The sequence below is a fragment of the Carassius auratus genome, unplaced genomic scaffold, assembly GCF_003368295.1.
Source record: "Carassius auratus strain Wakin unplaced genomic scaffold, ASM336829v1 scaf_tig00214021, whole genome shotgun sequence".
NCBI lineage: Eukaryota > Metazoa > Chordata > Actinopteri > Cypriniformes > Cyprinidae > Carassius > Carassius auratus.
This window is the reverse complement of record NW_020527496.1, coordinates 108,558-180,646: the sequence shown is the minus strand read 5'-3', so window position 1 is coordinate 180,646 and position 72,089 is coordinate 108,558. Positions and strand designations below refer to the sequence as shown.

At 36.1% G+C, this 72,089-nt stretch overlaps 1 protein-coding gene across 1 annotated transcript; it reads right to left on the bottom strand.

The window, feature by feature from the left end:
• Positions 1-41,992: 41,992 nt before the first annotated feature.
• LOC113090822 (iroquois-class homeodomain protein irx-1-like) lies at positions 41,993-45,009 on the bottom strand. Its single transcript, XM_026256429.1, has 4 exons — positions 44,597-45,009; positions 42,994-43,969; positions 42,762-42,834; positions 41,993-42,312 (listed from the first exon to the last, which is right to left on the bottom strand). The coding sequence occupies exons 1-4, from the start codon at positions 44,843-44,845 to the stop codon at positions 42,267-42,269; spliced, it is 1,344 nt and encodes a 447-aa protein (XP_026112214.1). The 5' UTR covers positions 44,846-45,009; the 3' UTR covers positions 41,993-42,266.
• Positions 45,010-72,089: the final 27,080 nt, after the last annotated feature.

Sequence of the window (72,089 nt, the reverse complement as noted above, 5' to 3'; positions counted from 1 at the left end):
AGCCCTGAACAAACCAAGAAAAATCCAAATCTTTTCACATATCCTTGGTTGGTTGTGACGAGTGGTGCGGGGCCGAGAGCCGTGGGAACGGAGCGAGGCCGGTGGAGTGATTTGGAAATGAGCGACATCTGCTCCACTCACTGGTCTCGAGTCCCCTCGAGGAGATCGGAAGGATATAAAAGAGGAGCGACGACAGTGAAGGATGAGAGAGGACCAGGCCTGGACTTTATTTTGTGTTTTAATGTTGTTTGTGCGCGGCAGTCGTCCGTGAGGGGCTGTCGCACTGTTTTGTGTTTATTTGGTAATTAAAGTTCATTTAAATGTCCACGGTTTCCAGTCTCCTTCTTCCTGTGATTGTGGTTGTGATTGTGATTGAAGTTTTTATATTGTTACATTGGTAATCACTGCTTTAATGTAAATCCGGGGGATTCTTTCACTCGCTCTATCAAACCAAAGTACCTCTAAACATAAAACGTAGTGGTGATGCTGGCCTTGACGAACATTATGAATAATAACAAGTTGTGTATATTGATAGATACCTCAATCTTTTTCTTCTTTCTGTCATTGAAATAACACACACACACACACACACACACTATCAGTTGCACGCAAACCAACAAGTTCTAGATGGTCAGGTGTGCACCTGCTGTGTTTGCGTCTGACATCTGGATGTGATGGTCTGATGTAAAACCAGTGGGATGTGTGGAGTGGTCCATATTTGCTGGTCAGATACACGTGCCGATAAAATGACAGTCAATGCAGCAAAAAACTGAAACTTCAGAAAACAAGCATATCAGAGGTGCAGTCAAGCCTGACAGACAGCAAACACACACAGAGAAGCAAAGATAAGGAGAACCAAGCAGGAAAACAAAATAGAAAAACATTCAATATTCCTGTGGTGAGTAGAAATTTGAATTAAATATTTGTATTTAATTTCTTTTTCAAATGTAATTTTAATTGAACCTATTTACTTAAATATATAATGTTATCAAAGCCACAGGGAAGATGAAAACAACATGACAAATAGAGAAAAACAAGGGCTAGGAGAAAGACTGAAAGAGGGAAAGCTGTTCTTTCCCTCTGTATGGTCATATATCACTCTGACCTATTTAGCTGGGATAGCAGATGAGGTGTATTCAGATGAACACAATGAGCAATGTGTGACCGTCTAAAATCAGCACAAAGAATATATCACAGCATCCGCTGATTTCACCGTCTACTGAAGAGAAAAGGCCCAAAACTGAGGGAGTGAATTGCTACAAAACTAGATTAAAGGGACAGTTCGGCCAAAAATTTAAATAATGACTTTCTTTTCTTGCATGGAATGCCAAAAATATCTAAAAATGGCAAACAAAGATTAACAAAATTCAGGTTATAGTCACAGTCCTGACATAAATTCAGAAACTTTCATAAATTTTATTCAGCACTTTTTACTGAACTGCTTTTATTGATCATGCTAGATTGAATCTGTCGTGCAGCGAACACGAGAACATCACTCAGTGTATCTATGCGTCATTGTAGCATTCATAGCGGTCAGTGTTCAAGGTTAAAGGATGCTTAAAATTACCAGCACATTTCATATATTTGTGAATCGCTGTAATTGTTTGTGTTTATCTATCTCTTTCATGTGTGTGTGTGTGTGTGTGTGTGTGTAGTTAGTAGAGGCCAAGGCTGCTGGAGACACATGACACCTCATTATTCTTCTGCCCAGCTGCCATGTTCAGTAACCATAGCGATGCAGATAACAGACTGCTTATCTGTACTGTTGCAACACCACGAGAACAACACAGCGCACGTCTTCACATCGACAGCTGTCATTTGTTAACAGAACATTGATGTAACGTTCATATACTAAATCATCTGTTTTTCTCTTATGCTGTCATGGTTTAACTTTTTTCTACACAATTTTTGTGTCTGTACATTGGCAGTACACACACATGCTTTAATAATGCAGTTGGTCAGTGCGCTTTCATTTTTCCAAAGTCTTTTCTGTCCGCAGCCTTGAATTAGATTCCTGTGATCGTGTGAAAGCATAATACCACTTGTCTTGTTTAATATAAATTGGCTGATCTAAAGATGAGGAGGAGGATTAATGGGACATACATCAACAACTTGACACCTGCTTTAATTACCAATTCAGTATGTTACTGTACCTGATCTGGTTCAGAACCGCCGAGATGGTGGCAAGTGAACCAAACCATCAATTAGCGCAGATTAAAACACGTTATTCCCATGGTCTCCAGTGAGATTTATTTTGGAGATTCTTTGGCCATTTGTTTTTGTCTTCTGCTGATTTGTTACAGAGATGATTGCACGCCAAATGGACCCTACATTTATAGCACACTATTTTGCAGGATATTTAAGGCTGACTGCTGTCTGCAGCTGCAAGTATCCTAATACAAATAATTGTCAAAAAAGTTATATTAAAATGATTACAGTTCTGGATGTGTACATATATATATATATATATATATATATATATATATATATATATATATATATATATATATATATATATATATATATATATATAGTATACACACACGCACGCACACACACACACACACACACACACACACACACACACAGTTCATATATTTAAAATTAGAAAGACAAACAATGTGCATTTACTTTTACATTTTAACACATGGATGATGATGCATCAGCAAATATGTTATTAAAGGAAATAAACAAACATTTTCTAATGTAGTTGTTATCGCACAAAATGTAAAATGATTCAAACTATTTTTTATTCTACTAGGGTAACAATTAGTTGCCCATATTTTAATTGAGATGTCATAATAGCAACACTGAATGCAAACTGATTGATTTCACTTAATCTGCCTTTATAGGTTTAAGTGAAAAATGACTGAAATGTATTAATACATGGTATTAATCATACAGAATAATAACCCCATTAATTAAAATACAAATTAGAAAAAAAAAAAAAAAAAACACATTATTTGACATAAAATTATGGTAAAGTTTCCTTTTTTTTTTTTTTTTTTTTTTTGGACAACAACTAAGTTGATTAATAGGTGGTTTTCTCTTGGTTTGAACACATGGTTTCTCCATTGACCTCATGAGCACAGACTAATTCACCACAGAGCAGAGCACAGAGCCTCCTCTGTATCTTGATGTCCTTCTCTTCTCCCCTGTCTCATGTCGTCTCTGTCATCATGAGCTCAGCAGATCGCTCAGGTGTGTACTGGCCATTCAATCATGAAAAAAATATTATTGTTGCCTTTTATATAAACACCCCCATTCTCACTTTATCTCTTTTGTCTCGTTGTATCATTACAGTTCGTCTTGCATTATCTCTCCTCCTCCCACCATTTCTGTCTCCCTGCCCTTGTCCCCTGTTGTTGATTTGTGGACAGTTAAGTACAAATTATGAAAGAGAGAGCACCACAGAATTATATGGAGATAAGGTAAAGCTTATGAGAGAGAATCATTAGTGTATGAAGAGGGCTGAATCAATGCCTTAATGCTCTAGGGGCTTGATTTGCATTAGATAACACCATTAACCGCAGCAGGATCAGAGGGATTGTGGGATGCTGTTTAATGCTGTACTCACATAGCCACACACACACACACAACTAGAGCTAAATGTCTAGTAGTACAAAGTGAATAAATCAGTTTCCATTTACCTTAATAAGCAATCCATCTCTCTTATGCCTCATTTTGATAGTCTGTCTGCTGTGACTTGCTGTTGACATGCTTGAGTGATTTGTCAGGGGTCCACAGTAGTGAAGCAGCAATGATTGGACAGAAATTATGATGAGCCTTTTTTAAGGAAGAATAGACAAGGGGGTTGTTATAAAAAAGTCCCTGGTTATCAGTTTTATGGATGGTGCTACTTTCTTTTAATATTGAATGAATGGTTCACATAAAAATTAAAATGTGTTAAAAATGTATTTATGTTGTACCAAGATGGAGAAGAATTTTAGCATTACATCAGTTGCTCACCAATAGATCCTCTGCAGTGCATGGGTGCCGTCGGAATAAGAGTCCAAACATCACAATAATCCACAAGCAATACACACCACTCCAGTTCATCTGTTAACATCTCTCAGTTACTGTACGCTGTAAACTGTAAGCTGTAACAACAAACAAACAAAGTTTTTAACAGTCCAAATTTGTGGGTGGATTTTAATGTGAGAGGACAACATCGTATGGACCTTTTCATTGGAGGAACAATATTATTGATTACTGTCTTGTATTTTGGCCAGAAGTGACAGCATACAGTTAAAAAAGTTTGATTTGTTTCTTGCAAACATGCAGCTTTTTACTTTACCAGATTGATGGACTGGAGTAGTGTGGATTACTTGTGAATTATTTTGATGTTTTTATCAGCTATTTGGACGTCCATTCACTTGCACCCATTCACTACAGGTGATCCATCGGTGAGCAAGTGATGCAAGGCTAAATTTACCCAAACCTGTCCCCATAAAGTAATTTACATCCTTTTCCTTTCAAGTCAAGTTAGTTTTGTGTGGCATTTTCACAACATGCATTGTTTCCAAGCAGCTTACCTAAACCAAAAATCCTTACATCCTCCATATAGCAAGGAAAATCTATTTTAATTGTAAAGGAAGACAAACCTTGAAAGGAGTCAGACTCGACTAGGGTCCATCCTCTTCTGGCAAGGCACATATTGCAATAAATGAACCCACCATAAGCCTCCTGGACTGATATATTTATCATGCACTGATTTAATACACACCCACTGCTTCAGTCTTCTCCACTCAACTGCTGTTGTAAGCAAATGTTGTGATGCCACAGCACAGTGCTTTAGATCAGGTTTTAATTCACATTGGACATAAAGTATTTAGCAAATATGGTACCAATTGTTTTTTTTTTTTTTATGTAAAAAGTCATAAAAAAAAAAAAAAACTTGAAATCAAAGATTAAAATGTATTATTTTTTAAAATGCCCTACATACTGTATGACACCAAAACCAGCAAAGTTGTTAACATAACAATATGGTGACAAGAAAAAACTGGTTGTGCTTTATTTTATTGTATGTGCACTTTCTTGTACATTCAGTGTAGCTACTTACATAAGAAAGCACTGGATAATATAAAGTAACTACATTTAGGGTTAGATTTAGTAGTAGGTTTAGGGTTAGTAGTTATTGCCCAGTTATTGTTATTACTAAAATAAGTACATAGTATGTACATAATAAACTTTCAAAGACAGGTCTACTGTGAACTACAAAGTTTTTAACTGATGGTAGACGCTGATATTAAAGCCATCAGTGCACATTATTTCAACGTATTTTTTAAATAATCATTTTTAAACAGCAAACTTTCTGGTGAAAATCTACTGTACATTACCCATAATTCTGCAGAGAAAATTCCACCAAATCTCGACAAACAAATTGTGCCAAAAAACACTTTAGTGCTCGCCCGCTCCAATGAAGCACAGCAAATGGCGTAGAGCGTGCAACGTCAGAATAATACTGAATTCAGGAATAGCCTCGTAAGAGGAAAAAGTTTAGGGTTGGTCCGAATACCATTTTTTGAGCATCGAAGCTTCGGTAGTAATGAACATCGACTATTTGAAGCTTATTTTTCTCTCTAATAAAGGCAGGAATCTGTGTCTGTATGTCCGTTGGCATTTTTATTGTTTTGAGAACCGTTCATTCAATCGACTTCAAGAGGGAGTGCAGTGTCGCATTTGGTGCAATATAGATGGACACGCGAGACGCAACACATTCAGAATGAATGAACTTTTTGTAAACTACAGTCAGAACAGCGCGAGCGGGAAGTGCTTACCTCACGCGGGCAGGGCTCAATGCTCCAAGAACCAATAGTATGTTCCTGCACAACCGGAGGCTGCAGATTCAGGACCGCAGATCTGGGCCGCAGTTCTAAGACCCTAGTTTTTCGTGACAGCGCCACCTACCGTACTGGACGATATAGAGATGGCTGCAGTTTCAGGACCGCAGTTCTAGAACCCTGTTGGTTTAGTTTGCAGTCACGTTACTTTGTATATAGCATCAATATATTAATCACAATATTTGTTTTTAAATATGATTTTTGATTCAAAATGCAGCAGAGGTTAATTACTAAGCGTGTTTTGAGTCACAATTTTACATTTAAACATGAATTTACACAAATTATAAATGAAATAGCAATTTTGTGAAATTGATGTATATCAATTTTAAAACAATTGTAAAAAATGAAGAATCTGAAAAGTCTTAGTCTCTTGAATTATACAGTATATTGGTTAACCTCCTTAAGGTGAATTAGCTCATTATCAGGTAAGTTAAAGTTGGAATCAGCGTATGGAGTCACTAAATTACAGCCAATATTTTAAAAGTTGTTGAGAGGCAAGACAAGACACAAGAGTGATTTAAGAATGTATATATATATACACCCACATATATATATATATATATATATACACACACACACAGTACAGACCAAAAGTTTGGGCACACCTTGGGCATCAAGGGCTATTTGACCAAGAAGGAGAGTGATGGGGTGCTGCGCCAGATGACCTGGCCTCCACAGTCACCGGACCCAATCGAGATGGTTTAGGGGTGAGCTGGAGCGCAGACAGAAGGCAAAAGGGCCAACAAGTGCTAAGCATCTCTCGGGGAACTCCTTCAAGACTGTTGGAAGACCATTTCAGGTGACTACCTCTTGAAGCTCATCAAGAGAAAGCCAAGAGTGTGCAAAGCAGTAATCAAAGCAAAAGGTGCCTACTTTGAAGAACCTACAATATGACATATTTTCTGTTGTTTCACACTTTTTTGTTATGTAAATAATTCCATATATAACTCCACATGTGTTAATTCATAGTTTTGATGCCTCCAGTGTGAATCTACAATTTTCATAGTCATGAAAATAAAGAAAACTCTATGAATGAGAAAGTGTGTCCAAACTTTTGGTCTGTACTGTGTATATATATATATATATGTCATTTTTGCGACAACATCACAACAGCACCAAAGTGAACCCCTTTTCCATCAGTTGCTGCATGAATAGAATGGCTGTAGGCTTCAACTCTAGAGAAAGAGAGAGCGAGAGACAGAGAGAGATAAATAAGAAACATTTGTTTAACATTCAACTGGAATATATATATATATATATATATATATATATATATATATATATAAATGAAAGTCCTTGCAGCATGTGGTGCATCTCTTCAATTCGAGCAGGGATCTCCCTTTTTGGATTGTTATATGTATCTTGAAAAAGAGAGAGTCTACTTGTTAGAATATTTTGAGATCATGAAAATATCCCTAGTGCCCTTTTTAATCATCTGTCCTACAATGAGCCTAACCAAATCTATAAAATCACTTCATATTGGCCATGCAGAACATGACAGAAACTAACACATGATAGCAATGGACTGTATGTGGAGTAGACCTGCAGATTAGGCCAAATTGTAACAAGCTATTAAAATTGCCAAACGCCTCATCCATCATTGCAAAACAATGCCAAAACAACAGGCTAACACATACTGCACCTAGGCAGTCAGTGCAGTTTAATTATGAAAGATATTTTATACATAAATATGGTAAAACAATGACTATTAAGCCAGTATTCACACTAATACATACATACATACATACACACTAATAAGCTGCAGGTAAATCTTACAAACCTTACATCAACCATGCTCTTGTCATCTGATAAGTTAAAATTAATGTGCAGGCTAGATTCACTTATAATACTTTGTCATTAAAACTTAACAAGGATTTATGAAATCATGGCCACGAATTAACGTCGTAGTAATTAATAAAACTAGCTCACAAATTCTTAATTTGGTGGGAATTAATTATTAATTCATAGTTAGCATTTCTCACTATGTAAACTTTGCACCGTTTAAACGTTATAAAATAAAACGTAATTAAATATCGGTACTGAACGTCTGATTGCTGTCCATGTCGTCCATCTTTAATTAGTGTTAATCCAGTACGGTAGGTGGCGCGGTCACAAAAAAACTAGGGTCCTAAAGCTGCGGTCCCAGAGTTGCGGTCCTGAAACTGCAGCCTCCGGTTGTGCAGGAATACCCTTCTCCCAAGAACGGACAAAATGCACACACACAGGTCTGTTAAATTAAGCAATACTTTTAAGGTAGTCTAATATTTTTCTGACTAACGAATTGGCACAGTAAGGGTAGATTTAAATAAAGAAAAACGAAATTTAAATAAAGAAAAAACGAAATTTAAATAAAGAAAAAACGAAATTTAAATAAAGAAAAAGGAAAAAACTAATTTAAATAAAGAAAAACGAAATTATAAAATTCGAATTTTTTATTATATATTACGAGTATCTGGCACTCACAATGTCTTCCGAGAAAAATTCTGGCCCTTTGACAAATATATTTGATGACCCCTGGCGTAGAGTCAGTTTTCCTATGCTCTGAAGCATAAGATATTAGTACATAATATTAAATATAAAGTATGCATAAAATGCATATTTTACAATAATTATATAAAATATATTGTTTCTGAACATATAAACAACATCTTTAAATCAATAGCTTTACATGATCTCTTACTAAACAATAGCAGAAGCAATAGTGGAACCTACCCTCACTCTCTCGCTCTCGCCTATCCTCTATGGTTTCATCCTTCACTCTCTCAGTTTTCAACTCCGGACACGAACAGTGCTACTGACACTCTTTGCTCCACTCTAACCTCTTGCTTGAACAACTTTTGCCCACTGTCATCCAGACCAGCACACACCACCCCATCTGCCCCCCTGGCTGTCCGATGTTCTCCCTGAACATCGCTCTAAACTCAGGGCTTTAGAGAGGATATGGCATAAATCAAGAAACTCTACCGACTTCAGTGTGTATCAGTCTCTCATCTTCTCCTTCTCTGCAAATGTCTTCACTGCTAAAACATCCTACTACCACAGCAAAATTAACAAATGTTCTGACTCTCTCACAATTTTCAAAACGTTCTCTTCTTTTTCCTCCTCCTCCACCTCCTCCTTCATCGATTCTTATAGCCGATGACTTTGCAGTTTTCGTCACAAATAAGACAAGAACCATCAGTGACCAATTCTCCACACCGCAGACTGATGATAACTTCATAACGACTAATACACACTCTCTCCTCCTTCTCTTCACTCTCAGAGACGGACGTTTCCAAACTTATCCTTTCCAATCATCCTAATACTTGTCCACTTGATCCTATGCCCACTCACCTCCTTAAAGCCATTTCTTCTTCAGTCATACCTTCACTTACTCAAACTATCAACTCTCTTCACTCTATTACATTTCTCTCAGAAATTAAGCAGGCTCGGGTAAGCCCACTGCTTAAGAAACCATCTCTAAATCCAGCACTTTTAGAAAACTACAGACAGGTATCCCTTCTTCCATTCATTGCAAAGACACTTGAGCGAGTTGTATTCAACCAACTCTCTATGTTTCTTGTACAGGACAACCTCATGGACAGCAACCAATCTGGCTCCAAAAATGAGACTGCCCTGCTCTCGATTACTGAAGCCCTGCGACTGGCAAGAGCAGCTTCCAAACCCTCAGCACTTATCTTGCTGGATCTGTCTGCTGCTTTTGACACCATTAATCACCAGATTCTCCTGTCCACCCTCAGAAAGATGGGCATCTCTGGAACCGCACTCCTGTGGTTTAAGTCCTACCTCTCAGATAGATCCTTCAGGGTGACTTGGAGGGGTAAGGTTTCTAAGTCACAACTTCTTACTACTGAGGTTCCTCAAGGCTCAGTGCTTGGACCACTTCTCTTCTCCTTCTACATGAAGTCATTAGGATCTGTCATTTAGAAGCATGGCTTTTCCTATCATTGCTATGCTGATGACACTCAACTCTTTTTCTCATTCCTCTCCTCATCAGATTACACTGGCTACCAGTAGCCACTCGCATCAAATTCAAGGTACTGATACATGCCTACAAGACGACCACTGGCACGGCACCAATATACCTGAACTCACTAGTTCTAAAAGTGAACAACGCCTTGTGGTGCCATCCCAAAGAAGTTCAAAATCACTCTCACGGACCTTTTCCTGGACTGTGCCCAGCTGGTGGAATGACCTCCCAATCTCAATTCAAAGTCTTTATGTTGTCTGATTGATTCTATTGTTCTCATTTGTAAGTTGCTTTGGATAAATGCGTCTGCTAAATAATTAAATGATAAGTGTAAATGATGAAAAAAATTATGCATAGCCAATTTTACATTTAAAAAGACAGAATACATTTCTAGCTGTGGATTCTTATAAAGAGAAGACTCATCCAACCATAATGCATGACGTCAACATATGAAAAATAAATGACTACAGTATATAACCATCACGTCACAAAAGCATATAAGAGCATATGGGCCATAGGCTGCAGGGTGCACCTCAGTGATGTCATGCATTTAGGTGTAACTGGGACCCCTTCTGTTGTCCGTCATCTGCTGACAGCTGGCAAAAGTGGGACTCTGATAGCCAGCAACAGATGAGGGATATGTGTATCAGCCATAGGGGGTGAAGGTTAACACTTACTGCGGCCACCTGGCAGACGAATATGAAACAAGTACACAAGACTTTAACTTTTGTCGAAGCACATTGAGAGAGGATTCCTCAGGCAAAAATAGCTTATGTGAATTAAAATTACTCATGGAGAAAAAGATCAATTTAGAAATGGCTAGCAAAAATAGCTTATACGAATTAAAATCAGTCATGTAGAAAAGTGTAAAATTGGGGAATTTAACATTTATAAATATGATTATATTGCTTCTACATTAATAGTTGGCCTATATGACTGTTCATTAGATTGAAAGGATATACAAAAGAGTACATAAAATTAAATACATTCATGAAATAAAAACTTCATCATTCAGTTATTTCAGTGTGCACAAGTTTAGTTGTAATTATTTTAGTTAATTTAGTCACTTATTTTATTAATGATTAGTTGCAAGAATGATCATGTAATGAATCACGAAACATGACAGTGACATTCAGTCTATTAAAGAGGAATACATAATCATGCACAATTATTTCACAGCAAGATATGATGTCTTCTGCTTTTCCAAATCATAATATACTCTGACCTTTATGTACCTTTATGGCCTCAGTTAGACCAGGGTTGGAATTTAAATGTATTTTCTGTTATAGTCACACAATTTATACAGTACCTGTCTTTGTGTCCTGAGAGTGACACTGGCTTCATTGGGCTACCCTTTTCATTATTTAAAAATGTTCCTGGGTATTTACTTTTTAAGGTTGCACACTGTAAATTAATTACCTTTAGGATAACTTTTGTATATGTTTGGTATCGGTATCATTGATTGGATGAATACCGCATGTACGCACCTGTTTAAACAGCTTGTCTTGCTTATACATGGTTTGGGCTTATATATTCCTGAACCATCCACTTTGTGCTAAATAGACCTTTCAGACCTGTAAGAATGAAGTTATTTTTCTAAATAACACATTTTCCGTCTGTGTTGCACTCTAAAGCTGCATCTTTTTTCTCACTGTATGCTGCTGGAAGAGGGTTTCATGACCAGGTTAAACACATTGTGAACCCACTTTCAAATGTACAAATGTTGCTTTAAAAAAAAAATTATAACCCAGGGTTAATTTGAGTGTGAAAAGGCCAATACCGTAGGGTAGATGGTCACACAAAGTGGCATAAGCCATGTTTGCACAGGAATTTATGCATGAATATTTTTCTTTCTAAAGATGGAGGCAGTGGATTCACGATGAAGGGATCTTGTGAATAATCCTATAAAATAATATGAATAGGAAAGAGTCAGCGGTTACGTATTTGATTTTCAGCCAAGACAAGCTGTGACATTAAGACTTTTTTGTTAGCTCTGAAGCTTTTCGCTAGAAAAATTTTCAGGTTTTTATTTTATTTTATTTTATTTTATTGTTATGAAATGTGAACATGACATTTATCTGTTAGATTTTTTTACTGTTTGATTTTCATCTGTCAGTCTGTGACATTGAAATTTTTGTTAGTCCAACATCTTTTTGCCACAAAAAAGCAGATTTATTTTATTTTATGCAACTCAGTTCCTACAAACAAAAATGGGGCAAAACTCCAACAAGAAAATAGGACATTTAGAAGAGACATCTGGACACATCTGATTTATCATACCATTTGCATCAGAACAAAAAGTGACAAATTTGCACAGCTCTAAGAAAACACCAGCTGCTCTTCAACACATCAAAGTGCCATTTTGTTCTTTTTGTTCTATAGTGTTCTATAGGTGTAATTGTGTTCTATAAATGTATATCAAGGGTCCTTGTTCTGAAATTGTTAGAACTGACACTGTAACTGGAGGATTCTTATTCTACTGTGCATACTTGATGCACAGAGTGCCTGAATATAAGAGTAAAACACAAAGCCTTGAAATATCTTCCAACAAAAGTGCTCAAGCTTATTTCACCATTACCTTCCGCCACTCAGGAGAAGTGTGTATCTGTGTGGACAGTGTTTCAACATGACAGTGATGTATTGAGGAGGAGGAGGAGGCCCATTCATCTTTTCATCAACCTACCTCTCACCCTTTCAGTAAAGTTACAATGCAGGTGTATAAAAACGTGCTTCTCAGAAGACCTTTAACCTACGAGATTTCCACACTCTCTGAGCCGTGCGTCATTGCTCTGTGAGAATCCATTCATTCTGGATTTTCTTTTTAATGTTGATCTAAAGGGAAATGAGTGTTTGTGGCAGATGTGGAAACGTGACAATGCTCAATGTAAGTAGAGATTTTTTTTCTTTTACATTGCGTCATGAAAGAAGCACAGATATTTTTTCCTTTGACCTTTTTTTAAGGGTAAAGTGCGCTTCAAAGCAAAAGTGGCTCCTTAAAGGGGCTCCAGGCCTTGATGAAGGTTCGCTTTAGCTGCTGTTACTGTTTGTGCAGTGATCGATAAAGTTTTTTTGTGCAAAAATGTAAGAGGAGAGTAATAAATTAATTTCATAACCCCTCAACATGCACTTTATATACTAATGAGGGCACAAAGCAAAGAGATTGCTTTTCAATAGTCTTGTTTATCTTCGAGAGGGTTTTCTTCTTTGCTCAAGTGCTACTTTAGCCACCACTGTACACTTGATGTCCCTGTTTCCATAGTAACTGTGCCAATACAGGGCAAAAAAATAAAAATAAATCAGGCTAATGTGGTGTATGAGAACATGTCCCTTACCTGTTGTTTCTTAGCATAAACAGGTGCTTCTATGAAAAACACTTTTCATAATCTCTCTCTCTCTCTCTCTCTCTATATATATATATACATATTAGATCAATATAAAAAATAGATGTAGCGGTTGAAAATAGATGTGTGGTTAGATATGGTTTTCACACCTTTAGAACAAAACACAAAAAAAGCCCTTTTTAAAATCACATCTTAAATGACGAAAGCTCAGTATCCGGAAAAGAACATCTAGTACCATTAATAACTAATACAGAGAAATATGATTATTCAGGCAGTACTTGAAAGATGTCCAGTATCTAACAAGCACCAGTAAAGAAAAAAATATTTTTCATACATGTGTAAAATATGCATAACGTACTTTTGGCGAATGCTACAAATATTACACATAAACAAAAATCAAACTAAATAAAAGATTAACAAACATGAGCAACAGTAATGAGTAAATATTTGAATATGATTATATGATGAAGATTAATATAAGAAGCATACATCGATGAGTAATAATAAATCATAAATGTAGCCTATGCATGCATACGGAAATCTAGGAAAAACATTGACCTACATTAAGTAAAATTTTGGCTTATGTTATGTTAGGTTTCATGCTTTTGACCTTGCATTAATGTTTTTTTTTTTTTTTGCATGGAAATTATTGTAAGCATTTTAGGTTGTTCCAAAGTGTGTGTATATATATATATATATATATAATTTCTTATTTTTTCCAGTGTGGTTATGGATCATAAAAATTTGTGGAGTTCTTTTATCAGATAACTGTCACTTGTGTCTCATCCTGTTAAATCTCACCTCAATCTCACACGTTCATGCTGTCAGATACTGCAGTGAGGAGGGACAATATGAGGCTTTATGCTCCAGTGGTCTTTGGGGTCCAACCATCTGTCTGCGTGTGACTTCAGTCTGGCAGCAGATGATCAGAGAGACTGGTCTCACAGGACGTCCCACCTTTTGACCTTGCTGCTGTCCTACAGATCCCCACCAAACTCTAAGCCATTCAACCAATCACTGTACGCACTGACTGTTTCTATTCGGCTTGTTTGTTTTAGAGGAAGATGTGTGAGAGAGACAGAGAGATGTTGCGACAACAACAGACGTGCTCTTTGAAGAAAACAAAGCTCCATTATTAACAGCAGGCGGCAGACAGGAGAATCAAAGCCTTTGATTTGCTCTGCGAGTGTAATCTGTTCGTATGGTCACAGATTACAGCTGTAACACATTACAGAAAACCCTGAAGATATGAACGAGAGGACAGACGGACAGACAACAAGAGACATTCAAAGACTGTTTGGTGAGATTTGCTGACAGAGTAAACCTTCTTAATTAAAGATCATTCAAGAGGTCAGCCACCACACAAAACACTGAGAGACGAATTCAAGGAAGTGGAGGATGTCTGAATATCAATTCAGCCAGTGATTGATTTAAATCTATTGCCACTAAATGATCACTAAATCTATTGCCACTAAAATAATTATATTGTTTGTTGGATGGTAATTCATAAATATCACATATGTATTTTTATAGAAATACATGAAATAAAATGCAGATCCATGATGTGTGAGATGACAATAAAAATAATAAATATATTCGAATAAAATAAACATTTCCTTGTTATAAGTGTTTTATTATATATATATATATATATATATATATATATATATATATATATATATATATATATATATAAGAAGCATATATATATATATATATATATATATATATATATATATATATATATATATATATATATATATATATATATATATATATATATGCTTCTTCATGTTATGCTTGAATTTAACTGCAATTTATAAAGTGGATTACATTTAGGAATCTTTTTGGATGCTTTACACATTGCTCATAGGGTCATTTTGGGAATTATCATGTGTTCACATTTAAGGTCCTTCTACACACATCTTTATAAATTAATAATGAATAAGTAAGAATGGACAAAATGTGTCACAATTGTGGTTAAAAGCTCATGTAAAATGCAAACTATAGATAAATTGAATAATAATAATATTTAGTTTGACCTCTTGAGGTTGATTAACATTTCTGAAAGGCTAATCCCTTTATTTCACTGACTGCTTCTTAGAAAAAGAGATATTTTGAAGCGTCTCAGGCCCTATTATGTACACAGTTTGTAGAAAGTGCCTCTGGCTGTCGAGATGGAAATAAAGTCTGCTGTGTGTGGGATGATAAACCTTCTGTTATCTTCTTGTTTGATGTTGTTCACCCAGTGTTTGTAGTTAAATTAAAATTGCCCCAAAATCCATCTGTCCTCTGTCAATGTTTTATTTAAGACAGTAATACTTATATTAAGTAATTTTCAGAAGCTCTCAAAATCTTTTTGAAGATAATTACATTACATGCATTCAAGAACAAAGCTTGCCAAAGCCACCTCGACTATCATAATAACACAGTGTATAATGATATATATATATATGACTTGTCATGAAATGTTATGTCATGCATATTTAGCACTATTGATATTGACAATAAACCATTGAATATTACAAATACTGTAGCCACATCAATAGAGTAAATTACTCTGTTTGTCCTTTTATTCCTTTTCAGATAGATATTATGTTTGTTATTTTATCAGACCTGGTAATTGTGGTAACACCTCATTCCCATTTTTGGAAATGTACCATGTTTTCCATGTTTTCCCAGGAAGCCTTTCCTTTCACAGTGTGCCGTATGCACAGAAACACCCTTACTGGCTGCCAAGAAACACTCCTGTTGTCCCTTTCCGTGAAATGTTGATGTTTTCTCTCAATAGCTGCTCTATAGTTTCCCAAGAAGGTCTGGAGAGCATATCAATTTGGTTTTAATTGCACTGATATATTAATAATTCCATACTTACAGTAAAATACCTCAACCCATCCCTACAATTGATGCCCATATGAAGTAACATGCTCTCAAACTAAACATACACAAGGCATAGACCCTTTCCATTACTGTCATAAATGTATCCTCGTGTTCCTCGGGTTGCAGCAGCTGGAGAGTGTGTCGAGGGAGCATGTGAACTCCCTGAAAGGGCCTAGATTACCAGAGCCACATCAAGCTGAGTTTATCACATTGCTCTACTGGCAGTGCAGTAAAAGAAAGATTTACAGCAGGTCAATCCCAGGAGGTTCTTACGTACTGAGTTTCTATGTACACCATGAGTGCTGTGGAATAATTAAACCCCCTTTCTGAAATGCAACTTTGATGAGTCTTGACATTTGTCCACATAATACAGGACAGAGGATGGAAGAAGCAGCATAAGTGATTGGGAAACCTGTGTGATAACAGTCATAATTTCTGCAATTTGTGCCCAAAAATTACAACTTATGGTTTTATAAATGCAGAATTGCATGAGCTAATATGAATTTGACTTACTAGCACTGACAATGTTACAATACTTTTGTCTAAAAAAGTAACTAATTATGGAGCACGTGTAATTGTTTTAGTTAAATCGTGGCCACAGTTTAACTAAATTAAAATCAAGAAAAAAATAAGTACAATATGGTTTAAAATAAAGTTGTAGAAAATAATTATACATTTTTAGCCACAACTGTTTATTTATGTATTTATTTATAATCCCACCACTTAGTCTGCTTTAAATGGGAACGGACACTTTTTACTGGGAAAATACCAGAAATATCGCTACAGAATATTACTATGATTGTTCATAAACTGTCCAATTAATACACATCTGCTTTCTGTGATTTTGGGTTAAAATTGTCCAACAACAAATCTAAGTCTGAATACAAAATATACTCATATTAGAATAATAAGAGTTTACAAAATGATTTGCAAAGTGAAAAGAATATATAATGCACGGTATATAGAAATAACATCCAGTGCGTAATTATTACCATAATTTCTTTTTTATATGACAACAGACTCATGATTTGCTGCAAAGGTATATTCGTGTTTAAATGAAAACATGTTGAAAAGTAGCTCTTCTTATAATTATGAATATTGCATGGCCAATTTTGATATTACTTGTTAAATTATGCATACAGTTTAGAATATTTTTTGAAGTAAATATAAAAACAAAATGCTGTTTGAAGTGTTTGTCGACATGCTTCAGTGGTTTTGAACTTTATTAGCTCATTTAGTCTTTTATTCAGACCCTCAGCTGAATTTATAAATGATAACAATTAGCATCGGTGGTTGGAGAGGTGCTTAATTGTTGCTTAATTAACTCTCAGTGACAGAGACATGTGTGGAATCAAAAGCACTGGCCCAGGGCAGCAGGAGACATGTGGGCCAGCAAACCAGCTGTTGCCTCTGAACGCTTGCCAACAGATCTCAGAATAAAGTCTCACCTCAACACCGACACCAATGGGAATTAATTACATCCTGGAGATGAAAATTCCCTTAAAGATCACACTCTTATCCTTTTTCGGTACACTCAGATGCTTTTTACGCATATATTATATTACAGTAAGATTGCTAAAGCACTTGCAGCCACGTTTGTCCTTTGGGGGCCAGTTCAGCCGGTTGTATGTGTAATCTAGGGACAGAGACGAGAACATGTTCGTCTGTTTCGTTGTGAACAGATCTACTGTTGTGTGGGTGTGAAAGAGCAACAGAGAGAGAGAGAGAGAGAGAGAGAGAGAAGCACAAGCTGAATGTTTGCATGAGTGAATGTGAGATCTAAGTACACCAGTCAAACTCCATCACATCAGCCGGGCTCCTCATCAGTACAAGGCTAATTTGAAATGAGCAATATTTACCCACTGCACTGCTCTCTCCAGCCCTCTCTCTGCTCCCTGCCCGGCTTTACTGCGGGGTGCCCATCTGCAGATAGAGTAAGAGGATAAATACACTCTGGATGCACTCCAGTCAGTCCCTGCAAGCTTGACTTAGAACAGATTTTGGACACGGGCTGAAATATCACTGTTATTTGCATTTACACTAGTTTTGGGGTGTGCTGTATAGTCTCCATGTTATGTGATATTCTTGTAATGTCCATATGTGTGTCAGGCTGTATGTACTGTATGTGCTATTTAGGGTTGAAAAAAAACTTGTTTTTTTCCTAAGATTTTTCAATTTTTTATTGAGAAGCAAATCAATATTATTAGAGTGGTTTCTGAAGGATCACGTGACACTGAAGACTGGAGTAATGATACTGAAAATACAGCTTTGATCACTTACATCATTTACATTTTAATATAAACTAAATAGAAAACAGTTCTCCTAATTGTAATGATATTTCATAGTATCACTTATCTATAACAGGGAATTATTATTATCATTATATGGATCAGTGCACAGTATTGTAGTTTTTATTGTATTTAATCTAAAATAAATGCAGGCTTGGCAAGCATGAGAGACTTGAGAGAAAAGCTGGCGCAAATTAAGTATGTGAAACAAGAAAAAAAAAATTAAATTGATGATTAAAGCATATTTTTCTGTCTTAGATCTATCTCAACCACCCAGCAGTCTCATTAAAATCCTAAAATTGTCCTAAAAAGCTCCAGGGTTTATGGCGCATAAAGTATTTCACAGGTTTATGAAGCAGAAGTTAATATCTGGGAAATTATTTATTTATTAGTCTTTATAATTACCCTTTAATAAGTGAATATCATTATCGCTATATTCCTGTGTGTGTCTGTGTGTGTCTGTGTGTGTGTGTGTGTGTGTGTGTGTTCACAGCTCAGTGATGTCACAGTCTGAGAAATGCACTGGTGTCCTGTCGCCTCTTCTTCTCTCCGTTCTCCCATCACCCTCAAAACCTGCGAGTCTTCGCTGTCTTTGAAGCGTTTTATAATGGGCTGTCATGGTGAAAGCACTAAATCCTGTGTTTCATTTGCTCTTGTTTGCTAAAGCAATTGCAAAGGGGAAGTCATATATCTTATTTGGTTGTAATCAATTATACAGCTTGTCACAAGCTCTGCTAACGTCAGTGTAATGAACCCTAAGCAAACAAACCGATGAGTTCAATCCGTAGATACACATGGAAATGAAACACAGCAGCATTATCTGAGTGTAATACAGACTTGATGACTGGAGTGCATACTTGCACAGACAAATCATTAGTGCTTATCTATTGCAAATATTCCTCTTTTGAAGAACGGGAAGTCCATTCTTTGAATAAGTAAAATCTCAGCATCCATTGAACATGAGGTAAATAAAGCCTAAACAGTGTAAAATCTGTGTGGGTGTAAGTTCGGGAAAAACAACACATTTTGCATGCAACAGGCGTTGCCACGACAACCATCATTTGTGTCAGTTTTTTCCTTTTCTTTCCACTCACTGTCTTGTTAAATCTCCTTCAGTCTTGTTCTTTCTCTCTCAGTCATGGTCCCTTGCTTCTTTTCTACCTCTTTCTTTCTCAAACTGGTTGTCTTTCTCTCTCTGTTCTGGTCCATTGAGACATGTGACTGGTTGTGTTCTCCGTCGAGGCACGGAGCCTCGTGATTGGTTGATGAACACAAACAGGTGCACATGGAAAGAGCGAACGAGATTTGTAACTATTTATTGCGGTTGGGCTTTGTTTTTCCTCATAGCAAATTCTTGGAACCATTAAACTGTTGGAAACTCTTTATCTGTGGCACAAATGTCACCCTGTCCTTCGGCTGCACATTAGCAGATCAAGTGGCTCGGCTGGTGGCTTGCCTTTCAGGGCGTTTCATATCTTGGATTAATTGTCTGCACTTTGTCTCACCTCACTTATTCTGTTCACCCTTTTGTCACGATAATTACATGACTAAAAGGTCAATATGCCCGCAGCTTATGATGACATTTTCCTAGTGCATGAGAAAAATATTAACTCCTTCTTGCAAACATTGATGCTGTTTTCCTGTTGAAAAGAACAGCTTAGACTAGAATCCCTTTCTATTGTAGTCGATGCCAGTTTATGTTAATTAACGCTAGCCTGGTGCTGATCTAGTTAGTGGGACATGGTGCTCACCTTCAAAACTAGTTTAGTCTTTCTAAAAAAGCTTTTTGGCTAGTTAAAGCCAGAATGGCTTCCGTGTATGTCAGTCAGCGGAAGTGAGAAAAAAAAGGGTTTATTACGTTTGAAATATGGATATTTATCTTACAAAAACACATGGATTTGCTACAAGAGGCCTTTATACACCCCCCAGAGCTGTGTGAGGGATGTTTTATTATGGATGCATGCACTTTATTTCATGTCTTATGGACTGTTGACAGCCAACACCCATTTACCCCCATTGAAAGGCGTGGAGGGGCCAGGACAATTTTTAATATAACTCCGGTTGGATGTGTCTGAAAGAAGAAAGTAACATACACCTAGGATGCTTTGAGGGTGTGTAAAGCACAGGCTAATTTTTTTTATTTTTGGGTAAACTAACCCTTTAGGATAGATACACGAGTTCAACTATGCCAATAATGGTGCCAATGCTTCTGTAAGTGGGGTTTATTTGTTTATCTAGTAGTTTTTATTGTTGCCTTTTATTCAGTTTTAATGTCAGAATGTTAGTGAGAAGAAGAAGAAGAAGAAAAAAACCCCGATATCAATCTGCATATGTGACGGCCATCGATCATACATTTGGTATCTCATTTATATGCATTGTGAGTAAAACAGAATAGGCAAGTCATTTTAATATCAAAGTGATGGTTCAGCCGAAAATGAAAAGTCTGTCATTATTTGCCATGTCATTCTAAAACTGACTTACTGTACTTTCTTCTGTACAACACAGAAGCTATTTTGGATAATGTTGTTAGCCAAACAGTTTCATTGATTTCATTGTATTCATAAAAAGAAACTCGAAGACATTTGTGTGTGTGTGTGTTCCAGAGAAAATTAGAGTTATATAGGGTTGGAATTAGCATTAGGCTGATTAAATTATGCTTTGTGGAGTTTTTCAATGTCAAAATCGTACAATTTTGCCTTTTTATCATCACTACTCTTTAACATTTGCCTACGTCCTTGTATCTGTGCAGAAGTGCATCAGGCTGCTGTAACAGAGTGAATGAGTACCTTTTTTTTTTTTGTGAGCTCTGGAGACCTTGAACATCCCGGCCCCTATAGACCTCCTTAATTGATTTCCTTCAGCACTTTTCATGCTTGAATGCTTCTCTCAGGGAGGGACCTTTTTATACTTACAGATAAATACTAGCTAACCAGAAAATATGTCCGTTTTCACTTTCCTAGCAAGAAATGAAATGAGAAACACAGGTCATGATGAGGTCTATTTGCAGGGTGCTTGTGGTTGCTAGGTTGTGTTTAGGTAACATGATTACATTGGGTGGGATGAGATTGAATAAGACGGTCTCATAAAGCACACAACTGGTCTGGAACATTTGTTTAGAAATCAAATCAGTTTTTTGTTTTTTTTGCAATCACCTTCAAATCAAATAAACAAATAACAAACATAATTAAATCTGCCATTTACATCCATTGACCAGTCACCAACGCCCCATTGCAAGAATAAAGCCATCAGTTACTGTCAGCTTTATGTGGAGCTCCATCATGAACCATCACGTTCGATTATAATTTCATTAAAACCTGAGAGATTGTCTTTATAATAGATTCAGGTCATTCTATTGTGTTGAACAGAATATTTAATTTCTGTACATAAATAAATGATTTTGTGTGCTATTTCAGTGATACCTCTTAGAATGAGAAAAATCCCTTTAACACAGGAATAATTGACTACGGGCTGTCCGTTCACATCATAGCCGCATTACTAACTCGGGTGTGCAATTGGAAAAATGTTTGTGGTACATTCCTGTTGTTGTCATGTATTTTTCATGTGAGTTTTCATATTAATTTTAATTTTCATGAAAGACTTCACTTTTTCCTTTTGAAATAATGTTTTTCTGATAGATCGTTAACAGTAAGACGAGGAATATGCATATTAACTAAATAAATAAGATACATTTTGGAGTTTAATGTCACAATAATTTGTCATTTCAACTTGAGTTTAAGATCCATTTTACTCCAAACTTTTAAGTTTCAGTGGATTTAAATTTCCTACAGTGTATTACTTTAGACTTAACTCATTTAATATTAATGACTCGTCTGCAAGTCCTGATGGAACACATTTAGGAGGTCACAGACACTGACTCTATAACGCAATGTGAGTTTGAATCTGAGCATTCCACCACAAAGTCACAATACTTTGATATTCTGAGCATGGCTGGCACTCAGGTCTTTGAGAGGACACAGAGACATGCCACATCAGGCAGTAGAGGACAGCGGGTTCTTTCTCACAGTGTGTTACCCATGGGGCCACTGATCTAATTCTAGTTGCGTCCTGATTCCTCCATTAAGGGATGGACGTCTGAGCTCAGTGCAGCAGGAGGGGCTTTTGACAGAGAGCTATATGATGTCCACATTTACATGACCATTAAATTAGTCTCAGTGACTAATAATCATGAAATCCTTGTAATGACTTTCATACAACATAACTGGTGGCTAATGGTGCTCTCTGTAATGCAGGAAGAGGGAAATTACAGTGACCCGGCAGTAGCATTTAGACCAGGAAGGTGTATTACAATAGTAGAAAGCTATCCATTAGCATTACCATTAATCTCAATGGCAGTTGCCTACCTGATGCTGATTTCAAAGCCCCCATCTTTGCTTCAGTTCTTCAGCTAGCTAGTTTTGAGCCAGTCACCTCAGCTGTAAACACCACTGTGATGTCATAAATTGCAGATGGAGAAAAAAATATGATCCATTTCATATTTTTAAATGTCACATTTCCACATGACTATAAATCATTATAATTGTAAGTAGCAAAACATTGACTATCTGACATAAATCTAGCAATTTTCGTATTTTCATTTTTTTATTAATGTACATTTCAAATTCTGCACTTTGTGTTTTCTTACCTTGACATTAAATTGCGGAAAATTATTCAAATTTGACGCATAAATTCTTCTTATATGCAAATATTTTTTCTGAGATTTTTCTCTTATGAAAACAGTCATTAGTCTCTCAAACATCACAGTCACAGTGTCTGGGCATTGCTTGTGGGGTCCCTCAAGGATCAGTATTGGGTCCTAAGTTATTTAACTTTTATATAAATAATTATATATTCCATGTATCTAAATTATTGAAATTCATATAATTTGCTGATGGCACTAATATATTCTATTCTAGTGATAATTATAATACACTTATAAATACAGTAAATAAAGAATTAGTAAAAACTAAAAACATGGATGGATGTTAATAAATTATCTTTGAATTTAAATAAAACTAAAGTAATGGTGTTTGGAAATTATAAAGAAAACTCCGAAGTATTAATAAGTATTGATGATATTGTAATAAAAAAAAATGTCAGAAATTAAATTCTTGGGAATCACTACTATTGACAGTAAATTAAGCTGGAAACCACACATCAGATACATACAAGGTAAAGTATCCAATAGTATCTAAATTAAGTAAATAATTAATAAAGTTAAATATGTTTTGGAATATAATGAATTATATATACTGAATTGTTCATTAGTTTTGCCCTACTTAATTTATTGTATAGAAGTTTGGGGCAATAACTATAAAAGTTCACTACATCCCCTCTTTATACTTCAAAAACGTGTAATTAGAATCAAACATAAGGTGGGATATTTTGATCAAACAAATATATTATATCTGCAATCCAGACTATTATAACTGTTTTTATACTGCACAGCTCTTGTATAAAGCCAACAAAAATGAACTATCGGGTAATATTCAAAAGTTATGTTGATTGGAAATTCTTAATTATTGCCCTGATGGTGGAAATGGGAATTTTCACTGCTCTAGCTCTTTTCTTAAAGCCACTTCACTAATTTGTGGAGCTCAATTATCTTTTGCTGCACATCAGAAATATATTCTTTGGTTTTTCTCGTTGTGATGGATGATTAAGGGATTTTGGGCTTTGTTTCCCCTCCTATTTATATTTCTGTGAAACAGGAAGCCATGGCTGGATGATTTCATGTTTTTAACCAGGCTGGTGTGCTCAAAATTGTGAATATGAATGGGAATATCCTTCAGAGATATTTTACTCATAAGAATTTCTAGGGGTGCCAATAATTGTGTCCAAAGAGTATTTGAGAAAAAAATTAATTTCATAATGATATTTTACCCCATTTGAAATTCTTATTATCCAATGAAAGGATACATTTTTGTGATTTTTTAAAATAAAAGATCAAAAGGATTAACAATGCAGATTAATTTTTACAGCCTTCTTTGATCTTTTTTTACCAAGGGTGCCTATATTTTTGGCCATGACCCTATATACATATACATATACATATACATGTACATATACATGTTATAGTTTCCTTTCACCATTAAGTTGACAACTTCCATTTCTGAGAAGCCCAAAAATATGGGCTTCACTGGAAACATACAACATCTACTGTATAGTGAATGCTCTGGCATATGTGTGTGTGTTATTAGACTACATGGATACTTTTTAATGACTGTCAATTGGAAAAAGTTGGCTTTTGCAGCCAGATGGTGTAGTTATCTAGCAGAAGCTAACAGGCCCATCCAGGTCTTGACAGATCTGGTTTGTCATTTGAAGGAGATATTTTAGAGATCTGTAGTACACATGAAGTTTAAACATAGCATTAATAGTTGCATTCTGTACCCAATATACATTCTGATATGCTTAGACATTGAGAATGTGTGTATTTAGCCAAAGAACTAGTGTAGCCCACAGTACATGCATTTAGTTTAGCCTAGGATGCACTGTACAGTACAGCAGAGATTCTCAGCCGGTTGGTCACAACCTCTAAATTGGTCACAGATCTGTTTTGATATAGGGGTCACGGGGTGCGTGTTGTAAGAAATTAAAAATGCCAGTGGATTTACATTGTCATGCTCAGTGCATTGCACTCACTAGATGATGTCAGACACACTTCGACATTAAAAAAAAAAATAGATCACTAGCCACCATAAGATATACAGGAAATTACCATACATTCAAATGATGGATTGTGTGTCTTATAATATTAAGCAGATTTATTTTCCACTTTTCAGTCTCAAATGACTTTGCTTGTTAAATAAAGGTTAAGTAAATTTCCCTGTCATCAATGTCAGGTCCCAGAATTTGCAGAAACGTTTATAAATGCCATTACCCTGGCAAATGGAAATCCTCTTTACAGATGGATAAACAAAGTCAATAATGAATTGGTTTTAACTTGAAAAAATACTCACTTGTAGATTAAGGAGATGCAATGCAAAGGTTGTAGATGTTTGTATTGTGTCTGACAGCAACAGTATTGCTGTAGCACAAGCGGTTGTGGGATTTGTAGGGCAGAGGTGAGTTTAGCCGAAGAATAGTCGACTGATCCCATGCGTCTCATGCAGCTGAGGTGGTAAAATCCAAACCACAAAGCACAAACACCCCTGAACAGTTGTTACTTACAGCTTTACACACAGAGGTAGCCATTGTTTTATACTGTTTACTTCTTTAAAGATTCTCAGGTTGTGTTTATTTTTGAAAGTGCTTTAAAAGTCAGGCTAATGAAAGCAATTGAACATTTGCTCCCTTATTGATCTTGAAATAAGATACATTTGAACACGCTGACCTTGTGATCACAAGAGCAACTATGGGTATACTGTCATAATGGAAGCATGTCTTCAAATAATCTATTACAGGTTTTTTTTTTTTAGCAAAATTCAACTATAAAACGTAAAAAACAAAAAACACAAAATAAAATAAATAAATGAAACACAACATTTGTGAAACAACAAAATGCAACAAAAATCAGCAGAATTGTTATTAAATAAAGAAAAGGTATAAGATGTTTTATAATATTGGAATTTTAATATAAATAATAATAAATAAATAATCTTCATTTAAGATATGCAAACATACAAAATATAACTTTTACTCCAAAACTTCAACCACTGAATAATTATTGTAACAACTAGCCCCAATCTCTATTGCTTAAATGTGTAGCTCTGTAGCATCTGCTGAGCATTGTGATGACTTAAGAACCAGAGGTATTTCAGGATCAAATATAACAAATGAGCTGAAGAGACGGAGGACAACAATTCTCTGTGCAAGTAAAGTTAATGGCTCAGTCTATTAAACAGATTTATGGTGAGTGCTGTCTATTGTATTTTGAGATAACAGGAAACATTACTGTTAGAAGGATACATGAGGGATTAGACTCATCCTTCCCACATATTTTAGAAATACTGTCTGTAGCAGGAAAATGTCAGGAACAGAATGATCTTGTGACCCTAATTGAGACAGTGGTGGGGGGTGAAGCATGATAGACAGTGACATCCTGTCTCTGTATGGTCCGCTGAGGCATCTTGCTGTCTTCCTGTCAGAGCTTGTGTCGTCTGCTTTAACCTTCATTCAAGGACAGCGGTATGACTGGATTCCTTAGGGTCTTTAAGAAATATCTGCAACATACTTTGGTTAAAATTCCACATAGGTCATATAAAACAACACCCTTTTACCTTGTTTAAATGATAAACAAGTCTCAACTCTCTTCAGTTTTTTGCTTTTGAACTCTCTTGATGTTTTTGTTGCTACAGCTGCTTGAGCATAGAGAAAATAGTTAACAGTGTATAACTGAGGGTGGAAATATGCTACTACGGGATAGTACGTCAGCAGTTGTGGGCGGGGCCTGAGAAGTATGATATCATGCTGCTTAGAAAATCAAAACAGCTTGATAATTGAGACTGTTATTATTCAAAAAAATAACTAAATGGATTTTTATCATTGTAGAGTGGTTGTCCACACACACTGCTAAGACATATTTATATGCAATATAAATATATGCAATCATTTTGCATCCGATGTTTCCTTTCTTGATTAAAAGTAAATTGCATTAGATGGACGTCTTTCATCATTGCACTTGCATCTCGCACACATGGCATTCTAAAAATGCAGCACTCAAAAAGACTTTAAAATGCATCTCTAGACCTTAATTTTCCCCCATTCCACTGCCCATGTCTCATGTTTTTCAATGCAAAAACACATTTGTAAATGGCTCCTCGACCCGCACTGAACATTTTTGCAGTGAAAGACAGGAAAAAAAAGTTACTTTAATCTGGGCTGGGATTGTTTGTTTCTTTTTAACATAAAAGTTCTGTTTTTGGCAAATGTATAAGCTCTTTTACACCAAAATTTTAATGAATAAGCCTCGAGCTAAAACCAACAAAATACATTCAGATCAGTACAGTACACCTCAAACAAACCGTTCAATTGTGCTGTTGCTACAAGGGAGAAATAAGTTCAACTCTTCAGCAATTAAAAAAGAAATAAAGAAAGAAATAAAGAAAGAAAGAAAGAAAGAAAGAAAGAAAGAAAGAAAGAAAGAAATGAAACATGCTACAGTATGTTTATCTAAATTCTAAGTTTTTGCTTAGTATGGTTGAGTTGGACCATCAAAGGTCAGCGAAAACTTGATTTGCTCTTGAATTCCTTCCGTATGGATTTTACCCATGTATCAAGGGGCATGATTAATTGCATTTGTTCAATGCATTATGTTTATTTTATTTTTTATTATCAGCTGCACTTAATTAGCATGTTAATTTGAAAGCCTTAAATACAACAGAATACTTGATTTCAGTCCCTCTGTGTGGATGGGAATATGTGTGTAGGTGTGTGAGCACAAAGACAGGGACGAGTTATTCAACCAGAGTCAGAAATCTGATTAGACAGACACAATATAACACAGATACACAGAGCCTCATGGCCACAGGCTTGTCAGTCTCACCACATACTCTATTCAGCTACTTCGCCTCTGATTCAGATTTCATCTAGATAACCCCCACACCACCCCCCTTTAATTCAAGATGTCAACAGGGTTTCCTGAACCATTCTTCACCTTGAGACTGAAGTAGCACTATGTGTCTTTTGGCTTATATAAAGTGTGCATATGCATATTCAAGTTTGCATTTCTTGATGTTAGTCCATGGGGGGCCAGAATGCCATTAAAATGAATGTGCCTCATTAATGTAAAAGGTTATTTTAAGGACAGTGGCGGGCATTAGATTATTATGTGATCTCTGACAGTGATGTTTCAGCATCATTTGCTGTGCTTACACTATTGCCATGACAACCATTTTACCAACAGACAGTCTAGAAGATGAGGCAAATCTATCAATAGCAAGACATAAACAAGCTGATGATGATGACAAAAATGCAAACAAGATTTTATATTACATACATATTGGATACTCATAACAAGAAAACAATGGAGCTGTTGAACGTTATACATTATTGCAAAAATAATGTTTTTTTTTTTTTTTAGGTGCTGTGTCCACAAATAAAGTCCACCTAAAGGAGTGAAGGAAAGCAAGTGTGCAAATTTTGACACTGAGTTGGCTGCAGCTTTTGCATACACTCTTAAGAAAAATGGCTTTAAACATGCCAGAAAAGGGTTCTTCGGCTTAAAGCAATAGCAGAACCTTTTTTAGTGCTAAATAGAACTTTATTGGTGTTATAAATTACCTTTTAAATGCTATTTTCATCAATATCATTAATATTAGAATATTTTTTATATATTATTTTATCAATATTGTTTTTATACCCCTCTATCTTCCTGGTCTTAAAATATCTTGTAGTGTCTATTAGGGTTTTACATAAAATCAACAACAACAACGTGTCACTTAGGTACTTTTTTAATGACTTGAAATTGTAGCAAAAATGACAGTGTTCTAACAACAGAATAATAGCAGAATACATCAATTAATGACAGTGAACATTGAACATAAATAAACACTTAAAGAAATAAAACTAAATAAACACAAGATAGTGTATTGAAGACCAAGCTCCAGTGAAATATCTTCACAATCCTCCATTATGCCTCTAAGTTAATCATTATCTGTATTTTGGAGGGACTGAATGACAGTTTCTCTCTGCAGATGATGAGTTTGTAGGATGTGACAGCATCTGAAGTGCACAATTGAGTTTAGCTATACACAGTGTGTCTCCTTTAATGTGTTTATATGAAATTGTTATGAAGGCCAAAAGTGGTATGTGAGCACTTCACAATGTTAAAAGGAAAAAGTAATATAAAGTCAAGGGATAGCTGGGTCTCTTTATGCATAAACCCTATAATAAAACATATCTAACAAAATAGACCAAAAATCCAATATATGAAGAAGAGCATTCTTAACTGAATAGAGCTGTTAACACTTCCATGTTCTCTTTAGTAATGTTAATATATATATATTGTAAAAGTGTTACAGAAAATACAGTTTTAACAGAAAATCGCCTATATATATATATATATATATATATATATATATATTATTTTATTTTATTTTTTTCTGGAAAACGAACATTTGTTATTATGAAATTTAATCACCAGTAAAATAATATTTATGATATAACCATGACTGTTTTTGTGATTCTCCAAGAGACCAAATAGAAAAAAAGTCCATATAAAAAAATCTGATCCTATTAGACTATTTAACATAAAAATCACAAGAAATTTGAAACTAGAATTAATAATAATAATAATAATAATAATAATAATAATAATAATAATAATAATAATAATAATAATAATAATAATCTGACGTCATTTTCACATCACTGGCTATTGGATAATGTCAACCAATCACCAAGTATTTATGCGATGGTCCTTGGCGCCATCTCTTGAAGAAGAATCGAGATTTGACTCAAGTGATCATGGCATGACTCACACACCCTTGTCAACTATTGCTCATTCTCTAATAACCTACAATTTCGCCGATAAATCTTTTCCTGGCGATCATGATCACAGAGCACTGAACTATTTCATCATAGATCACAACATGCAGCCCGATTCGCGAGTTAATAGCTTAGTTGGGTCACGTGCTCAGTTGGGGAGTTTTTTATTTTATTTTTTATTTTTTTGTAAAACAAATGATTTTTTACTTTCGGTCAGTTAAAACAAACTTGTATAAATACATATGATTCTTGCCAGTGATGAAGAAGGACTTAATTAAGCTCAACTCCTCCGTGAGAAGCTGGAGAAAGTCGATTTTGTACCGCAGGTTAAGACTTTGCCCAACCAAGATACAGTAGGATAAAATCACTAACACAACACGATCGTTCTCACATCTATCTGTTTGAACTTGTGTTATAACATGTGACATGTAGGCCTAGCTTGTTGATATTATCACTCTACCATATTGACACCCTATATTATACTTTTTGAAACGATATTTTTAAGAAAATGTATATTCCTTCAGTGTTATTTGTTATTGAAATGTGTTACAATCATATACTCGCTCTACAAGCCAGTGAGGATGTCCCTCAGTTTGCTGTGTGTAAGTTAGGTATGTACTGCTCTCTTCAGCTCAGACCTCATCATTGCAGATAAAATATCTTCGGTCACTGCTATTAGTTTAATAAATGAAGTTTTGTTTGGTGTTCATGGACACACAGAAACACCTGCGTGGAACATTAATCCTTCTTGTAATGACATAATAGAGCAGGATGTTTGCAGGATGGGTAAACTTTCATATCACAGCTGAACCATAAACCATATGCAGAAATATTTATATTTAAACAGACTTTCTTTTCTTGTAAAATGTACTGAACTTATCAACTATGGTACTTCTTTGTTAAAAGACATGTCTTTGCTAATCACAACAGGATATTTTTAATTTAACATAGGCCTATTGTAGGTCTACATAGCGTGTGAACAGTTTGACTTGTCAACAACTAGCTATAAAACTATAACAAGCTGCCTTTTGCTGAAATCATCATAAAATCAAAATTCTACTATTCTTTTTTTAATAGAATATTGTTTAGTAAGTAAATACTTTTATCATTAATTATTTACTGTTCACATCATTGTATTAATTTTTAATTGATGTGTCCTTGTGATCTTTAGTCAAAATAACTACCCTGTCCCTTCTCTTCTCTGATGATGTGTTCACCGGCACGAGGGCAGGACAGTAACCTCTCCTCTCCAGTCACCTGTCACTCAGATCTCACCAATAGAAAACTACAGCAATCAAACAATCCAATCAGTTCCCAATCAATAAAATCAAGTCCCAGTGTCCCATCTTACAGTTTTTTCATCAAATCGGGAAGCCTTTCACTCAGCTATAGGTCACATAAGGAAGAAAGGATTTTAACATTTAACAGGTTTCTAAATATATGGCCCAACATCTGATTAACATCATAATTTAACATCTGGTGTTTCTAAGATCTGGTGTTGGTTTTGGCATTCAGCTGCTTTAATTAGTAAAAAAAAAAAAAAAAAAAAAAAAAAAAACACTAAATAATTGATAGTAGAAACTCTTTTAATTTTTATTTTCATTACAGTTTTTATACCGGTAATTGAATTTCAAATTGACTAAATAAAATTTTACCAGGAAAGAACTCCATAAATATTCTTCAAAGGGGTCTTTCTAAAGAAATGACATGAATATAAATATATTGTACCACAACTGAAATGATTTAATAATACTCAACGTGTTTGATGTTTTGGGGTTCCCTTTTGAACGACATATGTGTACAATATACTGCCCTCTGCTGATAACTTCTTTATTACACTTCTGTATTGTTTTGTATTATTAATTTGTATTATGGACAGAATTTAAAAAAAGACAATCAAGTCTCCTTTCATTATATTAAATTAAATTATGAAATTATATTAAAATTGATTATGGTGTTGAAGTTGATTATGTGGCAGCTTCTGCTTAAAAAAAATAGACTCCATTTTTGGTACTTTAAAAAAGTTAATTAGTCCATTAGTTATGAATAATTAACTATGGTAATGATTGTATTTAAAACAAATATTTCCATGATATATAAATACCTACAATTTATAATATAATATATTATATCACTGGTTTAATGAGAGTTATTTAGTTGGTTGCTTGGTCATGAACTGTGAATTGTGGCATCTTACAGGTGTAGACCAGATAAGAGGAACTGGAAAAAAGAAGAAAACCTTATTCTCAGCTTAATTTACATTATTATAATTCAATATTGTTTTTAAACAATTAGATAATTTATTTTGCTGGCGGAAGTTCCTGTTTCGATCACAAGGTGGCAGCAAATGTCAGTGATAAGAAAGTGCAAGCTACATTAAAATGGCTTTTTAAATGCATGAATGTAGAATTCAAACAAAAGAAAAAGAATATATTAGTTTAATAATCACCATTATAATTTGTCGTACAGATTAAAGCTACAGACACAGTGTGGGTCTATGTTTGAGCTTCAGTGACTGGAGCAGCTCTTGGTTGCAAGGTGGAGATGGAAGAAAAAATAATTCTGAAGTTAAACTGAAGAAGGCTTTAAACAAACACAGTACACTGTACAGTTGATGGATCTTTGAATGGGTCTTTAATTTGAGTGTTCAGATGAAATTGTATTTTCAGTTGTGTAAAGTTTGAAAGCATGCAGAGCGTGTGACTTATGTTCACTTAGGTCATTCTCAGGAAATGCTATTTGTGTGCAATGAATCACTTCTGATAGAATCAACAACCTGCTAAACTCAGTCACATTGTTTGATAGATGTGACTCTGTTTAATGTGCAATGCAAAATACATTTTAAAATATTTATAATAAATTGTACAGTATTTTTAAATGTTTGTTTTCATCTGAATATCTACCTAACCCTAACCCTAACCCTAACCCTATATCAGATATTAGTATATCATATAATAATATCTCAGATATTAGTATCTCATATAATAATATCTCAGATATTAGAATATCACCTAATTTAGATGTGATCGCCATTACTTTTTATTGGGTTATATAGAGAAAAACAGAATTAAATGGTTTCACTGCCTGTGGAGGTTTTCTAAAACGCTTTATGCGTTGTTTTATGCTTTATAAAATGCTTTATTAAATCAGAAAAAGCAGAATTTGAGTTTGTTCCTCATTTTATGTTCAACTCTGTTAAGCTGTGACAATTCTCCTCTTTAAAAATGGGTTTGATCTTTTTTTACATCAAAGCAGTGACATCACTGTGTTTAGTAATAACTATATTTATGCACTGACATTAACACAATATGATATGGCTCGCACTAAAGCTCTGAAAGAGAAATATTAAGTAGCCTACAAAATTGAAAAGATGTAGTTAAAGAAATGGTGATAATGTTTGTTTATTTTAAGAAATATCTTTGGGAGATTATTTTCTGCCACATAAGAAAAAAAAAACATGCTTTGGTAAATCATAATTGGTTTAAAGTCAATCGTGTGATGAAAAGCTGTGATTGTTAAATACTACGTCACAATGATGAGATAAAAAGTCTACATACACAAAAGTCATAATTACAGCAAGTCAAAATTATGAATGAAAACATCATAATTATGATATAATAATACTTTTTAAAATATAATATAATAGTTATGAGAAAAATATTAAAATTAACAAAAATATTTCAAAATTGACATCATGATATTAGTTTTAATAAGGGCATAATTAATGTCTATCATAATTATGACTTAAAATATAGTATTTCATAGTCATAATTTCGTCTCAGTTTTGATATTATCTAATAATTTTGATTTTATCATATTAATCCGTTTCTCATACTTTTGATTTTTAAATCTCAATTATGACTTAGTATCTCATATAATAATATCTCAGATATCTCATATAATAATATCTCAGATATTAGTATCTCATATAATAATATCTCAGATATCTCAGATATTAGTATCTCATATAATATCTCAGATATCTCAGATATTAGTATCTCATATAATAATATCTCAGATATATCCGATATTAGTATCTCATATAATAATATCTCAGATATATCAGATATTAGTATCTCATATAATAATATCTCAGATATCTCAGATATTAGTATCTCATATAATAATATTTCAGATATATCAGATATTAGTATCTCATATAATAATATCTCAGATATCTCAGATATTAGTATCTCATATAATAATATCTCAGATATCTCAGATATTAGTATCTCATATAATAATATCTCAGATATATCAGATATTAGTATCTCATATAATAATATCTCAGATATTAGTATCTCATATAATAATATCTCAGATATCTCAGATATTAGTATCTCATATAATAATATCTCAGCTATTAGTATCTCATATAATAATATCTCAGATATTAGTATCTCATATAATAATATCTCAGATATCTCAGATATTAGTATCTCATATAATAATATCTCATATAATAATATCTCAGATATTAGTATCTCATATAATAATATCTCAGATATCTCAGATATTAGTATCTCATATAATAATATCTCAGATATTAGTATCTCATATAATAATATCTCAGATATATCAGATATTAGTATCTCATATAATAATATCTCAGCTATTAGTATCTCATATAATAATATCTCAGATATTAGTATCTCATATAATAATATCTCAGATATATCAGATATTAGTATCTCATATAATAATATCTCAGCTATTAGTATCTCATATAATAATATCTCAGATATTAGTATCTCATATAATAATATCTCAGATATATCAGATATCAGTATCTCATATAATAATATCTCAGATATTAGTATCTCATATAATAATATCTCAGATATTAGTATCTCATATAATAATATCTCAGATATCTCAGATATTAGTATCTCATATAATAATATCTCAGATATATCAGATATTAGTATCTCATATAATAATATCTCAGATATTAGTATCTCATATAATAATATCTCAGATATTAGTATCTCATATAATAATATCTCAGATATCTCAGATATTAGTATCTCATATAATAATATCTCATATAATAATATCTCAGATATTAGTATCTCATATAATAATATCTCAGATATTAGTATCTCATATAATAATATCTCAGATATCTCAGATATTAGTATCTCATATAATAATATCTCAGATATTAGTATCTCATATAATAATATATCAGATATCTCAGATATTAGTATCTCATATAATAATATTTCAGATATCTCAGATATTAGTATCTCATATAATAATATCTCAGATATCTCAGATATTAGTATCTCATATAATAATATCTCAGATATTAGTATTTCATATAATAATATCTCAGATATCTCAGATATTAGTATCTCATATAATAATATCTCAGACTTCTGACTTTTTATCTCATAATAATGACTTGATATGTCTTCATTTTGACATTTTGACATTTTATCATAATTATGTTTTTTTATTATTATTATGGACTTCCCAAAAATGACAAAATCAACCCAGAATGTTTTAATTCTCTCACAATAACTTGCTCATTTAATGAAGACCATATGCCAATAAACAGGTCGCTGATTTAGTCAAAGCATCCTTGTCATTGCCCCCTGTAAGGAGTGAATGCATAGTTTAACTGTCCTTCTGTCTCTATTTACTTTACCTTTGGGGTGCAAACAGAGGCAATATGATTGTAGAATGGAGAGGGTTCAGAGGGAGGTGGGGCAATTCACTTACAGGACTGTTTATTATTTTAAGACTTGCTTGAACATAACCGAATGCTCAGAGCTTTTTTTTATAGGGGTCAGGGAGTGCATTTTATGTCTCATCTACCCAACTATTAAACCAACACACATTTAATACGAACAAAAACATAAAAAATAAAACGGATCAAGCCAAAAAAGCAGCCTAAATCAAATAAGACACAATGTTCAATCCATAACATGAAGGCTGGCTGTGCATTAGAATGCACCACCATGTCATTCCAAACCCATATGCCTTCATTTTTTTCTGCAGATTTTTTCTCCTTTTATGTTTCACATGACATGAGGCTGAGTAAATGATGACAGAATAAAAAATTTGGGGTGAACTCTCCCCATAAACCAACTTTATTTACTGCAAGCTAATGCATTTTCATGAGGTGATTCTTTGCTGGTTCTTGAGCAAGACTCCCGTAGTTAACTTCAGTTTGCTTTAGGGTATTGGTTTTGGAAGTGTACTGTAACATTAAAGTGCTAAAATTACTTAGTAGTGTGTGAGCGTTGCATATTGGTTTGTGTGTGTGTGTGTGTATGTGTGAGAGAGAGAGAGTTTGGGTATTAGTTTGTCAGTCTTTCAGAAGAGCATGTCTCCTTCACAGAGCTCCAGGTGGAGGACTGTAAGATCTCAGTCGCACTTTGCAATGCATCTGCCCAGACTGTTTGGGTTGGTATGACGTTTATTTAACAGGATTACAGATAAGAGCACATGTGGTGATGGGGCTCGGACACTCTTCTCTTACACTTGGATATTAATCCTCTATATACTTTGGGAAACTGATTGCATCAGATAGTCCGGCAGGGCTTTGGTCTGTCGAGGTTACCTCAGGTTAGACCTGTGCAATCGTTACCTTGAACCATTTTCTATTTTTGAAACTAATTTCAAATGCAAAGTCAGATTTCTCATGTTTTTTTCATGAGGGAAACCTATCCCCCTTTTAAACATTTAAACGCTCTCCCCACCTCGCTTTCTGCTTATTTTGTTCCATTTTATTCCGGGTTTTTTTTTTACCTCTCTCCATCTCTCCGTCCTTCAAACCTTCTTGGTTTAATATATTCATTTCATGAAGCCTAAACCTAGGCTTTCAAACAGGCAGCCATTTAATGTCTTATCACGGGTGGGCCACAAAGGCCCAGGCTGGACTAGCACCATTAGCATTAGCACAGCACAGAAATGCCTTAACATGACTGGCATCTTCTCTAGCGTCATTGCTTTGATTGACACATCACCTGACCAGGTGGACCCAAAGATAGGAAGATTTTTTATGTGGCAGTCTTGCCTGGAAATGCAAAAATTGCTTTTGAAGAACCATTTTATAGAAGATTACTAATGCATTATTACTTTTACCTAAATCTGTATCTGTTATGCAGCCAGAGCCATTTTTTATAGAGTTGTCTTATTTTGTCTTGTTTTTAGTTGTGAAATTTTTCTGTTCATTAAATTTAATTTCATTAATTTTTATATTAATAGTTTATTTATTTATTTGTTTATTTTATTTTTTTGTATTAGAAACAAATTGGTCTGCAAAAAATGTATCCAGTGACAGGAAACTAAACAGTAATACTTGGCAAATTTGTCTTTTTAATTTCTTGTTTTTCAAATCCTGTTCTTTTTTTTTTATCTTGTTGGCTTTATTTTTTTTTAAGTGATAGATACTGAGGTTTGTTATTTTTAAAAGAGGATAGTCACTGTAAATCCTTTTAAAATTCCACCAATAACATTTTATTCTCAAGTTCATTTGAAATCGATTTTATATCCATTGGTGCTTCCAAGGAACTCAGTAACCAAATTGTTTATAAGATTTTTTTTTTTTCCAATATCTGAAGATCTAGCAAATTGAGAAAGCAATTTTGTGTTTAAAACACATTCAGCCATCCAAACACAGTCCTGACACCTAGGCTAAAACAAAGGAAAATTTGGGCTGTCACTGAAAATTGAAAAGACGTCTAACCATAGACCAAGAATAGTCTAGTCATCAAATAGACAGCTAATGAATGATTACATATACACATCTCATAGAAAACAAAATAATACCTAAAGAATTGTTTTTACTCAAAAAAAACAGGTTCTCATAAATATCAATCCAAACAAATTAAATATAAAGCTTTTATTAAGAAAAATGATTTTTAACAACTTTTTAGACAATTTAATATAGTGTGACATTATGAAAAAAAATCTATGAATTAATGACAAAATGCAATATTATAATTACAATACAATTAAATATGAAGATTATGATCAACATTTTAAAAAGTTAACATAATACAAATCAAGAACAACAAAATAATCTCTCTGTTCGCACGCAGATTTCCTTTGCTCTGTCACAAAACCAGACATGCTTGCTCAGATACAAGCTGCTCTGCGCGAAAACGTGTCTCCTCTCACTTAAACTGCGTCCTGTGCACTTACAATTCTCTCTATGCTCATGTGTTAGATATTTATTATTTTTGCATGTTTTTATTTCTAGCCTTCTACCGCATGCAGTGTGAACGCCCTGATCCGTTAACATGGGCTCAGTCTGTTCTGTTCTCGCGCTAGGCGCAATGCATTCTGACTGGATCGGATAACGTACTACGGGAGGTCAGGGCCACGGAAAATCATGCTATAAAGTGATTTAGAAATCGAGCACGCTCAAATCGTGAATTTATGAAGATTTCTTTTAATCGCACAGCCCTAGAATGGACTGGAAAGGAACAGAAAATAATTGGCGGACCACAGGTTTAAAACCACTGCTTTAGATAATTAAAAATAAAAATCTAATACAAATCAAAAGCATGCAATTACACTTAACATTAAAACAATATATTAATACAAAGTCAAATAAAAAAGGTTAAACCTTTTGTTGGTTTACTTACTTCAACAAAACTTGAGAATTGTAATTGCACTTTTATTTAAAATCTAAAATAATATTGTATAAAAAGGCATAAATGTTATGCGTGTCGGTAAAAATATTGCTAATTGAAATGTTTCAAAAGTTTACTTGAATTTGCTCATATGTCATGCATCATTAATTATTCTGAATGGGCTAAAAGCAGACTACACATAACCTATCCAATTCAGAGCTAAATGGTGGCTACAGATCCACCATGCCATGAAATGATACTTAGGCCTACATCTTGTAGTTATTATTGACATTGCAAACATGATGGGTTATCAACCATGCGCTGCCTGTCCAAAAACTACAATTAATCTGACTACAAGCTACCATAGAACATGTCCAAGAAATAAAACCAAACATTCTTAGCTGTGTCCCAAATGATGCACTACAGTACACTGTGCACTTATATACTATGTACTTTTGCACTATGTAGCTACTCAACCATGTAGTATGATTTATATAAGGTTATTTTGTCATTCATAATCGAGGTCTGAGAGCCCCTCCCCCTTTGCTACATAATTAAAGTAGTTGAGTGCATGAAGTGTCCAACATTTCTCACGTCTGTCTTGCAAAATACCCATGCTTGCGGTCTTTGCACTTGACCACTTGACTACTTCTATGACGTATTTCCTGTATTTGGCCCAAGTGTTCAAATGAGGATGAAGACCACAAGTGTGTGTCGAACATTTCATAACCTGATGGGACACACTCACAGTAGGCCTATTGTACGTAGCTTTATTTTAATTTCAAATACTTTGCATTTTAAAATCAACTTCTAAATGTCTGCTCTGTAGTCCCTATAACATAATTTTTATTTGTGGTGCTTCTAATTAAGTGATAAAAAGCAGTTCCAAATGTTGTACAAAATAAATATACTGATATTTGCAGCAATAACACTATAGCACTTTGTTTTACTACAAAATTATGTTATATCTTATTATTTTCAAATTTTACTTACATTGCAAAGGTTTCCGTGACTTCTTGCGCAATCTTGGCAAAAAGTCTCATTTATTAACAGAACGCGATGCATGATGGGATACACTAGGCATTGAATAGTGTGGGTTTAGTGTGTGTTAAAGGCTTTGGCGTTTTTAAGATCTGAACAGTCTTGCACACTTACTTCCTGTCATGTGCACGCGCTCTCAAGTGGCCAAGATCACAAGTGTGGGTATTTGGACAAGGCATTGGTTGTATTTATTTTTAGTTTTTGTTTTTGTTTTTTACCTGCGTCATCCGGGTATTTAAAGTGCACTTTTTCTTTTTGGAATTATCAGGAATTATTTTACGGAACTATCATAGAATAGTGCATACGCGATTTGGGGCGCACCTCTTGTAATCACTGTTGACTTTGCTTTCATGGTGAAATATCAAACACATTGCAAGTTATTTAGGCAAAAACGTTACCAAACTCCAGTTTATTTCAGCTAGATGTGCGTTACTCATAGTCAGACTATAGTTAACACAGACGGAGAAATGATGGCTATTGCTTGCTGGGTAGTCAAGAACCATGTATAATGAAGAGAGAGAAAAAATAAAACTGTTTGATAACAAAAAAAGGGACCATGCTGTTAACAACCACTGAATACATTTTTAGGATTTAAAAATAAAAAACAAAAGTAAAAGATTAATAGCAATAATTTTAACCAATTTTTTGACAGTTGAGGTACTTGCTTGTTGGTCAGGAAGTCACCAAACATTTACACTCACTGGAGTGATTCATTTTAATATCAAGCAAAAAAAAATAATAATAATAATTTTCAAACAACAGTCAGTGATTTAATGGAGCTGGTCTATTTCCCACACTCACTCTCCAAGTGCTCCGTGTGTTTGGCCCCAGTCTGACCTTTGGGTTTGAACCTCAGTCAAAAATGATGTTTTATGCACTTCTTATTGAGCAGCGTATTTTCTGGAATGTGCGGTTTTTGCTGATGTCTTGTATCCTGAAAAGCTTTCAGAATGTCTTTTTACTGATTGGGGATCATGTGTTTGATTAGGACACCCATAAATCAGTCTGTTTGTCACACATAAGAATGTGACCCGATCCAGATGTGCCTCTGTCACTAACTTTCTCTGTTCCTCCCCCTCCCTCTCTCTAAAACACTTACTTTACTGCAGCATCTGTGACAGAGAAAACAGAATATAAACACACTTCCAAACACTGAAAATTAATTAACATCTTCACATAAACCTCTTTGGCCCGGGCGGTGTTTATTTTCTCTGAAGGTTTGTGGAGGTCGTCACTTCAGGGGTCCCGCGAGAGGACCCTGGTTTTCACGCTTGTGTATGTAACAATTTGGAATAAGTTAGATGAATAACATAAACAAACATAAAGCTAAAAAGCTTAACAATACATTATTGTAGTCTATAGTAAAATATGTATATATATATTTTAGTTTATTTATTAAATTGCTACCCTCTGTTAAATCATATCTCTGCGCATTATCAGTTAGAATTCTGCAATGTGTTGTTTAAATTATTTTTGGTTTTAAAATAATAAAGCAAATCATATAAAACAAGCTTTTTAGTGAATGGCTGCTTTATCTTGATGTTGACACACCACAGGGATCCAGTAGTTCAGGTGTGAACTGGAGCTGTTCTTAGCAGGCCTTTATATTTTTACTTATCACTGACATAACCTCCATGCACACCCCACTCTCCTCCGAGTATAACACACATGCTGTGCACTGGCATTTGAACAGCTGCGATCCATATTCCTCTGTCTCCATATTTCAGTCAGCTGTCGAGGTTGTGTAAGGAGAGCTTTCGCCTTCTGTTGAAACCGCGCTATGAACTCTCATAAACAGTTTAATCGTGCATAACTAGTCATTTGTTTGAATAGCAGCAAACAGTTTTCACTTCAGTTTTGTTTTTGCGTTTTGATTAAAAAATAATAATAAATATTATATAAAAAAAAACATCTCAAAACTGTTTCAGCTCAGAAGTATGCATCATTTTTAAATGCATCACATTTTTTTTTTTATTTTTTTATTTTTTTTTTATGGTTAGCCTAGGTAACGAACAACTGATTTTTGCAATACCATTGAATGAATGCATTCTATTTTTTATCATCTTTTTTTTATATATAAACAGCGCTTATTAATGTAGCCTTTCGATTCTATTGAAATTTGAATAATTTTGCATTCTAAACAAAAATTCGAAAAACCTGTCAATAGATGTCGCCGTTGCCTAGTTGCGGTTATTTCCGGGCGGTAACTTGAAATGTTTCTACACACTGATAACTTTAGTCACTATTAATTAACTATTTTGGCTTACGAAAACCTTTGGTATACTTTTGCAATAATGAGTTGGTATAATACCCCCGGTATTAGAAGAATTAACTGGTGTTGATACATAATAATAATAAAAACAATAAGATAAAAAATAAAAATCAACGATCTAATTTAGATCATGTGTTGACGTGTTCATATGTGGTATCATAACAGTTATATAGATACTGTTATATTTCCACTTATTAATATTATTTCACAATTTTTTTTTACATATAATTTGCTTGCACTGTTAGAGCAGCAAGACGATAGCCTCGGTGTTTTCATTCAGTCATGGCTTTTGAATAAACATCTCACAATTATTGAAGTTAACGGATTTCAGTAACACAATTCATCTCATTTTGTTTATTACACAAAAATATATATCATTTTCACAATTTCTGACAAATAACTCTTATTAACTCTTCAAAAGAAATGCTACACGGAAAACTCACACGCTGAAAAAATAGTTAAAACGAAAATACAAAGGAAAATATATTGCAGGATGGGTGCGTATTAAGAAATACAAAATTATTTTGGTCTCTCTGATGACGTATATGTGGTTATCGTATTGTCACATTTTAGTTTCGTTAAATAATTTAGAGGATCCCTTTAAGTTCTGTGTTCATGAAATGGTCTTCAGAGCGCGCTGTGATGTTTCATGATGAGACCTGTGTGAGTAGAAAAATGGGAAAATTAGTTCAAATGTATTTCAACAAATGACACGCAACTCAACGGTGATCTCGATGCAAATGAATTATTTTCTCCGGTTTGTAGGCTAGTAAACTTTAAATAGCCTAAGCAACCAAAAAGCCTCATGTCAGTATTTAAGATAATTAAGGAAAAATTGTTAATCAAAGTTTTTATTGCTATTTACATTTCTAAAGATTTGAATGCATTGAATAATGATGAACTAATGATGGCTATCTGATAGTGCTCATTAGCCATGACAAAATAAAAGGAAAGTTGATATAAAATGTCTCTGACTGTTGTTTTGACTTGTGTGTGAAGTGATGTTTTTTCTATTTATTAAAGCTAATACAAGTTTGATGCAATTGAACTGCTTAAAAAAAAAACAAAAAAAAAACTGTTTAAAAATTTTAATTCGTGTATAATTTACCTGTCATGGATGACCGGAAACGGTGGTCTGGACGTAAGTGTTGGAGATTCAGTTCTCTGAAGGTTCTCTTGATCTAAATAAATATCAGTGGGAAAATCAATGAAACTTTTTTTTTTAACAAACTAACATTTAACCAAATAGCTGAGAATAAAAACGTTGTTGAATCATGTGACGTAAATGTCAATCACAATCTTGTAAAGCGGGCTACTTTGCATACAGAACAGCTACTGACCATTATGTTTAGGACTGAAACTGTCTGATGAGTTGTCGCTGTCTAGACAAGGAGACCCAGAGGCAGATGAGGGCTTATTTTCGGGGTTCGTAAGGGGGCTGTGGTTTGGGATGTTAGTGTTCTGACTCAAAAGTGAGCGCACACCCATCAGAGAATTTGCACTGAGGAAAGCGGCGCTCGCCCAGTTGTGTAGTTTCCCAATCTGGCACGTATAAATCCCGTTAGTGGAGAGGAAAGCCGGGTGGGTCGAGTGTGAGGCCCTGAGGCCCGCGGGCGTCGAGGAGACACCGAGCTTCTGCGCGTTATCGGGACTCGTCGCCGTCTCCGCCAAGGACCAGATTTTGGGTTTACTGTTCCCAGGCCTCTGACACACCGGCCCACCAGGAGACACCTCACCAACGCTTTTGACAACACTCTGCTCTTTATTACTACTCGACATAGGGCTGTCCGTGTTTTTAAGTGCTGATGGTGAGGATAAAATCCGCGGTGTTTCCACGTGTTCTCTCTCGCTCTGATTATCCGAGCTTTCCTTGTTCTGGTCTCCTCTGGGCTCCTCGGGCTTGTCCATATCGATGGTCTCTAGATCAATTTCTTCCTCGTCGTCATTTTTGTCCGCGTCGTCGTCATTGTCGCTGTCGAAAATGCGTCCGTCTCTGTCCTCCGCGCTGCGACCCCAGGTCACTTTATTCTCCTTCTTGAGTCTCCGGCGCGCGTTGGCGAACCAGGTGGACACCTGCGTGAGGGTCATCTTAGTGATGATGGCCAGCATGATCTTCTCGCCCTTGGTGGGATACGGGTTCTTTTTATGCTCCTGCAGCCACGCTTTCAGTGTGCTGGTGGTCTCTCTGGTAGCGCTCTTGGCCCGGGACGGGTCACCGTACTGGTACTGGCTGTACGGGTAGAAGCCGGGCGCAGCGTGGACTGCAAATCCTGGTGGGTGAGCCCCGGGGTTATCCTTCAACTCATACTGCGACCCCTGGGGATTGGAAAAGTGTAAAACAAGTATAAGTATATATTATGCGTAAAAGTGTTTAAACTCTCAGAAATAGGCCTATATAACAGAAAAGATTAGTAAGGCGTAAAACCTCTGCAACAGGGAACTGTTGCAAACAAACATTTTAGCTGCAGTTAACTTTAAAACAACAAATTAACGGCGACAATGACAAATCATTAGCCTGCATGTAGCTAGTAATTATTTAACGATTTTTACTAAATGGAGATGTTTGCAAAAGGGTCATCAATTAGTTAAAATAAAAAAGCAAAATTAATCATGAAAATAAATGCAATACGCATGACTCGTGGTTTCTTTTTTTGTTATTGTTGTTGAAGTTTTAGTATTAATTTGTGTGGAAAAAAAAGACAAATTATAATTTGTTATTTTTAACTAGACATTTATTGATATTTTATTATATTTATTATATATTTTATATATATATATATATATTCCATTACCTAATTCTGCATTTGATAAAGTTAAGTTTGATCGTTTCAAAACATTGCCATTTATGATTTAACCATGACATTAATGCTTCATTCATGAATTAATATATTATATATTTATCCGCGGAGAAGAACTGTAGAAAAAAGTACAAGATAATCTTACCATCTGAGAGAGCAGGGCCAGCTCGGCGCTGTTGTAAGGTAAGAAGGCGCTGTAGTTTTGCACGGTCCACGGATTCGCGTACATGCCGAGCATCGGAGTGATCGGAGTGACCGCTGCAGTCGCGGGATTTGCGCTGTTCTCCGAGCTTCCCTCGCGTGGAGAGGACGGCATGACAGCCGTGCGCTCCGCTCCGTACAACTCTTGGGAGGCGTTTAGGAACTGTGGGTAACCCAGCTGGGGGAACGACATGTCCAGCTCCCGAGGAACTCTGCTGGAGATTTACAAGAGTGAAGGGCAATCCACTTTAAATCACAGCGATAACTCTCGCTCGGTGCAGAAGCGCGATCTCGTCAGGAGGAACGACTAGTGATGCGTCGACCCTCTGGACCTCTCACAATTTGAAGTTGACGGCTTGATTGGCATGTTACTTAAGCGCGAGGCCCCTCCTATCCGAGGCCACGCGATAACTAGACTGCAGTGTGTATTATTGTGGCAGTGTAAACGAAGTACTTTAGCCTTGTTCGCGCTGGAGTGTAGAATACCACAATATTAAAACAATATTAAAAGCTATGTTGCTTAACATATCGTTTCCTTAACATATATTTACATTTATTGATTTATAAAAAGATTAAAACGATGCCGTGAAACTGTTAATTAAACTAGAAAAAAAATGCAAACGAGCTACATAAATATAAAACAGTTGATCTGTCAATGTTTTACAATGGTAAAAACATTTTAAAAGACAATACATGCATTTTACTTTAAATTTATATATATATATATATATATATATATATATATATATATATATATATATATATATATATATATATATATATATATATAGTTTTACAGTAAAATATTGTTGAATTAGTTTTGATTAAAACATATGCTTTAGTTCACAGTATAATTATTCCCAGAATTACAGTTAATATAAATAATTTGTTTAATTTATTTTATGAAGCCTTGCATTACTACGTCATTTCACGATGCCAAAACAGATTTCAATATCTTCTATAATTTAGTATATTGACATTTTCAAACTTTAATGACAAATTTGAATTTACGGTCACCAAAATTCAGACATGTAATGCTTGTTACATCCCCAAATTACCGTGAAATTAACACAGATATTTAGAAATGTAACACATTCTCCATGTTCATTATTTTCTCCAGTAGCCTATTAGAATCAGACTAAGCGAAATTAGTAAAGCAAAATTTTTGGCCATTTTCCAGTCAATATTTCATGTTTTATCAAGTATTTTCCACTCGCGCATACAGCTCAAGGGTTTGCAGAAGCAGCTTGAGCTTCTGGTAGCGTGGACTGGTGAAGAATGTAATAAAGGAGCGTAATAGTGATTTGATGGAGCGGAGAGAATCATCATCATCGCTCCCCTCCCTCTCAAAGCGCGCGCACACACAAGCGTTCACGCGGCGTGCCAGAGAGCCTCTCAGTAATGTCCAACAGGGAAACAAACGATCCCGTTTATGGTAATTTGCACATTAGCATCACACAGGTTGTCCCGTGATAAGGTGACAGGTTAATGAAATGCTCCATTCAGAGGAGCCATTTGATCCCTCTGAGAGGTTGTGATAAGGAGCCAACCAGAGAAGCCTGCAATTAAAATCACAGCCTATCTCTCCATCCCAGTATCTTTTCTCTCTCCTCCTCTCATCCACTGCTGCTGGTAATGAGGGCTAACACCCCTGTCTGCGCTAATCCTCCCCCTGGGTGCACCTTGCTATCAGATGTTAGCTTTGTAATTATTTATCCAAAAAAGTCATAATTTCATGCTCGAGTAGCAAATGGGTTTGGCGAGCTGGTTAGTCAATTCTCTTCATGTCCTGCGAAATGTGGTTTTATTAACAAAGTTCGGGAGAAGCACGATCAGATAATCATCCAATTTGGTACAGGTGCATCTCGTTTAGCTAATCATCTTATAGCACGCACGCGTATATATATCCAGTCTTCCTACCTCCTGTCCCACGACAGTTTTTCGGCAACCCTCCTCCACCCCAACTCCTCACTTCTAATCTATTTATCCCAAATTGGGATAGGGGGAGTTATTTGGGTTCGGGCTATGCTCCGGGCCCGGACCCCTCCCCCAGGACAGCACGCCAAAATATGCCTACTATTTGCCTTCAGATTAGATGTAAGGGTGAACTCGTGAAGCGGAGAGTGGGATTTAATGATTTAATTACAGCAACTAGTCCTCCATTTAGCAGTGAGGAATTTCACGTTTTTAAAATGACAATAGAATCACCTGCCAGTGACGTTCTCAGGTAAACACATCTCCACTAGTATTTAGATTATCAATAAGGGCAGACTTCTATAATCAACATTTATTTTCACCAGACAGTTCAGACATGGAATTTACTCAACCGTGAAACACACACACACACACACACACACACACACACAACAAGGGTTGGTTCATTGATTTCTTTTTAATTTGGTCTCCTCTGTTCTTTATATTTCCACATGCTACCTGGCAGAGGCGTTGCTAAAGGGTGAAAGGTGGTGACAATTATATAGGGGCCCATGGGTGTGGATGGCTCCCCAGTGATTTCAACCGACTGCCTGAGGCCAGCATGAAATACACTCAGTTGATGGACAGCTGATGGGCCTCTGCTCTGCGTCATCACAATTTTTTATCATTTTTACGTGTTTTTAAACCTCTACAGTTAAAACATTCATGAGATTTTAAAGCATTCAAGCACAAGTAGATGCTAAATAACTCAACTGAGTTATCGTGCGCTGTGTTTGGTGCACACTCAGGCCCCGTCCACACAGAGACGGAGCTTACCCCATTCCGACCTTTTTTTCCTCTTCTCAAGAAATATCAGTGTCCACACGAAACCGCATAATGATGTGGTATACATGCCAGACCAGTATGTGGCGCTGTAATTCTGCCACAGAGATACACTAAAAACAGAGAAGAAGACGTGGACTATGCTCATAAACCTCAAACTTGGTACACAAACCAACATGGAACAATACATTTATTAATCAGTGTTAATGTTAGTTAATAAAAAGACAATCGTTCAGTGTTTGTTCATGTTTTTGTTCATGTTTTTGTTGCTGTTACATGATGTAGAGGTGTCTGACTAGGGGGGAGACGAGGGCTGATGACATCATCGTTTCAGAAAATATACGGATTAGCCGTCCAGACGAAAACGCAAAGACGGCGTTTTCAAATTAATCCACTCTGGGACCCGGTTTAAAAAAATAGCGGTTTCACCTGATGAAAACGGCGGATCCGTGTGGACGAAACGCTTATCCGATAAAAAATTTGCGCGTATTCACAGAAACGCGTCTCCGTGTGGACGGGGCCTCAGAGAGCCAATTGAGACAAAAAAAAAAAAACAGTTAGTTATGTCTTAAGTAAACGTAAACAGTTGAGAATAAAATCGGATGTGTATCATATTGGATGCATTGGCTCTTAAAGTGACCACGCCAAATTAACTAGCTGTCCTTAATGTTGTTAAAAGAAAATAAAAGAGAAAATCACTCACTGTTCTAAACTAAATTACTTTGTAGTTTTAACAAGAATTATTCTGTATTTAATTTATTCATTGAAGATTATGCAATGATATTTTACATTTGATTATTCTGTTTCTGTTCTTGAACACCTACAAACTTGAAAAACAACAACAACAACAACAACAACAAAAAACTTAAACATTGTTCAATTTGTATTTTGTTCTATTAATTTATTTGTGCTATTTACACAATTTCACATAGAGCCCACAGGTATAACCTGCACCGGGGCCAGCAAACCTCAGCTATGGGCCTCATACTTTGGTTGAAGTTGAATATATATAGAAAGAAATGGAAAGTTCTTAAATGGTTCAGTCTTCTCACCAAGAACCTTTTTGGGTCAATTGGAAATTAAAAAAAAAAAAGTAAAATTTTCTTCAGCACTTACAATAAGGTACACTATATGGTACAGAGTGATTATTTGCCTAAATGTATGTGCATTTGTATTTAGATTGCATTTCAAATCTTTTTTTGTTTTGTCTTTTTTTTCATGGAATCACCATGTGCATGGCATGCATTAGGTGTAAAACTAAATTGCTATGTACTTGAGTAAAACAAAGTGTTTGATACAATGCACTTATTGGATTCATTTTGTATCGCAAAACACTTTTATTTTACTGCTATTGAGGTGCGATATTTCATTCTTTTCTTCATTTACATTTAAACTCTTTACTGGTGCTGGAACTATAATTGATGGTTGGTCTGTTTACATGCCTTGAAGAAGATGGAAATGAGTGTTGAAGTGTGAATTTCATAAATGCCTGAGAAGGAGAAAAGTAACTTTAGGTGGTGAATCAGAACATCTAAACCAAATGATCGGAATGAGAGTACAAACAACTGATAAAAACACCACAATAATCAACAAGTATTCCACATGACTCCAGTCCATCAGTTAACAACTTGTGAAGTGAAACAAATCCATTTAACTTCAAACCATTGCTTACAACTAAAACATGAATCCTTTTACTATAATAATGCTTTCTGCAGTGAAATGTTCATCTTGTGTGAATCAGGAGAGAAATATGCACAGATCAAGTACTGTTTGCAAGTAAAAAACAGCTCCAAAACAGCTCTAAACAAATATGTGGGTGCATTTTGATGTGGGATGACAACTGGAGGAGGTGTTATTGGTGCATTGTATGTTGTATGTGGAGTATTTTGGCCAGAAACAACAGTTTAAAGGTAAGACATCCTGGTGCATTTGTTTCTTACAAACACACAGCTTTTCTCTTCACAAGACATTACTTGATAGACCGGAGTCATGTGGATTACTTGGATTATTGTTATGTTTTTTATCAGTTTGATTCTCATTCTGACGGCACCCATTCACTTCAGAGGATTCTCTGGTGAGAAAGTGATGTAATGCTAGATTTCTCCAAATCGGATATGATGAAGAAACAAACTCTGATGATGGCTACATTTATACTCTTGTGTGAATTATATTGCAAACATGTGAGAGTGAAACGAGGGCTTCCTGTGCCTCCACCTCCGACTGTGAGCCTTGAAACAGCGCGGTTTTAATATGAAGCGTCTGACCCCGATTGTCATCTTTCACTCCATCTCCATCTGCCTCTGTATCTGATTTGATGACACGGGGGACGGGGGCTCATTTTGCAGTCCATTAACAGAGGGCAGGACTCCAGTTCCCATGGGTCCTGGAGATCCCCTCCCTCACACGAACACACTCATCTGGTGAATCTCTTCACCTCTCTAACCTCCCCCCTCAGTTGCTGACCTTTCTAACACTGTTGGCTAAACATTGCCTCCCTCTGTAATGAGCCATTAAAATGAATGCATTAATGGCCATTTAGGTTGTGTGTGCCTGTATGTGTGTGTGTGTGTGTGTGTGTGTGTGTGTGTCACTGTGCTGTGAATCTGACTGCAAGGGATTTCACAGCAATAGATCAAGGGATTTGTTTTCATTGCATATTTAACAAATGCCATCATATCTGCTGTCCTTGGACTTTTAATGCGCTTCATTGTGTTCATTATATCCAGACATTTTTTGAATCCCACAAGAAGGGAAAAAAGGTAATCCTAATGAAGAGGAGATTAATTACCCCTATTTGTGTGATTGTGTAAGTTTGTGTCAGACTTTGGCGTAAGAATGAAAGGTGTGTGTGTGTGTGTGTGTGTGTGTGTGGCTCCTTTAGTTGACAGTACAGGAGGAAGCATGTGCCAACATTTCCTTTTCTCCCGGATGTCCTCTAACAGACCTGCTCTCACAGACCATGTGTCATTTCGCTCTTTCTACACACACACACACACACACACACACACACACACACACACACAAACAAACAAATGACAAATATTTTTCACAGATCTCAGGATTTAGTGATCTTAGTGTCACTTATTTACCTTTATCTTAATCTTACTCTGGTTTACAACTAGATTAAATGTAACTAAAACTAACATTTTGACATGACGAATTTGCTCAAGCACTGATTTTGAAAAAAAAAAAAAAAAAAAAAATCTGTAAATAAGATTCTGCACTGAAGAAGGGAAATCCACTAACGTGTTGATAGGAGTATTTTTTTTTTTTTTTACCAAAACTGGGCATTTCTAATTACTACTTAAATGTAAACAGTAGCTAAATATATTCCAGCCAATGATATACTTCATAAAATCTCAACACCCTATTAAAACATAGCAGTTCCAATTACACTCTTTCACCTCCCCCCAAAAATAGAAGTAGACAACAGAAGACTAGCCGATTGAAAAGTAAAAAGTAACTCTTGAATTTTTAAAACAATTTAAAAAAATTAAATAAAACAAATTCCTGTAAATTGTGGTAACCTGCAACTGATATCTTAAAGAGCAATTTTAACCTGATTTAACTCTAATTAAATTGTTGGTATAAAAAAATGTATTTAGTCAATTAGCTGATGCTAAATAACATTTGTTATTTAAATAAAACCATTTTAAGTGTTTTGAGTGTTTTTAGATGTTAATAAGGAATGTAGTGTTATAAACGTCACCTTTACAGAAAACAAATGTCTAAGATAAAACATAAAAAATAGAGCTAATTAGTCTCCACTAACAATAAGATAAAGCCACCTGGAAATCAGTACAATATCAAACTGTCCTAACCTTTTAGGATTTCCTGATAGCCCTGCACACATTGTCCTGCAGCAATGAGCCAATTACCCCTGGAGGGTGTATTAAGAGATGACCAGATGACAGTGCAGCGAAGCTTTTGTAAGTGACAAAGACTCTGTGGTAATGAGTGTAGGATCCACTGATGAACAGTAGTTTGATGCCATCACAGCTTCATTACCAGGACAGAAGTAGATGAAGACAGGGGGGAGCTGAGATTGAGAGATTTTAACACTGGTGACCCTTTTAGTGGGGTGCTCTGATTGTGGACTTGAATGGTTTTATTGACACTATGTTTAAGGTAAATGAGCTGTTAGTTTAAACAAGTGATTTTCAGCTGATTTTGCTTTAGGACCCAGATGTTATGCTGAACGTCATATGGCAACCCAAACACAGTCCCAAATTGTTTATCGCAGAAATGTAACAAAATAATACAAAAAAAGCATTGCATTTACATAAACGCACTCAATCATTTAGCAGCTTAACACATGGAAGAAACACTGTGCTAAATATTGCATTAGTACCAGCCTTGTTACCAAATGACAGATGAATTTGTGTTGAATTTGAGAATGCGGTTGGTTGCACGGACTTTGCAACAAAAGAAAAAAAAAGAAGTCTTTTAAAACAGTCTATATATCTATATAGTTGCATTTAGCTTTATTTTATTTTTTCTTCCACCCTCAACCTTTTCAGAACAGACATGTGACCCATTTGAAAGGCTCTGACCACCAGTTGAGAACTAGGTCAATGACAAGTATCCACAAAGAAAAAAATGGGGTTATTTGTTGTTTCATTTTGTTTCTCATGTTGGGGACACCATATGCGTTTGTTGGTTGCACCATGTGAATTTGATTTGGTAGAAACAAAAGTTTATGCATATATATAAATAAATGAGTAAAAAGGAACCAAACATTCTTAGATAGAGACAGACAGATAGATAGATACTTTCTACATAAGAATGTTTGGATCATATATATATGTATATATGTATGTATGTATGTGTATATATATATTTTCATTTATTTAAGTATGCATACATTTTAATTTTCCAGGATATTAAAAATAATATAAAAAAATAATATTAAATGAATACAATAAAAATAATAAATGTACATCCTGTCAGTAATCCAACCATAGCAGTGAGGTTTTCATTAGTATTTGATAATAGTGACATGCCATGGTCTGCAGCTCAAAGGAAAATGCTTCAGCTAAGACCTCCTCATTATCAGTCAGCGAGTGAGTTAAAGTTGCCATGTAATCGGTTCTTAAAAGAGTCAATACATAGGTGTCATTGAGAATCAGAGATCCTATGATAACATGAACTCATCCCAGGAAAGGTCAACCGTCCATGGCCCGATACAGTAGATCATTGTCCAGACCTGAGCGTGGCTGGGCCGGTTCAGTTTCATCGGTTCACCAATTAACCACTTCTAATCCCCGCTGTTTGCTGTTAAACTCTGCTCCATCATTTCCAACAGAGTTTCTGGATTTAACAGATGTTTACATGATTGCTGACTACATTGCCGAACTCCTCCGCCCACTTTCGCGATTGCAACAAAAAGCTTTCAAGCACGCCCATCTCAGAAGGCCTGCATTTGAATCTGTTTAACAGTTTATTTATTCCTTTGTTTTAGTGCTAGTCAGTTTAATGCTTAGCATGCACTATTAGCCATTAGCATTGCTTTCAGGCTCACTAGGTTGCTGATCTTAGAAGCTTTGTTGTGGTCACTGATGCTCAGAGGGGGTTCTGTGGGTTATCATAATAGATGAGGGGCCTGTTGGTTGGGTGGTGCGATACTTAGAAAAAGATACCCTGAAGTGGAGCCTTGTTGATTTGATTAGTTCTTGGTTATGCAAATTGTACAGAAAACTTTAAGGGAACATTGCATTTTATAATCTTGCAAACATTATGGTGGTGTTGGCACAGTGGATAAGATACGTGCCATTGGTGTGAGAGACCCCGGGTTCAAATCCACTGTGAAACACCAATGTGTCCCTGAGCAAGACACTTAACCCCTACTTGCTCTAGAGGCGTGCAACCTCTGACATATATAGCAATTGTAAGTCACTTTGGATAAAAGTGTCAGCTAAATGAATAAATGTAATTATGGGGACATTAATATTGAGTATTATCTGAAAGTTCCGAAACAATTAGTACAATATAACATAAAAATGAATGATGTATAAATAATGTTTTTGTGCTATTTTGTTTGAGAAGTTTGAATAAACTTTCTAGTAAGGTTCCTGGAAAAATATTTGTTTCTAACTGCTGGAACATTAGCCGAACTTCTGGGAATGTTTCTAGATTGGATGTTATTCCAAACATGAATTACTTATTTTCTGCTGTGGAACTCTTAACTAACTAGATTCATCTGTTTATTTCAATGAACTGCATTAATTCTATTGATTCTGTGATTTTTCCTTCCATCTGCCAAATCAACTCACCATGGAGCTACCCAAAGAAACAGTCTGTTACATTCATTGCTAAAATCCGGTCTGTGTGTGAGCGTGTTTTGGTTCGCAGAACCTCAGGGACCGCCTGGCTCCCCCGGGACTAAGCGTCTCTTATAGGGTGGGATAAAGAGGGTATCCTTTACAGAGCAGGCCTTCATCCACTCCCCAACCCCCACGGAGCACAGGCTACATCAATCGACACCACCAAAGCTATTGTCTGCACCGGGATTTAATCAGGTATTAGTTACCCAAACTGCAAGAGAAAGCTTAAAGACAGTAAGCTTAAGTGATCTCCATAGTTACCTTACAGCTCACAGCCTTGAGTATTATTAGATTAAAGACAGCAAACTGTTGGAGCAATAGGACGGAGAGAAAAACTAAATCCCATAAAAGCCCATACAGCCTTTAGCATTAAACAGGCTATAAGGGGAGACTTTTTGTTGGTAGTCAAGGTAATAAGATTGGACATATCAGACACCTAAATCTGGCATCTCATCTGATGAACTCTGAAAGTCAACACGAGGTCACGAGAGCTCCTCCATCCCATAATGCAATGCCGCATACCAGGAAGATAAGTGTATCCCTAAGATACACACAGCGTCCAGGACTGTATCAAATTAGAGGCGCGGGTAGAACGACAAGCATATGTCAGGCAGGAGGAGATGAAGTATTTTAGGAGGAGCTTTAGTCTTTTCATCTAAGGAGCGTGGCATGGTTTGTGTGTGTGTGTGTGTGTGTTTGTGCGAGTGGGGGCCTCTATAATATTCTCAAGAATGTCGGCATTACATGGAGTGTGGCACATGTGTTTCTACTTCCTGTCTGAAAATATTCAAAACTTCCTGAGATGATCTCCAGCCTCAACCTGAGGAAATTTCACCCCTGGTGTCAAAATCCGTATCCCACCCATACCGAGGGTTTGTAATTACAAGAACAATATGTGATGTGTGTGTGTGTTTGTATTTTTGGCCAGAGCAGAGACAATGTCGTCATGAGATTTTGCAAGGGTTCGAGAGGAGGGCGGCTCTGGCTCCTCCAAAGGGAGGCGATGATCAAGGTACAGACGCCAGACTGTCATTAAATACTCAGTGGCCTAATTATAGATTTAAACGTGGCTTAAGTTAAAAGAGAATATATCATTAATTTCAGACAGGGACAACCTCATGTCCTATTACTACATTTATTAATCATTGGATATAATTGATTTATGTTTAAACCGAATCCAACTGTGTATATAGTATCATTCAATATAATCTGCTGAAGAAATATTTTAAAAGCCAGTAGATTAAACTGGTCAGTTTATATAAAGGAGATAAAGCATATTTTAAATTTAACATGTTATGCACCGAACCCCCTTCTCTCCTCATTAAATTCTAGCAGGGAATGCAACTCTCTTATGAAGCACAAATACAGAAACCAATTAGCAAGTCTGTGATTTCTTGTCCTAGTTAATGATGCTATTAACTTTTGATAGCCCTCTTGCTGTTTGCTTTATCACTCACTACCCTAAATAGTCCCAGTTGCTGCTCTCCTCTTTTCTCAGTCTGGTGTAAGTTGCCGGGTGTTTGCAGGGCTGTTTTCTGTGCCGTGTGGCTCTTAACTAATCACGGACAGACCAGTGTCAGTAAACACACAACACAGCAGCGCTAGACTGAGATGGGAACTTCTGTTCCTCACACATACACTCATTTACCTTGCTCTTGCTATATAAGTCAGGACATACCATAGAATTATAGTCAATGACAAATAAGTGATAAAAAAAAAAATATCTAACTCGATCCTTTTTTTATATATAATTTTTTTTAAATTATTATATTTATTTTATATTATGTACAATTTTATTGTATTTATTTATTTATGCATGCATACATGCTATTTTTTTTTTACCATTTATGAATATAAATAAGTTCATTAATACCTTTTTGGGAAGTTGCATTAGATGACTCTTAGATGGCTTTTTTCTTCACTATGATATCAGAACACTTTTACCCAGGCATTTTTGACTTTACTTCCTAGAAAATATAAAAAATGTCAATTTAGAATTTTAAGTCAGATATTAAAAACAGCTTTCAACCTAGAAAACAGGGAACATTCTCAGAATATTGGCTAACATTCTGGCAAGGTTCTCCAAAAGTTATTAATGTCCTTCTGGTAAGATGAATAAGAGTTCCATTCAAAGTTCTCTGGATGCTTTCAAAATGTTAGCAAAAAAAACATTAATTATACATCATTCATAGATGATTCAAGACTGAACTTATTATCCTGAAGTGTTTTAGTTTGGATGTTCATCTAACAATATATATATATATATATATATATATATATATATATATATATATATATATATATATATATATATATATATCACATGATGTTTGCATAATAATACTACGGAATATTACCTTAACATTTAATATAATCAAGAGAAAATATAAAAGTACTTTAAAGAAACGGATGTTTTGAAAGTTCTCAGCAATAAGTTGTTTTTTTGTTTGTTTTTTTGAAACTCTAAAATTCTTATTTTTGTTAACTGGGAAAGAAGTCAAGTCATATGAACTATCATTCATATGAACTGCATTTTAATGCATTGTATATTGTTAAATTAATAGATTAGAAAAACATAACATTTGAGGCCTTCTTCAGATGTCTGTTAAACAAACTTTTTCTGATTCATCACACTTTTGTAAATACACTATGTAAAACACACACACACACACACACACACACACACACACACACACACACACACACACACACACACACACACACACACACACACACACACACACACACACATAATCAGATTAACTTTGGAAGGTGGTGTAATGAAGCTTAATTAAGGAGGCCTCTGTTAGCTGTTGTTTTAGCAAATATTTGGCCAATGGAAACACCTCTGTGATGCAAAGAGATAACCAGAGATTTGTTTTCTCACCCATCTGACTATAGGTCACCTAAAAAAAGCCAATTAAACAATAACAAATACACAGAGTCCACTGTCCACGAAAGTCAAACATTTAAAACCGAATTAGAAAGTTATGAAATGTAGCAGAGAAATTAAGCAAGAGTGCAAATGTTTGAGGAAAGAGATGATCTTTTACTCTCCAAATACAGAAAACCAAAGATGTGTAGGGCTGTTTCAGCTTTGGCTCATAGTGATACTGTTCTCTTGAATAATGACAGCTCTATTTGAATTCATTCTCTCTTTCTTTACATACATGTATAAAAATCTGGATAATTACTTAAGTCATGACAGATTGTCTCAGCGGAGGTCACTTTAATGGGCACCACTCTCCCTCTCTCTTTTCTCTGCCCAGCCCTGCTCTGAGTGCATAGTAGGACAGTGTCCCTCCAGTGTTAATGATTTCCGCCCGGTTGGCTGGCAGCGTTTCTGCCAGCACAGGTTGGAATGAGGCAGCAATGTGGGTGATGCTGCCATCTGTCCCAGTAAAGTGCCCTGTGTGGTGCCCAGCTGGTGTGGAACTGCTAACGAAGGAGGGAGTCTCATTTCATTCTTTCTCTTAGCCTTTTTGTTTTCTTAATTCAATCTTATTTTGGAAACTGCAGACCAAGTCGAGCGAGTGAGACCCTTGTCTAATACTAACCCAAGATATATATATGGACATTTAAAAAAAACATTATGTTCAAAGTAGTCCAAGTGGATTTTATTCCAAGTCATCTTAAACCAAGCAATTGCTTTATATTAGGAAAAGACTGAAATGTAATTATTTTAAGACTTTATTTGTTTATTTACAATAACAATAATAAAATATTCTTTATATAGCAGTAATATTTGTACCTACATATTTATTTTAAATATATATATAATTTTGGTTCATTCTTCATATATATGTGTGTGTGTGTGTGGAAAATGTAAAAATATAATGTATGTGATGTTTTTATATTATTTTAATATTTTAGATTATATGTGTGTGTAATGGAAAATGTAAAAATATAATGTATGTGATGTTTTAATATTTTAGATTATATTTAAAATAGACAATTTTTGTTGAACCTGCATCAATATCCCCTCTTGATACTTCTATCTGAAGTCTGACCAATAATTTGTTTGATTTCAACAGGCCAGTTCCTCATTCTTATTCTTTTCCCAACATCTCAACATACAGACCTCGCTCCCTCTCTCTCTCTTTCTTTGGCCCCTCGTAAAACAGCTCTATCTAATTGGTGCCGTTGGCTTTTTGGCAGTATGTAGAGAGTCTGTCTCTAGGGAATAGAATGAGGCTGTGTTTAAACTGTGCAAACACACACATTTGTGTCAGTGAGTGGTGGGTCTCCACATTTACTGCCCTCGGGGCTTCTAGAGGGAAGAGCTCAGCAGGTCTGTCTGAAGTTCAGTGCATTATCACCACCACTAAAACAGCATCTCCTAATCCACTTTATCCACTCATGATCTAGTGCTGCAGTATATGAGGGCATGGCCTATATTTATGTCATGTTATCACATGTATATACCATGTTCCTTTTTTGGGATTTTTTTTTTTAGTAAATTCGTATTACAAAACCTCTAATTTAATATATATATATATATATATATATATATATATATATATATATATATATATATATATATATATATATATATATATATATATATATATATATATATATATATATTGCTTCAGAGCCGAGTGATTTTTGTCTCTAAACAATTACTACAAACCCATTCACATTTGTGTTGAAGAGGAGCTTTCCCTGGTTGGCGTGACTGCACAGTACAGTAGGGTCCCTGCAGCAGTGATTCCCCTGGGTGCTTCAACTGAAAGAGCAGTTTTTCCTCTAAAAGGGCAAATCACGGACGACTCATGTCTTGTTCAAGAAAGTTTTCGTCCTCTGGCAACATCTACGATCGCTGTCTTCAGTGTCCTCAGCATGCTGAAGCGGCGTTGGTGGATGTGTCATCCGTCTTCTGCGGATGCATGTCCATGGTATCACTGTGATCGTGTCTCTCCCTCCTCAAGGAGAGTGGAACAGACCCCTCTGCCTCTAACCGTCGTAGTTTCTCTGCCATGAGCAGATAACCGCCTGCTAGGGCTCTGGGAGATTTGAGGGTGACAGTAAGAGCTTTTCGGCCGGGCCATGCTCCATAGACCTCTCACTCCTCCCGCAGCACATGTCTTGTGTGTCTGCCGGATGATTCTGCTGGGCCGAAGATTCAGTGGGGCTGCCCCCCTCTGGTGTTGTTGTCACAGCTGAATCTGACCCAGAGCTGCTGGCCATGCTTGCCTGGGCAGCCGGGATCATCAAGCTGGAGATGTCTACATTGCCCAACCCTGAGTGCTCTTGACTGGATGATTGGTTTCTCTGTGCCTTGCGCGGCTCACAACCGCATTCTGCTCCGATTCCTTTCTTCTCGGAGGTGCATGAAGAGGTGACAAAATCATGGATGGGCCCTTTTACAGCCAGAACCTGCTTGTCTCCCTCTCATGTACTCACTACCCTCAATGCACCTGTGCCTGCAAAACGCCACCACTTGGAGGAAATGTCTGCATCTCCCATCCAGAGCCTGTAAGCTGTTGGCTGCTTTCGCTGCCAGATCTTACAATGCTGTGGGCCAAGCTGCCTCTTCCTTGCATGCCATGACTATCCCGCAGGTACACCAAGCCAAGACACTTAAACAAATGCAGGAGGGTAGTAACGACTTTTGGTTGATGCAGGAGCTGCGCACAGTGACTGACTTCGCCCTCCAGGCGATGAAGATCACAGCGCGGTCCCTCAGGAAGGCGATTTACACTCTGGTGGTCCAGGAGCGCCATCTGTAACTCAACCTGGTTGAAATGAGAGACGCTGACAAAGTCTGCTTTCTTAACACTCCCATCTCCTAGGTTGGGCTGTTCAGCGACACTGTCAAGGACTTTCTGTCACAGGATGTGTCTCAGCCTGCTCATCGCCATGGGTGCCCTCCTGTGTCCTCCACACCGGCTCTGCCCCAGACACTGTCAAGGCCGGTGTGCTGAGCCCCACCCAGGAAAGTGGCTCCCCCTGTGTCACACACGGCTGCTAATTCCTCCAAAAATAGACGAAGCGGCTCTGACATGGTCAACCTGTAGATGTGGGAGACTGCTCTTAAGAAGGTGGCAAGGACAGCGCCGTATCTCCCCCCGGAGGAGGGTCGGGCTGAGAATCTTTTTTTAAATTTTGTTTTGTTTTTCTATCGCTGGCACATTTTCAGTAAAAGTATGGTTTCCTTCATCTCTGGGTTGCAAGGCTCATGGGTTGACCGTGAGTGTTGCACCACTTCCTCAACCTCAACCACAACGTCACCTATTGCCAGTGGCCAGCAGATTGCAGTTCAGAAAAGCAACGCCCCTCCTCTCCCTCTGGGCAGTCCCTCTGGGGACACGGGGAGTTTTGCTGTGATGACTCAGGACACAATGCCTTCTGGGCCATCCAGCACAACTCCCCATCGCTGCACCACTGCAGGTATGTACGGTGTTTGGGAGCATGACTTGTGCTGCCCACCCTATCCTGCTGGCTCATTTAGACAGTTCAACTAGGCTACGCGATTCAGTATGCCATTTCTCAAATAACTACTATGATGACTTTTGTCCTACCTACTTAAATTATAGATGTACTTGAGCTGTCCAAGACTGTGTCTGTTGCCCGAATAGAGGGATCAAAATATAAATGTAATGTAGGATCTAGAAAAAAAACTTACTGTGATTAAACCAGAAAACATGAAAACAAAAGAACAAAAACATTTCAAACTTTTTAAAGTTTGGGTTCATAAACATTAGATCACTCACACACAAAGCAGTTATTGCTTTGAAATGATCACAGATAATAGTTTTGATGTACTCTGCTTGACTGAAACTTGGCTAAAACCAAATTAAAATATTGGTCTAAATGTGTTGGTAGACACTATGACTCAAGTTAGAGCTCTCTCTATGGGGCAAGCCTATGATTTGAAGTGGAGTTTTTCATGAATTGGCGTTCTTCTCACTGAGAAGAACCCCGGAGATGCTCGATTACAGTGGTGCTTTCTTTCCGACAAGAAAGGTTGGAGTGTAGGTTCCTGAGGGGTGCTAGAAGGTTGAATCCCCCAAGGACAACCCGATACCCTCCTGGGATCTCTCTGTTGTCCTCGCTGGACTTCGTAGGGGCCCCTTTGAGCCACTGCATCCAGTTGAGCTGAAGTTCCTGTCTCTTAAGACATCGCTTCTGGTCATGCTCACTTCCATCAAGAGGGTCAGGGACCTTCAAGCATATTTGGCAAGAGAAGAGAGCCTTCTATTTGGGCCGGCCTAGTCTCACGTTGTCTTGATACCCCAGCCTGGATATGTGCCCAAGCTTCCCACCACTCCCTTCCGAGAATAGGTGGTGAACCTGTAAGTGATGCCCCCGGAGGAGACAGATCGATCCTCAGCATTTTTGTGCCCCTTAAGAGCATTTGGCATATATGTGGAACGCACCCAGAGCTTAAGAAGCTCTGAGCAGCTCCTTGTCTGCTTTGGAAGCCAGAAGAAAGGAAAGCTTTTCTTCAAGCTGAGGTTGACCCACTGGATAGTGGATGCCATTGCCTTGGCAAACAAATCCCAAGGCGAGCTGTGCCCTCTAGAAGTGAGAGCTCACTCCACTCATAGTGTTGCTTCTTGGGGGCATTGGCGCATGGCGCCTCTCCGGCAGACATCTGTCGAGCTGCAGGCAGGGTGACACCTAACACTTTAGCAAAGTTTTACAACCTTCTTGTAGAGCCAGTTTCTTCCCATCCTCCAGCACCCCCAGCAGTCAGACTTGGTGGAACAGTCTGATGCCAGGCCCAATACGGGTATTGGGTAGTCCGGACTGCTGAGCGAATCATCGGTTCAACTCTCCCATCTATTCAAGAACTGTACTTATCCAGAGTGAAGAAAAAAAAAGGGCTGTCAAAATCACTTTGGACCCCTCACATCCAGCACACTCCCTCTTTGAACTGTTGCCATCTGGTCGACGCTACAGAGCACTGAGCACTAGAACGACCAGACACAGGACCAGTTTCTTCCCTCAGGCAATCCATCTTATGAACAGCTGATAATAACGGCGAACACACTACACTTTATATTTATATACACACACACTTTATTTATCTAACACACATACTTAGTATACACTTAAATTTTGCACACAATATATATGTACATACATAACTGCATTTTGTAATATACCTGCCTACAATTGTCATTTGTATATTGTCATTCACTATCTACTTATTTGTATTTTTTAGTCTTTTATTATGTGTTTTATGTTCTGTCGCTGTCATTCTGTTGTACTGCGGAGCTTCTGTCACGAAAACAAATTCCTCGTATGTGTAAACATACCTGGCAATAAAGCTCATTCTGATTCTGATTCTGATACTGGTGTTTGCATGCCCGGAGTCCTGTTCAGTACCTGTTCTGGGCTATGTGTCCATATGGTTTGATTCCATATGGGTAATCCCATATCTGTATTCTTCCACTGTAAGATTTCCCTCTCTGTTAACACATGTCTTTTCTTAACAGACCCACTCTTCCCACTCCCACATGTCCCATCCCTACTCTAAGGTAGGACCTGTCTCAGAGACCCATTCCATATGTAGTACTGCCCCCTTGGTCAGTCCATATCAGTATCTCTACATGAAAGAAGACCAGGTTCCAGTTGAAGATTCCCTGCAGAAGGGGCGACTGGGTGACTGTGAGGCAGCATAGTCCTAGGACAAAACACTGCTCTTCCGTCTGATTGAAACTCACTCAGTGATGAAACCAGATGAAAGAGCCCTAGTTATTAGAACGTGAAAATAGAGACAACTGAGACAACACTGAGAAAATTGCCTTTGAAGTTGTCCAAATGAATTCTTAGCAATGCACATTACCAATGAAAAAATATCTTTTGATATATTTATAAAATATCTTAATGGAACATGATCTTTACTTAATATGCTAATGGTTTTTGGCATAAAAGAAAAATCGATCATTTTGACCCATAAAATGTTTTTTTTTTTTTTTCTTGCTATTGATAAAAATATCCCAGCGACTTAAGACTGGTTTTGTGGTCCAGGGTCACATTTAGTTTAATATGCACTGGAAAGATGTCATAAAAATGAGACATCTAGATCCCTTCTTTCAGAGCTAATTAAGATATCAGAACATCACATGGAAATGTAATCTACTGCATTTAAAAAATAAAAAAATAAATAAAAAGGAAATGCACCATAATGGCCTGTTAAGCATGTTGAGAAATAAGCAACACATGATGTACATCTTTTGTACACGTATAAGCCTTTATTCATATGTTACTAATTCTTTCTTCTGTCTCTCTTCTCACACTGCTAGTGTAAATAAATCAAAGCTCACAGGCACATTGTTGACCTGTCATTTGTGTAGATCTGTCCATTTGCAGGCTATTCAGTTCATTCCCTTTGTCCTGTGGCATCTCAGTCTGCATGGTGCTGTTTGTCGAGACGCTAAGCACTACGCAGAGAGGTCAAAGGTTTGGCCTGACTACTGTGTTGGAGTAACTGTGAGCTTGGCTTGGGGTCAGAGGTTTCAGGGGTACAGTAAGATGGTCTGCGACTTGGCACTCTATCACAGAACGTCAGTGTGAGAAAGCAAAAGCTTTCTTTGAGGTCGAATCCTCTCAATTTGCTTCTAACTCACCTCCCATTCAACCTGTTGCCATGAGATTCACTGCTGAGCACAGGCAAATTCAGGCCCCCCTGGGCAATTTTGTGGTTGTCCGTATTGTCCCAGTTGTGTAAGAAGTAATCATTAGACACTTTTAAATGGCAGGAGCGTTTAACAACTTACTGGGTGGCTGAAAGAAGAGATCGGCCATTCAGTCTCAACTTCCAAACCTGAGAAAGATGGAGATTGGGATGCTGTAGGAGGAGGTGAAAGCAATGAAAGAAATAACAGCAAAAATAAAAGAGGGCTGGAAAGTAAAACAGGATTGTGGTGAAGACATTAACAAGCGGCTGCATATTGTCTGTGTGTCTTTTGTGTTGGAGAGAATGGGTGGAGCTCATTCAGAATGATTTAGGGTGAGTAAGAAAGAGAGCTAGAGGAACAGAAACATAGTCAGTGTTAGCTTGTAAATCCCACAAATGCTTAACTTCATTACATGGCAATTATCATCAGTAATTGGGTAGACATTAGCTTTGCCGTTGTTTCAGGGCAGAAGGGGAATACATGAAAGGGTCAGGCTTTTTGCATAATATTAACTGAATAGGACCCTGGTTAGAGTGAAAACAAAGGCAAAGTACCTATTCTTTTGGAGTAGTTAAAGTTTAGGCTTAATGTGAGTGGGAAGTGACCAATCTGTAAATGTTACAGCCGTAGTTTGATCGGTGGATGGGCGGGATAGCTTTAACAACTTTAGGGTCATGAACGTAAGTTCACCTTGATGCTCTAAAAGGGAACAAATGATCTATTTACTACAAACAGAGGGTTGACATCCCATAGAAAAGAGAAGTCATAAATTAGATCTCTTTTATGTCGCATTTGTTTCTCCTAGACATCACAGAATAAGAAATGTAAAGTAAATGGTGATCTTCGGGTCTTCGGGTTTCAGAAGAGATCTCTACAATGTCTAAATCTGTGCTCAGATATGTATATAATATATATTCTTAATAATAATACATACTAGAGTCCTGCACGGGTTCATTCTTGGAGATCCAAGCCCGCCCTTACACGCAAAGTTCAGCACCAGATCTGACCCGTCACCCATGATAATATAAAAATGTAATCCTCACCCGCCCAGACCCTGTAATATTTGGCCCGTTACCCGATCCACGCCCGCGATAAGTCACACACGCTAAAATCATTCTGATTAAAGTGCTTTATTTTTTTTTTTATCTCTCTCAACATCATGAAAGTGTCATTAATGTGCTAATGAAACAAAAGTGCACTTTGTTTTGCACCATTCAAGTAGCCTACCATCGGCACCTAAATAGGCTATGGAACCTGATATGCTATACGCAAATAGACCTTTTAATTAAAAATAAATAAATACAACCTGAGCAAGGAGTTAGTTAGGAATGTCAAAATCCAACCGTTTCAGCCACTTTTGTGCGGTACCCATTGCAGGATTCTAATACATACACATACTATCTTTCAAAATTATGGGGTCTGAACTTAGAACAGTAGAAAGGTTTTGAAAGCAGTCATTCAAAACCTTTCTTTCAAAACTTCTATTTAAATATACTTTAATATATATATATATTTTTTCTGTAATGTAAAAGCTGTATTTTCAACATCATTACTCCAGTCTTCAGTGTCACATGATCCTTCAGAAATCATTCTGATATGATGATTTGCTGCTCAAGAAATTTCTTATTATTATAAATTTTGAAAACAGTTATGCTGCTCAATATTTTTGTGGAAATCTGAATATATATTTTTCTGTATTATTTGAATATCTGTTGAATTAGATTATAATGAATGAGTTCTTCTTCTTATTATTATTTATTATAATTATTAGTATTACAAATTTACTAAGTCACTTTATCTTAAAATTTGTCCGTGCAGAATAAAAGTTTTTTTATTTATATATAAAAAATAAACTCTTTAATCTTACTGTGCATTTGTTGGAATTTGTGAGTAGATAAAGATGACATTCATATTAGAAAATATAATAATCGTAATATTTTATCCCAAAAAATATTTAAAAACATCTGAAACTTCTGATATATATATATATATATATATATATATATATATATATATATATATATATATATATATATATATATATATATATATATATATACAATATCTACATACAATGTTCAATCTTTGTAGCAGAATATTGTAGGTGGAATAGTAATGATTTATTTGTGGAAAGTATTACAATACTATTATTACCAATGCCATTTATGAACTCTCCCACAGCATAGGAACTTCTTATTAAAGACTTCACTGTTGGCACAGTGCTGGCAGCCAATCAACATCCTTCATCTAGTCACGGCCTTTAGCGCTAATCCAGCTCAGACACTCGGCTTTATCTGTTCTGCAGTAAAAGATGATCCAGTTACTCTTGACACATGCCTGCGTTCTCACTCAGTACCGGATGCTTTCTTTAAATACCGGTGGACAGGTAGCAGGCGTAATAATATTTCGATTGATTGAGACCTTCCTCTTCTCAGGTTCAAGCCAGCATAATACTGATATTGGCAGAGGTCAACAGTGCTTGGCTGCCATCATCACTAGCTTATTAACACTGTGGCCTGCAGAGATCCGCACAAACACATCAAACAAGAGGCTCATTCAGGCTTCAGGTCGGCCAGGCAGAGAGAGGCTGGGGGAGGCTTATAAGACCTAATCATGCTGAGGTCAAACATTTATGAAAGCTGCTTAGAGAGAATGTGTTTTAAAGTCGATGCAGTTCAGAGCTAACATACATCCTCTTTAAGAATCCTGAATGATCAAATCCTGCTAATTCTAAAATAATGATGCTAATGCTTTTTGACTCCAGAGGCATTTGTGCTTGTTGAAGTGAAGTGGTAGAAGTCTGAAAAGCTGAGCTGTTTGATAGCTTTTAAACAGATTAGGTTTATTGATTGGAGTGATGAGAGATACCAATACACTCAAGCTTAGAGGAACACACCAAGCTACACATTATATTTGACATTAGGTCTTGACTTGACTTGTAACAGGTTTATTTTATTCTACTTATTATTTATCGTATCAATAAGAAACATGAGACTCTATCAGCATGTGTATATATATATATATATATATATATATATATATATATATATATATATATATATATATATATATATATATATATATATATATATATATATATATATATATATATATATATATATATTCGACATGTATTTAACCCTGTGGTGCATGGGAAACTGTCATATATTGAAATATTTTAACTATTTAAAATAGCTGTCTTCTTTTTTTTTTTTACAATTTTAAAATGTAATTGATTCTTGTGATGCAAAACTGCATTTTAAGCATCATTACTTCAGTTTTAAGTGTCACATGATCAGAAATCACTGTAATATGCTGATTTGCTAATCAAGTAACATTTCTGATCAGTGCTGCAAACAGCTGTGCTGCTTCACATTTTTATAGAAACTACATTATTTATTCTATTCCATTATAGATTCTACATGTATTTAACCCTCTGATGTATGGTGTGGTGTATTCTTAGGGTCTTTTCTTTTAGAGTCACTTCTAATCATTCAGGCTGTGATATTATATTTAAACCAGCATAGTTGATGACCTTTGATTCTTACCCATAATATTATATGACTCTTTTAACTCTGAAGCGCTTACCATCTCTCTAGCTAAGCCAGCTAAAGTCATCCTGTATTGTGCAATGGCTCTGTTGACTGCAGTGGAATATACACCCGGATGATGAATTATACTGGTCATATCGGCCGTGCAAACCCAAACATTCCTCAATCTCTCTCTCTCTGCCTCTGAGTGTTCTTGCAGGATGGACTAAGGACAGGAACGAACAGATGCAGTTTACATCTGACAGCAAATGGCACATGACATTGAGCTCTGTAGGAATTTCCAGATGAGAACGGTTCTGCTGTTCAAAATAAATCCAGGCAAGCGTAGTCTGTAATCAAAAAGCATCATTCTTTATCAACACTCACAATAAGAAACCCCTTTGAAATGTGGTTGTGCTGCAGTCGCAGAATAAAAACAGTGGAAAATGTTAGTAGTTTATCAAGAAAATGCTTCAGGTGGGTAAATAATAAGACATTATTTAGTCTTGCGCAGATAGACAATGCCCATAGGAGTGTGTGTGGCTAATTAAAGAGCAGTTAGCTTTGTGAGGCAGGTTCCTGGAGAGGCACTTGTTACCCTGTCCATGTGTTTCTGACCCCCCATCGCCACATCAGTGTCCTTTCCTACAACACACACACTAATGAGCCATGAGGGGATTGAGTGAGTAGAGCAGAATAAATACACTCACCGGCCATCGTATCAACACACGCTCTGTGAGCGGGAATGTGGGAATGATGTCATCTCCAGCGCTGAACGTCTAGACAGATCGTGTGTGTACTTTGAGGTGTTGTGTTTGGGATAGAAGAGATCTGATTTGGTAGGGTAATGACCAGCCAAAGAAGATACACTGAGGAAAAAACATCAAAAATTCAAAATTTACATTTACATTTTACATTTAATCATTTAGCAGACGCTTTTATCCAAAGCCACTTACAAATGAGAACAATAGAAGCAGTCAGGTCAAAAAAGAGAACAACAACAGTATACAAGTGCCATGACAAGTCTGAATTAGTCTAGAATAGAATGCATAGCCAGGTTTCTTTCTTTTTTTTTAATGAAAAGACAAGAAAAGGAAAAGAATGAAAGAAGAAACGTTTTAAAATGGATTATATAAATATACTGGTTTACAATGCATTGCACATGACCATTGTGTGCACTGAATAGTATAAAACTATTAATTATTTTAATTATTAATATTTATAATTTTTTATATTCATTTTGCACTAGCAGACTGAAAGTCTTTCTATCTATCTATCTATCTATCTATCTATCTATCTATCTATCTATCTATCTATCTATCTATCTATCTATCTATCTATCTATCTATCTATCTATCTATCTATCTATCTATCTATCTATCTATCTAAGGTTAATCCCAGTGACCACCATGTCTGAAAGATGCTGTGTTTATAGATGCAATATTTTATCTTATCTTAAATACTCTTCTCTTCTCACATTTCTTTTATATTAATTTGGTTTTATTTGTACTTTTAATGAGGCATTGTCTTTAAGTGCAAACTTCGTTTTTGGTCTAAATTACCAACAAATACAAGCCATTTTATGGTTATTTAGTGTGAATTATTATGTTTGAAACAGCAGCACATATTTATAGCCTAACGTGCACAAACAACTCATTAAGCCGAATTCCTCTGAGAAACAATTACGAAGTAAACAAAGAGTGCTGCGAATGAAGCCTCGCTTAGAAGAAAGTCATATTTAATTTAATTCTTTGATAACTTTTAAAAATTCGTATACTTTTTAGCTTATGAATGAGAGCGTCTCAGCCGGTTGCATTACGAAAGATAAGTCGAAACTTCACTCTGGGCTTTTCTAGAACATTTTCTGTGAGGAGGGAGTTTCATTCGGCTCCATACACTACAACATACCAAAACAACCAAAGCTAATATCACAGCACGGCAAAAGCATTGCAACTTTTTTGGCATTTCGTCTTTTTGACAGCACATATCCCGGGTAATCTTCCTTGCTCCAAATATCAAATGGGAACATTTTGAACCTGGTATTTCCGATCATCCGCGGCACAGTCAAACAGGGCGGTGTGGAGCTATCTAAACACTCGGCATTCATCGCACGATGACTGGGTGTGTTTCAAAGCACTCTCTCTGCATTCTTCATATGTCTCCTTAAAGACACAGCTACTGTATTGTGGGTGCCTGCCAGTCTGCTAACCTCTACCCAAGACAATGTCTTAGGCTCCTAGAAATCCCTACTATTAGATAAAAGAAAGAAAAGAGGTGATCCCTTAATACGGCTGAATGGCACGTCTCGGCCTCAGTGGCTGGGTTGTTCTTTTTTGTTTGCATTTGACACAGAACAATCACCTAGTTTGGCATTTCCCAAGCCTTTGTCTGAGATGAACCTCTGTAAAATTACTGTTTGAAGTACTTACAATATTTTGGCTGTCTGCAAAGTTTTAGTCATTATTATCCACCGGCTTTGAGGGCATACATCATGTATGGGTTCTTCCCTCCTTGCAAACGTATGATCAACATGTTTTTGGTTAATGCTATGTTTTACGTAGATTAGAAGGAGAATGTTTCGCCTTTAATTTTGAGAGATGTAACTAGCGTCCTTTACTCCACCCCATTCACAATGGATGGGATGTAGAATCACAGAAGTAATGATTACACGACTATAAGCAAACGTTTCAGCCGTTTAGTCTATGCTTGACTCAGAGGTTTGCAAAATCAGGGGTTATACAGGAAGGCATGGTAATCTACACATGTTCAGTTTGGGGTATCGGTTTAAGGAAACACACAACCTGTGGGGTGCGGCATTGGTTTAGAGCACAATATTTCAGATTTTGGTTGTGGTCTTCATAACAGATGGTTTGTGTGTGTGCATGTCTTTATCATGTGCCCATTATAAAGAAAATATCAATGAAAGGTGCCATTTTTAATCTTAAAATTATTCTTTATTTCTCACGTAATTTGTAGAATCTTTTTCTAATCATACATTTATAAATTGTTTAATACACCTTGAATGCATATTAGTGTACACATCTTTAATTCTTATTTTTAAAGAAGGTTTATGATATAGTTAATAAAGTATGACTTATTTATTCATGATTATCATTGCATTTTTGGGGAGTAACACCACATGAAGTCTGATGAGCTGAACAAACCCTGCCTGGTCATAAAATATTGAAATATCTTATATAATATAATGTTTTCCCTTTTTTTTTCTTTTTTTCTGCATGTTGGTTGCACCACATCATTTCAATTTGGCTGACTTTTTTCACACATTATGTAGCCTAGGGAAGCATTTCCTCTCTCCAAACTCCCTAAAAAAGATTCCTTTTTAAGAAATTTTTTTTTTTTTTTTCTTTTTTTTTTTTTGTATCACCCTGACATTTTTACATATATAAAGGAATTTTAATAAAGAAAAAAAAGAGAAACATAATAGAAGTGTTGTTTTCAAGTCACTGTATACTGTTTGTATGAACTGCATGTTTAATGTATTTAAAATAAATGTGCATAGGACAAAATAAGAATTAGTGTAGAAAAACTCTTGTAAAATATTTCTCTGCTCTGGATATTTTCCGTATATTTGAGCTAACATTGTGAAATCACAGAATGCCCTCTCCCTCTTTTTCTCGCACATGCATATAATATGATTCATAGTTCACAGAATAAGGTTTCTTGTTTGATTTTACTTGAGTATCTATCAGAGCCCCAAGGCTACCTCTGCTCTTAATAGTAAATTGGCTCTGCGGAGAGCAAGTAATAATGATCATACAGCTGAAAACAATTGTATTGTTTATCTGGTAGGTATTACTCATTCTGGGCATATCTGTTCATTTTATTTTGAGGCTGTTTTACTTTTACATTAGTTTATTATTATTTTAATTTTGCGTACTGCCATAATGCTTGCAGCATTTCCTGAATTTTTTTTTTTTTGTACAATTTGTCTTTTTAAAATCTTTTTACTCTGCAAGCAAAATAGAAAGTCATATCCTCTAACAAAAAAAGTATCTTACATTTTTATGGCCTGTGCATAAGATTAACGACAAATGCATGGGAATGCATTAAAAGTAAGTGGTACTACACATCACAGTAGTCTAGATAAGTAGTCTTGGCATCATCTGCAGCGTTACGCTTGAACAGAAAGGTAAACGGCTGTGCTATCCGGATAGTCTCAGAGAAAGAATTCCACCTGGAAACAAACAGGTTGCTCGTGGCTCGGGTGAGGGAAATGTTTCCCCATCTGTGCCTGATGGAAAAGTGTGTGTGAGAGAGCGACTCGACGGGGCTCTCGACTTTCTGCCCCGCCACTAATGATGTGGAAACGCCTCCATCTCTGTCGGAACGAATGCTCTGAAGGATTTATACTGAGCCCGTGGCTTAACAAGAGCCTGCGAGCTCACTAAATAACTAATGTATCATTTGAATCGGCATTTCTGCCATTCACTTGGAGAATTGTGATTTCGGGTTTCTTTTTTCTACTTCTTCTTTTTATTCCCCCTACAGAAGTGCTGCACTTCAGTGGCAATCAATTTACAAAGACGTCCACCAGTCAAAGTCAGGTACATCTGTACACAATCTTTTGTTTTATGTACTTTGTATTGAAACTAAAAGGCACCCTGTCAACAGCAGCTCCGTTGCAAAGTGAGACCTTGACTGAGAGACCCATACAAGTTGCTTATACTGTTTATTTTTAAAGGAGGAAGGCAGCAGCATTTTTTTGCCCTGCGGGTAGCGAGGCATTCTGAGCTCGATCTAAAGCTCTGAATGATGGTAAATCCATTCAGTGTGTGTTTGTTCTCCTCAAAGCAGCGCTTTATCAGATATTCCAGAGAACTCAATCTATTGCCTGCCCTTAGGTGATTTGTAATGGCTGATCATTGTCTATAATGCATAATACATTACTGCGGGTCCCCCGCTCCTATCAATTCAGCTTACTTCAAATGCCTCTGTCAGCCTATCTCACCCTTGAGCCAGTCCGGATGTATGAATAATGTGTTTAAAAAAATCAATTGAAGGGATTGGGTCTTCCCTGTAGCGTCTGTTTATCAACAGTATCCTTAGAGGTAACGTTACCAGATTCCCCTGCCGTCCTGAGGGAAAAGTGCGTGAAATAAGTTGCGAGCAAACCAAACGCATACAATTTCCCTCGCTCACTAAATTTTCAGTAGGATGATAATGGAGTGAGAAGA

Bases quoted from the DNA above. Each gene is read 5' to 3' on its own strand.
- LOC113090822 (XM_026256429.1), bottom strand. From the start codon at position 44,845: ATGTCGTTCCCCCAGCTGGGTTACCCACAGTTCCTAAACGCCTCCCAA. The intron at 43,970-44,596 runs GTAAGATTATCT...TCCAATCCCCAG, and splicing joins TGGCCCTGCTCTCTCAGATG to GGGTCGCAGTATGAGTTGAA. The intron at 42,835-42,993 runs GTCAGTAGCTGT...ATATTTATTTAG, and splicing joins TTTCAGTCCTAAACATAATG to ATCAAGAGAACCTTCAGAGA.